General features: G+C 36.1%; 6 protein-coding genes and 1 non-coding gene across 13 annotated transcripts; 2 read left to right on the forward strand and 5 right to left on the reverse strand.

The window, feature by feature from the left end:
• Positions 1–14,311: 14,311 nt before the first annotated feature.
• LOC110619278 lies at positions 14,312–20,582 on the reverse strand. Of its 6 annotated transcripts, none has more exons than XM_021762608.2 (5): positions 19,603–20,582; positions 17,894–18,032; positions 16,705–17,823; positions 15,350–15,739; positions 14,312–14,612 (listed from the first exon to the last, which is right to left on the reverse strand). In XM_021762608.2, the coding sequence occupies exons 1-4, from the start codon at positions 20,472–20,474 to the stop codon at positions 15,359–15,361; spliced, it is 2,511 nt and encodes an 836-aa protein (XP_021618300.1). In that variant the 5' UTR covers positions 20,475–20,582; the 3' UTR covers positions 14,312–14,612; positions 15,350–15,358. The 6 variants fall into 6 exon arrangements, with proteins under 6 accessions (XP_021618300.1, XP_021618299.1, XP_021618303.1 ...); XM_021762607.2 differs by having other exon boundaries at positions 14,312–14,559; positions 15,343–15,739; XM_021762611.2 differs by having other exon boundaries at positions 14,312–14,559; positions 16,705–17,820; positions 17,918–18,032; positions 19,603–20,580.
• Positions 20,583–20,737: 155 nt separating this feature from the next.
• TRNAM-CAU lies at positions 20,738–20,823 on the reverse strand. Its single transcript is given in 2 exon segments — positions 20,738–20,773; positions 20,786–20,823. It is a non-coding gene; the product is annotated as a tRNA-Met (tRNA).
• A 1,705-nt stretch (positions 20,824–22,528) lies between these two features.
• Positions 22,529–26,297, reverse strand: LOC110618548 (serine carboxypeptidase-like 12). The gene is made up of 14 exons (XM_043958035.1): positions 26,123–26,297; positions 25,906–26,042; positions 25,741–25,817; positions 25,303–25,425; positions 25,125–25,227; positions 24,990–25,027; positions 24,789–24,890; positions 24,587–24,673; positions 24,242–24,403; positions 24,064–24,135; positions 23,846–23,973; positions 23,615–23,728; positions 22,937–22,991; positions 22,529–22,766 (listed from the first exon to the last, which is right to left on the reverse strand). Exons 1-14 carry the CDS (start codon positions 26,272–26,274, stop codon positions 22,683–22,685), a joined length of 1,434 nt encoding a protein of 477 aa, XP_043813970.1. The 5' UTR covers positions 26,275–26,297; the 3' UTR covers positions 22,529–22,682.
• Positions 26,298–28,658: 2,361 nt separating this feature from the next.
• LOC110618551 (7-deoxyloganetin glucosyltransferase) lies at positions 28,659–30,302 on the forward strand. Its single transcript, XM_021761693.2, has 2 exons — positions 28,659–29,222; positions 29,331–30,302. The coding sequence occupies exons 1-2, from the start codon at positions 28,724–28,726 to the stop codon at positions 30,251–30,253; spliced, it is 1,422 nt and encodes a 473-aa protein (XP_021617385.2). The 5' UTR covers positions 28,659–28,723; the 3' UTR covers positions 30,254–30,302.
• Positions 30,303–30,360: 58 nt separating this feature from the next.
• Positions 30,361–32,135, reverse strand: LOC110618549 (7-deoxyloganetin glucosyltransferase). Its single transcript, XM_021761692.2, has 2 exons — positions 31,433–32,135; positions 30,361–31,331 (listed from the first exon to the last, which is right to left on the reverse strand). The coding sequence occupies exons 1-2, from the start codon at positions 31,947–31,949 to the stop codon at positions 30,406–30,408; spliced, it is 1,443 nt and encodes a 480-aa protein (XP_021617384.2). The 5' UTR covers positions 31,950–32,135; the 3' UTR covers positions 30,361–30,405.
• A 1,520-nt stretch (positions 32,136–33,655) lies between these two features.
• Positions 33,656–35,328, reverse strand: LOC110618653 (7-deoxyloganetin glucosyltransferase). Of its 2 annotated transcripts, XM_021761838.2 has the most exons (3): positions 35,110–35,328; positions 34,706–35,043; positions 33,656–34,604 (listed from the first exon to the last, which is right to left on the reverse strand). In XM_021761838.2, exons 1-3 carry the CDS (start codon positions 35,220–35,222, stop codon positions 33,679–33,681), a joined length of 1,377 nt encoding a protein of 458 aa, XP_021617530.1. In that variant the 5' UTR covers positions 35,223–35,328; the 3' UTR covers positions 33,656–33,678. The 2 variants fall into 2 exon arrangements, with proteins under 2 accessions (XP_021617530.1, XP_021617529.1); XM_021761837.2 differs by having other exon boundaries at positions 34,706–35,327.
• Positions 35,329–47,176: 11,848 nt separating this feature from the next.
• Positions 47,177–48,590, forward strand: LOC122724070 (cell surface glycoprotein 1-like). The gene is made up of 2 exons (XM_043958537.1): positions 47,177–47,932; positions 48,585–48,590. The coding sequence occupies exons 1-2, from the start codon at positions 47,177–47,179 to the stop codon at positions 48,588–48,590; spliced, it is 762 nt and encodes a 253-aa protein (XP_043814472.1).
• Positions 48,591–54,061: the final 5,471 nt, after the last annotated feature.

Genomic DNA, 54,061 nt, shown 5'->3' on the forward strand with positions numbered 1-54,061 from the left:
TATTTGTTGATGATTTTTCTCGCTTCTGTTGGTTATTTCCACTTAAGAGGAAAAGTGATGTGTGTTCGGTATTTGTTACTTTTCATAAAGCAGTGGAACGGCAGTTTAATGCAAAAATACTGAATTTTCAATCAGACTGGGGTGGGGAATTTAGAGCTGTTCATACCTATCTCAAAGAACATGGTATACATCATCGAATTACATGTCCACACACCCATCAGCAAAATGGAACTGTCGAAAGGAAAATTAGACATGTTGTGGATACTTGTTTAACTATGCTAGCTCATTCCTCTGTTCCCAGGCGGTTTTGGAATTTTGGAGTAACTACTGCTGCTTATTTGGTGAATCGACTTCCTTCTCCTGTACTCCAACAGTCTTCACCTTATGAGAAATTATTCGGCACATCACCAGATTATAATTTCTTACGGGTTTTTGGATGCACAATGTATCCTTTACTTCGTCCTTTCAATCGGAATAAATTCTCATATAGAAGTGCTGCCTGTGTTTTTCTTGGCTATTCTAATCATCCTCTTGGGTATATATGTTTTAATCCTACAGATCAAAAGATATATCTTAGCCGACATGTTCGTGTGGATGAATCTCGGTTTCTTTATAACGAATGTGATAATGTTGCTGATTCTCTTTTGGGAAAACCTCCATCTGAACATTCAGTGCCGTGGCTTACATGTACTGCTGCAGCTCCTTCTTTTTCTCCACAATCATCATCTCCAACACTTGTTTCTGCTCCTTCTAGTGATGAACATACAGCCCCAGCTGTTACCGATTCTGCTACTGATATATCACTTTCAGTCCCGCATCACTCTGAACCTTCTATTATTGAACAGACAGCAGCTGCAGACATTGAATCCGCAGAACCACTACAAGTTGCTCTCCCATCTGCTACTTCTGCTCCTCCAATTCGTACTCATCCAATGCTGTTACGACCGAATCCAAAGAAGAAGAAATTTTTTGGTTTACAAACAAAGGTGGATATTTTACAGGAATCAATTACAGAACCTTCTTGTTACTCCAAAACTATTAAAATACCAATTTGGCGAGAGGCTATGAGTAAGGAAATTTCAGCTTTACTTCAACATCAAACTTGGACGTTGGTTCCAAAGCCTTTACATACAAATATTGTTGGCAACAAGTGGGTCTTCAAAGTGAAACGCAATCCGGATGGTACTATTGAACGATGTAAAGCGCGATTAGTAGCGAAGGGTTATAATCAAGTCGAGGGGATTGATTATGAAGCTACTTTTAGTCCGGTAATTAAATCGCAAACTATTCGTATTATTCTTTCACTTGCTGTTTCACATAAATGGGAAATGCGACAGCTTGACATATCTAATGCGTTTCTCCATGGTTATTTGGAAGAGACTGTGTACATGTCGCAGCCACCTGGATTTACAGATCCTAGATGTCCATCCTATGTTTGTAAGCTCAACAAATCTATATATGGGTTAAAACAAGCTCCGCGAGCTTGGTTCCAACGGCTGAGTGCTTATTTAGTCAGTATTGGGTTTGAAGGTTCTCACACGGATTCCTCTCTTTTTATTTACAAGAGTGATGCAGTAGTTCTCTATATTCTTCTCTATGTGGATGACATAGTTATTACTGGGAATAGTTCAGTTGCAATTACTACTTGTCTCAAACAGCTCTCTACTGAATTTAAACTCCGTGATCTAGGACGGCTGCATTATTTTTTGGGTATTGAGGTACTTCATCTTCCGAAAGGAATCTTGCTTTCTCAACAGAAATATCTTCAAGATTTGCTCAAAGAGACGACAATGGATCAAGCGACTGCTGTTAAGACACCTATGGCTCCTTCTTGTCAGTTACATATCAGTGATGGTGAGCCTATGGACAATCCAACTTTGTATCGAAAGACTGTGGGTGCATTACAATACGCTTGTTTAACGCGGCCAGATCTTGCGTTTGCAGTGAATAAGCTATGTCAATTTTTATCTGCCCCTACCACAATACATTGGGCAGCCTGTAAAAGAGTCCTTCGGTATGTCAAAGGTACCATTCGACATGGGTTGTTTGTTACACCATCACCTGCAGCTACTTTACAAGCATTCTGTGATGCTGACTGGGCAGGAAATGCTATTGATCGTCGTTCAACAGGTGGTTTTGCAATTTATTTGGGACCAAACTTAATTTCATGGTCAGCTAAGAAGCAACCAACCGTTGCAAGGTCTTCGACAGAGGCTGAATATCGTTCAGTCGCCAATACAGTTGCTGAATTAATTTGGATCCGGTCACTGCTTACAGAATTGAAACAGCCACTACGCAACCCAACTGTAGTTTGGTGTGATAATATAGGAGCCTCTTATCTTGCAATAAACCCTTGTTTTAAAGCACGAACAAAGCACATTGAGGTAGACTTCCATTTTGTTCGTGAGCAAGTTAAAGAGGGTCATATCAGTGTTCACTATATTTCTTCACTAGATCAGTTGGCTGATATTTTCACAAAACCATTGAGTTCAACCAGATTCTTGCAACACAAAAACAAGCTGCGAATTCTTGACAGAGATTCTTAGCTTGAGAGGGGGTATTGGAGATAATAACAAACAAAGATAATGTTAGTTAGATGTGTATATTTAAAGTATATTTGTATTTTGTAATTCCTAAGATATAGGGACTCAACTGTGTATTTATACCTCTGTATTCTTTATGAAGTGATATACAAAACCACTTCTCTCATCTTATTCACATCCTGGAATACGATTCACTCTCAAGATGTCTTGGTGGTGAAATGGTAGACACGCGAGACTCAAAATCTCGTGCTAAAGAGCGTGGAGGTTCGAGTCCTCTTCAAGGCATAATATTGAGAAAATGAGAGATCTCGGATCGAATCAATATTATACATTATATATATAGCCTTTCATAAGATAATTTGTACTTAGATTTTAAGTTGAAATTTCTCATAATCTTAAAAAGAATAAAAAAAAATCAATAATTGCAAATCTAATTTAAAATTTTAATCTTTTTCCTGGTTGGTTAAATCTAATTATATGAATTTATTGTAGGACGTAGCCATGAGTGTTAAAATGCGAAGACTTATCTTTAAAAAGATTATTGATGATTGTGGCTAATTATATGCTTTATTAGATTATATTTAGCTCAAGAATCAAAGCCTCGCTCTAGGACGTATCAAATCTCTTAATCCATACAAATTTTAAATAATTTAAGTTTAAATGACTTATTAATTAAATATTTAATTAAAAACAATCCAATGATACGACTCAAAATTGATATATGTCTTAGCTTAAATATATTAATCTAAATTTTAATTTAAAAATATATAGATCATTGATTTATTTATTGTGTCATTAGGTTAGTGAAGTGGGGAGAACCCGATTCCTCACTCTTTATTAGACTATGTGCCAAAGTTTGCTGAAAGAAAAATCTTTATAGATTCACTTCTATATTTTAAAATTTAGATAATGATGTATTCACAATATTGTAAATATATGTTATTTTAATATACAGTTTAATAATAATGTAAAATTATTATAAAAAAATTATTTTGTGTTTAATAAAATTATAATTTTAGTCGTATTTTTTATTTATAATGAAAAATTAATAAAATTATTATCTTATATTTAGCAGTCAATATCAATATAGTGGATCTTATATATAATTATAACTAAACTATATAAGGTAATAATTTTACTGCTGGTATTTTAAATTTATTTTTATAATAATTGATCAAGTCTTTATTCTTGTGAGATATAATCTATATGTATAAAATATTTTGTAAGAAAATAAATTACTTTATATTATTTAGCTGAAATTTGGGGAAAATGTTAATGAAATTTATAGTTTGGGCAAAAAGTATGATCTTATTTATCGTAAAATTATTGTTTTCTAATCTTTCGTTTCTTAAATTAAAACTTGTGATAAGGTTCTGCTTACGAAGGTATATAATCAAATGGTAATCTAATTAATTAAACAAAGGGATAGGATTCTTCAATTATGGAATTCATAAATTAATAATAGTGATTTACCGTATTATTAGGACCCACCCAAACAAAACTATGTTATGATTAGTTAACCTGCAAAATAGAGAATGTAGGATAGTTGGCGTCTAACAGCGATACTGAAGTCAGTAAACTAAACAAAACTATGTTATGATTAGTTAATCTGCAAAATAGAGAATGTGAGATAGTTGGCATCTAACAGCGACACTAAAGCCAGTAAACTAAAAAAAAAAGGCAAATATAAAAAAATTATTTAGAACTTAATAGTAGTTGTACAAGAATTGCGTACCTTTATTTTTGCAATCATTAGTTTTTATACTGTAAAAAGATGGAGCTAACTGTAGCATTTCATGAAAATCTTATTGGTGCTGACTAATTGATAAAGGAAACTACTGGCTAATTGATCGAGGATCCCATGATTACAGGCGTAATGGGATCTACTGGATTGTGTATGCTAACGATAACTTTATATGAAAACTCATCCTCTTTAGGAGAGGGTGAGTCTTAATGAAGAATCGAGTGTTACAGTGTTCGGGTCTGCCTTTACATGGATGGAACCATGTATCCGCTTATCGACTCTTACCACGTGGCTCTGTCTCATGATGACAGCTCATAACTTATTTTAGGTGATTATTATGTTACATCAGACGTTCCTCCATTGGTTTTTGATTTTTCAGATTCAAATGTGGCAGTTGTCTTCACAATCTGGGACACATGACTCATTTAGATTGGCCTTTACCTACTCACGTCGTTTTGTCTGCTCCTGTCCATGAATGATGATTGTCTTATTCTTCGAGTCGCATTCAGAACCTGTCATCGAAACCATCATATAAAAATCCTACTTCTCCTCTAGATATCACTTTTGCTTACAATTGACTTCTGTGCTTTAGGAAAGTCTCAATCACTTCTTTTATTCGCACACTTAAGGTAATTCCTATTCGCTTTCAGTTTTATAGCAATGAATTTTGCTTCTGGTGAAAGTTCTACCTCTAGCTCCTCCTCCAATGGTCCCATTCGTGCTCCAGCTCCCATCATTCCACTGAGGACGGTCCTTGAAGGCGAAGGTAATCTGATCAGTGACATCCCTTCCATACTAACAAAGAGAGATATAGATCATCTTCACGATAAATACCACATCTCTCGAAAAATCTTTCGTGTCTTTACTCCATCCTCAAGGGTTCACGCAGATGACCACATCCCTGCAGAGGATACCATCATAGAATACGAAGAGCAGCTGAAGATGGATCTTCGGTTCCCCATGGACCCATTTTTTACTGAGGTCCTTTGATTTCATAAGCTTTTAGTTGCCCAGCTGCACCCCCAACAGCTGGAGAATCTTAGTGGCCCTCTGATTTATTTGTTTCAATAACTACATTGAGCCGAGCGCGGCCTTCTTCTCTCAACTGTACCAGCTCGACACTTAAAAAAATGAAGAGTTCTGATTTTTCAGTGAGAGGAAACTCCAAAAATTGTTCGATTGGATACCTTCTTCCCTAAAGTGATGGAAGAACAAATTTTTTATCCTTCGCCATCGGATGTCTGGGAGTTTTGATCCCCTCCGTACCAGCTAAAACGTGTATGTGGAGCTAAGAATGGATGGAGGTCCAGCCGCGAAGGAATGAGGAAGAGGCTCTAGACTTCCTCCAAACTATGGCCAAGTCCCAGAAGATAGACATCTTCAAGGCGGTGAGGAATGTCGCTATATTTTGACAGATCTAACTTCAGACAAGCTAGGCTTGGGGTCCTCACCCACCCAGCCTTCTCTACCTTGAGGAAAGCACCTCTCTAGCTAGTGAGCAGGGTATTTCTCTTTTCAACCCTTTTTGTATTTCAAATTATCTTATTTATTCACTTTTTGTTCTATGCAGATATGGTTGAATCAAAAGCCAAATTCGCTGAGGCTGCCTGGAAAGGCAAGGTTGTTGCTGGAGCGACCACGCCTCCGCCTAAGCATGCTTGTCAGGCCGAGGAGATTATCACTCTTCCTCCTCCCCCTGCAGCCGAGGAACTAGCCTCCACTAAACCCAAGTCTTCCACAAGGGGCGAACCTAAAGCAGTTCCTGCCCAAGATGTAACTTCACAAGAAGAGGCTGAAGTGGAAGTCTCGTGGCCTCGGGCATCCAGCACCTAGCACTGGCGCTGACTCGGACAATCTCTCTTCTGGAGGAGCCCCACTTGTCTGTCCTGATAGCTAAAAATGCCCTACAGCCTAGAGATCATCATTGCCTGAATGCTGTCGATAGACGATCCCTATGACAATATCATCCACTCCGCGATGGAGAGCGCATTGTGCGCACACATGGCTAAGGAGCAGGACAAGGTTCTGAGGCGAGAGTTTGGGGCATAAGATACAAATAAAAGTCTCCTACAAGAAGAGTGCTTGAGGCTGAAGGCTCGGATTAATGAAGTGGAGGGGAGCATGAAAGAGATGTTGGAGTATGTGGACAAGCTTTAGGCGGACTTGGATTAGGGAAATACTTCAAAGTCAGCCCTTGAGAATCGAGCAAGAGCAGCAGAGGATCAAGTGGCCCTACTAGAGCGCCAAGTCCAAGAGCTACAGTCTTAAGTTGAGAAGAACCGGTCCACCTCCAATAGAATCACTAAACTAGAGGCTAAGCTTCAGGAGATAGTGGCCTGGGGAGAAGAGATGTTTGTCGAGGGCCAAGACTCTATCAAGAATGAGCTAGTAAAACGGTTCACTTCTAAAGACTTTACTTGGATAGACAACATCTTCTCAGAGAAGGAGGGAGATGATAACGAGCAAGAGGAGGATGGATAAGTTGAGAACAATCCCACCAACCAGGTCCCTACAAATGATGCAATAGATTTAGAGAATGAAAATGTAACAGAGGCTCAGGAGGAGGAAACTGAAGACATCTCTCCTCCTATGTAGTCTTCTGTAATGAAAATATATTTTTTGCATATCTTGCCATTATCTTTACTGACTCGTTCAGGACCCTCATCCAATCAAGACTTAAATAATCATTTTAAAAGACTCACTAAGGGGTTAACACCCAACCAAAGAACCTGAAAAATATTGCTTTTGCTAAAAAATGATTAAAATAGACTCATTAATAAGACATAACATCCGGTCACTGGCCTAACTAGTGTCTTCTTCGTGGACATAAAATAAATAACTTAGAAAATTTGCAAAATGGGACCAAAACCTGGGCATTTGGCCTGGCGAATACACGCCTTGGGAATGAAATGCCTTATAGAATTTCTTATAACCAAGGGGCCAACACCCGGTCATTGGGGCTTGGCGAATACCTGCCTTGCGTCTTCACATAAAATGCCTTAACAACTTTTTGCGAGGCGAGACTAACACCCGGCAATATGGCCTAGCGGATACTCGCCTTGTGGCTTGGTATAAAATGCCTTGTTTAGCGGGACTAACACCCGGATTAGGTGGCCTGGCAGAACCTGCCTTGTGACCTAGCATAAGATGCCTTGTTTAGCGGGACTAGCACATGGATTAAGTGGCTCGATAGAAGCCACCTTGTGGCCTTTAATTAATGCTCTTTAATCTTTTTGAAGAAGGTAATCCCAACGTTCCTTGTCATTAAAGAGCACAACACATGAAAAAATACCTTATTAACTGTCATTGATAAAATTTTCTCAGATTACAAATATTTCAGGAATGGGGAATGACTCGGCCATCTAACTTGGTCAGCTTATAAGAACCTGCACGAATAACCTTCAAGACCCTGAATGGTCCTTTCCAGTTTTCGCCCAACTTACCAGACCCGGCATTATCACGTGTTACATCCGTTCTTTTAAAGACTAAGTTCCCCACATTAAAAGAACATGACTTGACTTTGCTGTTGAATATTATGGACATTTTGTTCTTATAAACTGTCATTCTGATTGCAGCCTTTTCTGGTAAAATTTCGGCTTGATCCAAATTAAATTACAGTTCTTCAGGACTTCTTGAAATCTCAGGGTGCTGCGTCTTGAAACTACTTACTTAGATTTCCACAAGGATTATTGCCTCGGCCCCGTACACAAGAGAGAAAGGTATTTCTCATATGGCTATTCTCGAGATTATTTTGTACGCCCAAAGTATGTGGAGTAATTTTTCAAGCCAGTTGCTCTTGACTTTATCAAGTATTTTCTTTAAGTCTTGTAGGATAGTCTTGTTTGTATCAGTCATTCCATTGGTTTGGGTGATAGGTCGAACTGAATCTTAAGTTAATCTCTCATTTCCTATAGAAAGCTTTAAACTTAGGGCTCGTAAACTAAGTTTCGTTGTCAGTGATTCTTATCTTTGGGATTCTAAACCAAGTAAAGATGTTCCTGCTGACAAAAGAGATTGCTTGTTGGGTGATAATGGACTGAACTACCTCAGCCTCAGTCCACTTGCTAAAATGATCCACTGTCATAATTATGAATTTCCTTGACCCAGCTATCTTTGGGAACGAGTCAAGAATGTTTAGCCTCCACTAAAAGAAAGGCCAGGGGCTTCCAATTTTCAAATTCATCTCTCCAGGGGTCCTTGGAATGCTCACATACACTTGACATTTTTGGACAAGCTACTTCACATTTTGCATTATCATTGAATAATAGTATTCTTGTCTGAACACTTTCGGGCGATCATCCGAGCTCCTTCATGCTCTCACAATCACCTTCATGAATGTCCTTTAGGATTTCCTGTCTCTCCTCTTTCGTAATGCAATGCAGCTATAGTTGAATTGAGAACCTCCTATACAACCAACCATAAATTAGTGCATATTTAAAAAATTTTCTTATTAGCTATTTAGCCGATAATTCATCGGCCAGCAGATCATCCTATGTCAAAAACTTGTATACGGGTGTCATCCACGATTCTTCTTCCTCTATGGGAAAAGACTCTTCCTCATCGATTGCTAGAGTGTGTAACTCTTCAAACTGAAATGGTTGAGTTAAGTATTATTTACTTGCCACTGCCATTTGGCCAGAAAATCGGCATCTTCATTATCACCTCTAGCCACTTAGTGTAGCTCGCAATTGCCCTGCTTGCCTTTGATCCTCTCCATTAAGAAGTAAATCTTTTCCTCGTATTTGATGAGGTTTAGTTCTCGAATTTTAAATAGTATTGATTAACAACCAACTGTGAGTCACTAAAAACGATAGATTTATGTATACCTATTTCCTTGATGATCTTTAGGGCCATTATCATAGCCTCATACTCGGATATGTTGTTGGTAGTGTTGAAAGCGAGTTTCGCTGCGTAGTGAAGCTTTATCCCTATTTGACTCTACAAGAAGATCCCAATTCCAGATCCCTCAGCTCAGTAAGCTCCATCCGCCCAAACCTTTCATTCGTTGATGGTTGATTCAAGAGATTCTGAAGACTCTAACGGCGAAGTCATTTTTGCAATAAAATCGGCTATTGCATGGGCTTTCATGGCCTTTCTTGGGACATACTAATATCAAAGGCTAACGTAAAAAACTTTTCAGATATCATTTGGATGATCTTCTAAGAATCAGCTCTTTACCACCATGTCATCCACATACACCTCAACTATTGACCCCATCATGTCTTTGAAGATGCCTAACACTAGCCTTTTGTAAGTTGCCCCTGTGTTCTTTAGTCCAAACTGTATCACTTTGTAGCAGAAAACTCCTATATCCGTTATGAATATAGTCTTTGCTGCATCTTCGGTGTCCATCATGATCTAGTGGTAACCTGAAATGACATCAAGAAAAGAAACCACTGCATGATCTGAGGTCAAGTCCACTAACTTATCGATAGATGGGAGGGGTAATGGTCCTTTGAATATGCTTTGTTCAAGTTAGTAAAATCCACGGACATCATCCATTTCCTATTGAACTTCTTTACTAGTATTATATTGGCTAGCCATGTAGGATACTGGACCTCCTTTATTAATCCTGCACTTAACAACTTATTAACCTCCTCCTTAATCATTTGTTGCCTCTCTAGTGCAAACTTTATTTTCTTTTATTACACTGATTTTATTGTTTTGTCGATAGATAGCTTATGGATGATAAGGACTGGGTCTACTCCTGTCACATCTTTTGGAGACCAAGCGAAAGTGGTCACTCTGCATTTTAGTAATTCTATTAAATGATTCTTTATTTCACCAGTTGATGCAGTACCAAATCGTACCTTCTGATCCTTATCTAACTGGACCTCTTCTACTGGGTCTACTGGCTCTGATTTTATATGAAAATCAGGCTTCTCTAGTAAGTCAGTGGGTATCATCACTTTTTCGAAATATTTTGTAAAGTGTCTATAACATTCTTGGGTCAACTTCTGGTTGCCTCGTACTACAACTAACTATCCTGGAGCTGGTAACTTAAAACATATAAAACTCATGTTAATAACTATATTGTGACAGTTTAAAACTAAAAAACTAAATATCACATTGTACGCAAGCGAGATATCTCGCATATAGCTCCCGCTTATACTTCTCATCACCCAGCATAAGGCGAGGTTAATGGTGCCTAGTACTACCACGGTCTTATCTCCTAATCTCACTAACAGATATGAGACTTTAACAAGGTCATTTTTATCCAAATCTAATTTATTAAAAATATTTAAGGTGAGGAGATTAACGAAACTACCTGCATCCACCAAGACTCGCCTCACCTCATACCTGTTTAAATGGATGTTGATGACCAGCGGATCATTTTAAAAAAATCCTATCGCCTTGTCTGCAGGTCCAAATTTTACTTCTTATTTGGTCCATGGTTCCTTCTCAACTGACAAGACATCTTTTATGACGCGTTTATTTTTCTCCTTGCCATCGCTGGGTCCTCCTGCAATTACATGTATAACCCCTACAGGTTCACTGTTAGGGGTAGTTTTAGGAGTTGTTGTCTCAGGTTCGGGCCTCCTCTCTTCTCTATTCTTTATAGCAAACTTTCAAAGTGTTTCATCCCTTATTAATCTCTCGATCTCGCTTTCAGCTATTGGCACTCCTCCATTGTATGCCCGTGGTTTTCGTGAAAGCAGTAGTACTTAGTTCTGTCTCTCCTTTCGGCTCTCTCAGAGTTGAGCTTAGGAGGCCACTTGACCTCCTTGTTATTTTTTCTGATCCATATTAGAATACATGTTCATGACTCATTTAGTAGAGTATAATTCTTATACTTAATTTGGTCATCCCTCCTTTGGGAGACTGAGTAATTTCTGTGGTCTCCTTCGTATCCTTGCCTCTTTGGCTTTTAGTTTTGCTTTGGCTCATCCTTTTGTCCTCTCTCAATACTTGGATTTTATCATCCAGCCTGATATATTTTTGGCCTTTGTCCATTAGCTGTTGCTACGTAGCGGCTGAGTTCTTGATTAGGGAATCTATTAACTTGACGTTGTGTGTTCCTTTCTTCAATACTTCACATGCTATCTCATGATTTAATTCCTCCACCTGTATTGTTGCTGCATTAAACCGTGAGATAAAACTCCTTAAAGACTCACCCTCTCCTTAGCGGATCTTTCGCAAGTCAGAGGAGAGCTTTCTAGGAGGTATACAAGTAATAAATCTGGATTTAAATAACATACCAAATTGCATAAAGTTCTAAATTAAACATGGGCTTAGATATTGGTACTATTTCTAAGCCAAATCTGTGAGTGTTGACGGAAATACTCAGCACAACACGAAGTCGTTGACATCCTGAATCTGCATGGTCATCCTAAAGATCGCCAGGTGACTTCTAGGATTTATTGGTCCGTCATATTTGCCCAAGCTTCGCAGCTTGAACTTGATTGGACAAGTTTTAGCTAAGAGGCGAAGCATCGTCCAGGCCATAATCCTCCTCCTGCTCCTTCTAATACCTTTGAATAGCCTGTACTAGCTTCCAGTCGATGTCTTTCAAAGCATCATCTGATGACTCTCCTTCTTTGAATTTAGCCTTCCCTTTGGACCGTGTCTGGATCGCCTCTGTCCGTGCCCTTAGGGTATCAACGGAGGCTTCCTCCCTTCCCTTAGGAGCCATGAAAGATGTCTCCTTCCGAACTTTGTATTGCTTGAGAATAGCCTGCAATCTTTTGATATATTGGAGCATTTGCTCATTGTTCAGATTGTTAAGATCTGCTTCATTGACCATAGAGAGTGTGTTTTGTCCGCTGCTAGGAGCAAAAGAAATGATAGCTCCCTCATTGGTAGCAATCTTAGCAGTAGCTCCTGAATTGCAGGCTATTTCGAGAGAAAGAAAAGAAAAGATTTCTTTTTAAGAGAAAGGGAATAAGAGACTAATTTCAATCCAATTGAACAGAGAGAATTTAATAGATTTCCCGCAACAGAATCAAATGATATAGCTGAAATGAAATTGTGCTACGATTGGTCAATCTGCAAGAAAGAGAACATGAGGCGGTTGGCGCCTATGGTAGCCACTCCGACACTCAAGTCAGTAAACTAAAGAAAAGGGAGAATGTAAGGAATTGTTTAGCGTAAGAATTGTGTACCTTTCTTTCTGCGATAATTAGCTCCTATATTGTAAGAAAATAGAGTTAATTATAACATTTCCTGAAAAATCGGCTGATGTCGCCTAATTGATAAGAGAAACTATCGCCTAATTAGTCGAGCCGTGATTATAGGCATTATGTAGATCTACTAAATTATGTCTGTTAACGGTAACTTTATATGAAAGACTTGTTCTCTTCAAGGGAGAGCGAGTCTTGATGGAAAAATTGGGTATTATAGTCCAGGTCTTTCTTTTTCACGGATGGAATCGCGTATCAATTTATCAGACTCTTACCACGTAATTTTATCTTATTATAACAGTTCATAACTTATTTTAGATGACTGTTATGTTAGATCATTTATGAAAACTAAACACTAATCCTAATAAAATACAAAATTTGATTACCTATAACAAACATAAGTGATTTTAATTGAAATCATCATTCCTGTTGATACCCATGTTAACATTTTATTTTAATTTTTATCTGATTGAATGTACAAGTGTACTCGTATACTCGATGTTAAAAATTTTCTCTTCAATTGAGGTGTAAAATTATTTTTACAATAAAAAAAGATTGTACTTTTATCGCTAATAAATTAAAAATTATCTATTAATACCGATTTATTTTTTACCATAATACATTCAATACTTAATTAAAAATAATAAAAAAATTACTATTTAATTTTTCTGTATGTAAAAATTTTTTAATTTTAAAAAATACACTGAAATATTTTTAAAATTTCAAAAAAATTATTAATTAATCTCTTTATTAATTTTAATTATTAAAAATTAAAAAAATATACGATACGAGAAAAATTAATTAGTAAATATTTTTATAAAATAAAAAAATCAATTAATAAATTTTTCTATATTATAAAAATTAAATAGTAAAAAAATTTAACGTTAAAATTAATAAAAACATTAATTAATAGATTTTTAAAATTTTTAATGATATTTTAATATATTTTTAAAAATTAAGGAGCTAATTGATGAATTTTTTTATGTTATATCTCCAAATAATAAATTTTTTAATAATAAAAATAAATTAGAAAAAATAAATTTCTCTTGCCAATAAAATTAAATTACCAAAAAAATCCTACTGCATTTTATTATTGTTAAAGCCTCACATTCTCAGTTTTTGGAAACCTGTCGATCATCTATGTATACTTCCAAGAACAATCTTCAAGTCATCGATCTTTAGATCAGTGAATTGTTGGTGCCTACATAAACTCTCATTCTGCTGCCATGTTGGATTCTTTGTCCTTTCTTTTACAATTTTTCTCCACCATTTCAGTTGGATTCCTCTCTTTATTCTGCCTTGCCATAATGCAAGAAGAATCGAATCACATATTCTTTATTCTATGCCTGAACACAGATCAGCTTCATTGCTTTCTCTGACTTTTTCACTTCATTTTCCATCTCTGCACTTGTGGAAAACTGGAACAACATTATCATCAGGATTAGAGAAGTGTCCAGGTAATGGTTCTAGTTTGATACTAGGCAATGCTCGCTCCTAATCTCGTCAACCATCACAAAATCTTTCCCTCTGTTTGCAGAATAAAATTTTACAAAAAAAAAAACAATTTAATTTATTTTTATTGTGTAACGAAAAATTCAAATTCTTTTTAATTTTACAAAATAAATAGTTTGACTACGATTCTATAAAAATTCATTTGAAATATTTTCTTCTTACAAAATGGATAGTTTCAAAGAGAATCAGAAAAGACTGTTTGGATCCCACAGTTTAATAAGTTAGATTCTTTAAGAGATGAAGCTACTGCTTGAACCGGAAGACCAAGTCATGATGATGATTCTTGAAGCACAATAGCTGCTTCAGAGGAAGCAAGAAAGACTACATATCTAGCAGGATAATGCTCCCCAATTTTAAATACAGATCTTCCATTTGCACACAACAGCAGGAAAAAAGAAAAGGAAACTGCTCAGTAAAGACTGCAAACGTATTTTGATACATAACCGTGCACATCGAACTAGCCTCACTGTCTGTCTCTACAGATACAATGATGAAATATCCATCAACCCAACAATTAAGAAGTTATCACCAGCAAGGACGTACTTACATGCTCATTCTTATAAAAATACAATTGGTCAACTTTCTTGCTGCAAAATTTCAGCAGTTCTTGGCCGCTACAAACATCTTCCATCAGCTTCAGCTGCCAATGTAAAATGGGTACACATATTAACAGTCTGCAAAACGATCAGCAACCTAAAATAGAACATAAAATTTATTCATACAAACAGACAAATAATTGAGCAGAAAAAAATACTGATAGCGTTCATGATGGCAATTGCATTGTTAGGTTAGATATGTTTCATACAAGACTCATAAGCCCAGCAGGAAAACGAAATAAACAATTACAACAAAAGACACCAACATCATATGTTTTCAATACCTAAGGATGCAGCTATGATGCTCTAAGAAACCATTTACCACATCACTCATATTTGCAACATCTACACATCAAAAGATTATGCACTCACATACCTAGAACATTAAGAGTGCATAACACCTAATGAATTGCAATGCCTACACCTGAAATATATGACCTTTGCAGCACTGTTTAGAAGGTCAATGGACTTGTCTACTCAAATTTCTAGTACATATTTAAAAGATATTATTATGTATCAGCTGACTAAGGAAAAAAAAAGCGCTCTATATTTATCATCAATGTATCCCTATCAAAATATATTCTATTATGATAAGGATCGCACATCAATATTTAAGCAAATATTTTTATTATATAACACATTCATAATATTTTGCACCACAATCACTTATGGAAGGCACAACAGTAGATGTGTATATATGACACTATAACAATTAAGTATTTCTTTTTTTCAAGGTTAAAATAAATAACAGAGATATATGGGAAAAAGGAAAAAAGGAAAGAAAAGACTCATAATTAGCAAGACTGCTCTAAAGAAATTGAAATTACCCCACACCTGAAGAATTCATGAGCAATCACCACCCAACACATTTAGTTGCCCAGAAATTCTTGCCTTGCAGGTTGGACACATATAACCAACTGAATCTGATTGCATTTCAGTATCTACAGCCTCATGGCTGAACTCAACTCCACACCATACACAAACAGTCATAAGCTGTTGTCCACCAGCTGTATCTACAATCTTTGGTTCAAACTTAACTGAGGCATCATATGACCCTTCCATCTCAGTATTATTTTCCATATTTATTGGTACCTCTGGCAGAGAAATAGGTAGTTGCCCGGTCCCAGAACTATACTTTAGTTCTTCAATTTCCTCCAATTTCAACTCCTCAAATCCTGCTATTTTCTGATGCCCCTGGTCTATCATACTAAATTCGGTCGCTCCCTGTCAAGAAAAGGATATACACCAATCAAGCCATACTCCCTGGAAAATAAATAACAAATTTATCGCAAAAATATGAATAACTAAGAAGGGGAAACCATCCAGCCTCCACACACACCCAAAACTATAGGTGAAAATTTAAAAATTTTACTCACAGAAGTTTAATTGCAGGAAAAAAAAAACTACTCTTAGTAGTACTGAAACAATACAAATCAACTTTAAAATGTGAATTCATGCTGTCAGCAGGCTCATCAATCTGCAAATATATATTTTTAAATATGTTGAATGTGAATATTAGACAGATTTTTTGTCCATCCTTAAACCAGAATTCTTTCACATCTTAGGTATAATGCATTATGGTCTTTAAACCAACAATTCTTTCATTGTCAATGAAGATAATGATGTCTCACAGCCTAGCATCTGCAATAACATTAATATCACTTGCTGGAGTTTTCATATTGCAAAGGAGGAGAAGACTTCCCAACCAAAAAAATGCAAATTAAACGACAGCTGAGAGGGGGATCATTAACCGCTACTTGCACAATTAGCATGATTCTTCCCAGGATTTTCATATTTCTAAGCATTAACCAGTAACACTTACATGTATTACTGACAAAAGACAAATAAATTGACTTGAATCTTAAGCAAAGTAAGATGATATAGGAAACTTAGATGATTGATCATTGTACATAATAAGACACTCTCAGCCCCACTATGTACATTCTGTTAATAAATCCTCGTTACACCAAGAGAATCAAATTCAAAGATCATCAAAATACTCTTTCCTTTTCTTTTTACTACTTAAGAGATTTCTCAAAAGAATTGAAGGTTGCTGCCCTTGACCTCCTGCACTACAAGGCAGGCGTTCGAGCACTGTGTTACTGCCCCCAATGGCTCATTGAAATATTCCTCAAGCATTTAAAATTTACTGTAAACCCAAAATTAACCAAAAGTATATAAAATGATACCTTATCCAAGCTCACATTGGGCACTGAAAAACCATCGGATGGTTGCAATAGGGATACAGGTGGTTCTGGAACCCCATGCTGAAGCTCATCTTCTTTGAAAGATTCCTGTACATTTTCTTGTATACTAGTAACATCTGCCTCCCTCTTATTGCTTACAAAGCCAATTTCGACCTCTATACTACCCATTTTATCCACTTTGTCAGTCTTATGATTGTCTTGTTTGTCTGTGCCAACCAAATTGACATTATTCTCAATGCTACAAATTTTCTGATCACTCACCGGCACAAGGGAGCAATGTTCAGAACCTCTTTCCTGCTCAATGAAAGAACTATCAATTACATCAGTGAACGCTGCCAGACGATCTGTTCCAGCAAGCGCTTTACTATGTTGCTCATTAGCAAACAAAGAGTCTATCTCAACATCTAGGACATTGCTAACATCATCAATCATATGATCACTTTTTTTCTGACTTAACTCCAATTCCTGATATTCACATTCTATTTCTGGTTCACTGAGAGAAGAATCAGATTTCAATTCATGATCAGAAACTGAAGCTAGAAGTTCTGCATTAGGAACCAGATTCTGTTTATTAGAAGTAAAACCACCATTGGATTCACCATTAGGACCAGAAGAAGATGTTTCACGAATGGAATTCTGAGCTATTTCAATCAAAGCATCCATTTTGGAGATTCTTGTAGGCAATTCATCTTTGTTTGGAGAGTCGCTTCTCTTTTGCAAAGCCATCCTGCTAATAGGTGATTCTTCTATCCCCCTCACATAATTCCTCACATGGATTCCTACATGACCATTATACCGTCGCCTTTCATGAAATACCTTATGGCAAAACTGGCATTCATATTTTCCATCTTTCACTATTACACCATCACCAACAGAAGAACCAAGTCTATACCTCCTTGTAGTCCTTTGGTGAAATGACAAAAGGTGCTGTAAATATGTATCCTTTTCATCAAATGTCATGTTACATTTGTGGCATTCAAAAAGATCATGTATTTGAACCTCTGCCAACTCCAAATTGTCAATTCCCAGCAAGGCGACAGCCTTCTCGCGTTCACTAGCTTGGCTCTGATCTTCATCCTTCTTGTTTGCACCTGCATGCTGCTGCATATACTGTAAGCCTTATTGAACAAGAGAATATTTGACAAAGCATGTAAAGCAATTATTCACATACACTTTCAGAGGCTAGTCTGTGGACCTGCTGTATAATGTCACCTGCATGATCCTTCAATGGTCTAGCATCATAAGATCCAAAAATTGATTGCAAGTATGCAGCAACTTCCTTACAGGATACAAATTGTTGTCCACCAGGGCTGGATAATATCAAATAAGAAAATGATAATAATAAGCCCAGGTAGATGCATATGGCATGCTTGAGAATTGGGCAGTGTCACTATTATCAGTTTGTTAATGATATTGCAATTGACAACCACACAGTCATTTAGCAGAACAGCAAATAAAAGCATGCAATTCATTAAACTGCTAAAACGAGGTTCATCAACAATTATACAACCTAACTAATGATAAGAAACATTTACTTTCAAATCATTAGAATGTAATGACAACTCAGAGAACGCGGAAACAACATCCCAATAAAGATGAAACAATTTTGTTTTAAATTCCAGTGATAAATTACAAGCACAGCAACCAACTCTAGCATTCAGGTTAAATTAAATACAGCCAAATGAACTTAAATTTGGATACTAATGCCAAAGGTACAGGAAAAGAATATTGCATCCTGCCATCTCTCCATTTAAGGAGGTAGGCTTACATATTCGCACCTTAAAGATTCAACATATATTGATAAATACAATACATATCATCCTTTTCCATAACCTATAAAGTAGGGATAAACACTTTTCTGTTTAAACCAAAAAAACCAAACTGAATCAGTTTGGTTCAATCAATTCTGTTATTTGGCTCATATGCTTTAGTTCACTTAATTACTTTTAAAAAATTCGATTTTCAACTTATATGGTTTGATTTTCACATTGCCATATTTTTTCGTCATAGAGGCTGAAGTAACATGAAAACCAGTATCCCAATCTTATTTTCTGGATATAGTGCAACAGCAGTATACACAACATATACAGTTTAAAGTTCAAAAGGCAATAGCTAGAACATTCTTTTGCTTCAGAACTCAGAAGTTAGCTTTAGAAGAACCATTCATAACAAACAGTCAAATTATCACAACCTCAATTTTTTCTGTGTCACCTGTCTTGAAAGAGCAAAAAGTGCAAAAACTGGGAACTATCCCAGTTTAAGGTATACTAAGTTCAACGACCCTAAACCACAAGAACAAAACTCATAATCAATGTGAAACCTAATATGAAAACACCACATAAAATAGATGTTCTGTGAAGTTCCGCATCCAATTACAATGCTTGTTTGAAAACGTTCCTAAACTGCACACAAATGGCTATAAGCCCATGTACGTATATGGAATTTAGGCACCACATATGATACCAGCAGAACTAAAGAAAATGACAGGAAACAGATGTCATCATTCCGGATAACATCATCATTTTACAGAAACAGTAGAATAAAACAAAATAAAAACAACAAGAAGAAATCAAACATAATGATTCACCGTTCAACATCTAACATCCAAAAAGAGAGAAACTTTTTTTCTTTGAACTGCAAAAACAGAAACCTTTAATAAACAAAATCGTAATGGCTCATCATCTACCACTCAAGAAAACAAAACCTTATACAATAACAGCCAAAAAATATAAGAAACATGATCTAGTCTACTCTTTTACTTTCTTCATCTTCATTTATCAGACACCAAACGGACAAATCACAGTTAAACCAGGAACAGGGAACCAATAATAATTCAAAGAATAGGAAGAAGAAGAAGAAGATGACGATTAAAACAAACACCTTATGTATCTGCGGCAATAAACCCAAGTACGGCCTTCTTTCCTTTTGAGCCCTAGTAGGAGCTTCCAATCTACAGGCAAGATGTCACCAAACTCGCTAGCATCTACAATCCTCCTCTTCCTTCTTCTGCTACACCACTGGCCTCCAATGTCCCTTAAAAATCCCAACAACTCCTCCTCTTTGTCCATCCCTTCCGTTCTCCTCCTCAATTCCTCCATGAATGGCTCCTCCAAACTCGACAACCCCACCAAATCCACCACAACCCCATTCTTGTTCACAATCTCTGCCCCCATTGCCCTCTCACTTAATACTTTCACTTTTGGCTTCCTTCCTCTTTTCCTCTTCCTTTCCCCAATTACGAAGTTCCCATTCACAACAGGCGCTTCTACTACTGCCGCTAGTGGTGGTGGATTAGAATTGAAATTTATAGCATCGTTCAGATGGCTAAAACTATCGAAATCTACTAAATCCAATTGCTGAAATTCGGGGTGTGTGGAAAGGAATTGTTTGAGGAAACCAATGATGGAGTGATTTTCAAGGTGGTCCGTGTCAGTGGATGGATCGTTGGAGGGAAGAGGAGTAGGGCTAGGCGGATTAGGGGTTTTGGGAAGAAGACCAGCCAGGCGGTGTCGATGGTGATGGTGGTGGGATGAAAGGCGGGAGTAGGTTTGGCGGCGTGAGCCAGCACTCTCATTGAAGCTTGCGGGGTCTATGGTGATTGTTCTGGTGTCGTCAGTGCGGCGGGGTTCGAAGAAGGAAGAAGAACAGCGGGAGAGGGTGCGGAGCTCTGATTGGGAGAGCGTTGTCATGTCTACGAATGGTAGGATGTCCACAGCTAGACCTGGCGGTTGCACGGTGGTGGAAGTGGTCATTTTGTTGGTGCCAGCGGTGGTGGTGGTTGGTGACTAGGACGACTACTGAGGCCGAACCGCCGAGGTGGAATTTCCAAGAGGAGGGCGTAGTAAAGCGTGCGATTGCCAGTTTTGGATTTAAATTTAAATAATTTTAATTTAATAGTCAACACGACATGCCGTTTCGAGAATGCTGGTTCAGAAAACTAATTATTTATAGATATTTTTAAATTTCTAAAGAGTGCATTGACATGTCGTTTGGAAATGTGAATTCATAAAAAATATGGGGTGAGAGAGGCTCGAACTCTCGACCTCAGGATCACTCAAGTAGCTATGAGACCTACGCGCTAGCCAACTGCGCCACCACCCCAATGTTGTCTTAAATAACATAGAAACCTTTATGACTTTTGAAATTTTCTTTTTTAATTAGTATATTTATCTAAATTCATCTCTCTTCTTCAAAAACACTAACTATTATCCCATCTCAGTCTAACGTTTTCTTTCCAAAATTTTCAACCATTTCTTCTTAAAGTGTTTTTTTCCTCTTTACCTAATTTTTGTAGAGAGAATTTTTTTTTTTTTTTCTATAGTTTCAATGATACTCTTCAAATAGAGTCTTTATTTGTTGTTAATATTTCTATTATCCCCTGTTCATCTCCATCCTTACTTAAATATAAGTTTCCTTGCTCTCTACCTGAATGAGATTGTATATATAATTCTATATTGATTTTTTATTATAGTGAGTGTTTTTTCGATATATGTGCATGTTTGTTTTTATTTGCAAATTTAGAGGATGTTTGTCTCTTGTCTCTTGTCTTTTCTCATTCATTAACTAGTGAAACGTGGTTAAGTGGTGGTTTGAGAAGTCTTTCCTCGTACAACACACCAACACCACCATCATCCTCCTTGGCAACTTTTGTGAAGAAGTTAACCTTCTTTAACTAAGAAGATTGTGTAATACATTTGTTTTAGTTTTCTTTCTAAATGTGACAGCACTTCTACTTCTTTTCTTTGGATATGATTTACATTGCTTGATCTGTATTTTTTTCCTTAGGTTTTTTTTTAAAAAAGTTACAATTTAATTTCTGAATATTACCATTATTAATAAATTAGTTAATATATTTTTAAAAATCTATTAAAATATCCTTATTTTTTCTTTCCGTCAATGAAATAATTCTTCCGTCCTCTTTTTCGTTAAAATTAGATAAAGAATGAGGGAGAAAATTTCTAAAATATAATTTTACCCTTAAATAAAATCCCTTATTTAATTTTTAGATATTGCTATTATTAACGAATCAGTTTCTATATTTTTAAAAATCTATTAAAACATTCGTATATTTTCTAATATCTATTAAAATATCCTTATCTTTTTTTATATTTATAAAAATATTCTTATCGTCTATTTCCATCAACAAAATATTCTCTCCTCCTTCTCCTTCTCCTTAAAAAAAAAAAAAAAAAAAGAAAAAGATGATGATGATGAAGAAAAAGAAGAAGATGATGAAGAAAAAGAAAAAAAAGAAGAAGAATCTCTTGCTCTTTGAAAAAACGAATAAAAAAAAGAACAAAAGAAAAAGAAGAGGAGGAGGAAGAATCAACGAAGAAGGAGGAGGAAAAGAATGGGGTAATTTGGTCTTTTACTATATTTTTAACGGCAAAAATAGATAGAATGATTGTTTCATTGATAAAGATAAAAAATAAGGACGTTTTAATAGATTTTTAAAAATATAAGAATTCATTTATTAATAATGACAATATTGAGTAACTAAATTGTAAATATTCCTTTCTTTTTTCCTGAGTTTTGGGATTGATTGAGCAAGTTTTTTCCCTAAAACTCCGTTTAGTTTCTTAAAATCTAAAAAGGCTATTGCTTCTTGGACACATTTTCGCCTCTATAGCAACCATTCTTAGTTTATCAGAGCAGACACATATAGTAATTAAGGATGGCCATGACCTCCCAATTTTTAATTTTTTTTTTAAAAATTCAAAATTGTATTTAGAAAAAAAAATAGTACGAAGATTAGCTCCTCTCCCAATTAATCATAAAAATATAAATTGTGATTTGAAATTTGCTCCACACTTTCATTTCTGGGTCTGCCCCTATAGTTTACATGATAAAAACACCAAATAATTGCAATATACAGTAAGATTATGATATTAATAGAACAAGTATAAATTATAATATGGAATGGAGCTCTGCAATTCTGGCTTGAGTTATTCTAGCAACGGCTACAGGGGATAGTAATGGATCCACCTTTCAAACATGTTATAACATTCTACTGGCTTGTACTGTGTTGGAGAGTGACCTGCTCCCTGTTCATATTTCAATTATTAATTACTGTTTTTATATTATCAAAATTAATTATTTTGTTTATGCTTTTAAAATTTAATTATAATTATTTTTTATTTTATTAAATTACACTCTTTAATTAATTTATTTTAACTTAATAAAAAATCAATGAAGTTGTTCTTTAATTTCTTACCTTCAAAGTTGCAAAGGTCAAGCGGAATCCATGATATTCATTCCTAAGAGTATACCTACACATGAATATCATATCATATATAATTATTAAATGCATTTATTATGTGTAATTTAATTTTAAAATTAATTACTGAATAAAGAATTTTGGAATTATGTAATTATTTTTAAAATTATGAGATTTTAAAAAGGGAAAATTACTTTTTAGTCCCTGAGGTTTAACGTAATTAATACTTCTGTCCCTCTATTTTGGCGATCCAACACTTAAGTCCCTCACTTTCTCTTCCGTCCAAATTCGTAGTCCTTCCGTCCATTTAAACCGTTTGGTCAAATAGTCAAGGGTGAAATGTGATAATTTTTTTCAAAAATACCCTTCTCTCAATGTGAAATTCCAAAAGAAGAAGAAGAAGAAGAAGAAGAAGAAGAAGAAGAAAGAAGAAGAAGAAGTTGCAGAAGGGTAGGAAGAAGAAGAAGAAGAAGAATAAGAAGAAGGAGGAGGAGGAGGTTAATTTTGTCAATTCACGTGTCCCAAACGGCTATTTTGGACGGAAGGACTACGAATTTGGACAGAAAAGAAAGTGAGGGACTTAAGTGTTGGGTCGCCAAAATAGAGAGATAGAAGTGTTAATTACGTTAAATCTCAGGGACTACAAAGTATTTTTCTCTTTTAAAAATAACTAACCCTGCAACTTGACCATGAACGAACCAAGGTCGCCATGCATAGTCTACGGTCAAATCTAGAGATTCAATCCACTCAAGAGTTGATATATATGGAATTACCAAATCATGATCAGCGCTGCATCATCATAAAATCTTAAAAAATTAAATCCAGTTAATAAATTATTTTTACCAAAATTGCAGTAAAAATTCATTGAGAAAAATCAAAATTGAAGATGTGTTAGAGAGAGCAAACCTGTAAAGTAGAACTTGAAGACCATAGTTGGTGAGATTGCTGTAATAATCAACACCACTTCCAATATCGTAGGAGTATGTATTGTCTGGTATTGAATTATTGCACCTGTACCATTCCTTAATACTTCCCTGTTTCCATTTACATTGAGAGAGAGGGAAAAAAAAATTATAAATACGTATAAAATTCGTCATTTTTTAATTAAAATTTTACATATATACCCTTCGAACGTGTAGAGCGTCTTGTACGCTTTTGTCATTTGCCCATATGTCAAGGAGCTTGTATTCGAAATTCTGAAAAATAAACATGTGAAATATATATTAAATATTAAATAATAAATTTTGATAAATCTCAGAAATTACTCAAAAATATTATAAAAATTAGAAACTGGGGAAGTACCCGGCACCAGTAATCATGGGGTCTGAAAAATGGACGGCGGAGATTTCTTGAATGTGCTATGAGAGATCTTCGAGCTTGTTGGCGTAAATCGTCATCTGGTTTTGGTGATAATTCAGCACACTTTGGCTCCAATATGTTTTCTTCATTAATCGGATCAATGCACTGCAAATTCCATAATTTCTCCTTTTATTTAACATATATAATAATAAAATAAATAAATAAACAGCTGTAAAATTTTATCGGTAAATAAATTAGAGATCTCAAATTCTACCCTTTCAATTTTCGATTCCCAATTCAAAAACAGGAACATACGATATAAAAAAAAAATATCTCAATTAACGAAACCTCATCAATTTCTTCAAGATCCTGTAGACATTCTGCATTTGAGGAATCCACGTCTAGATAATTCTCATTGCAACTATTTTTGGCAGACTGCGAAATCAAGTGTAAGCTAAGATTTCACATTTAAATTTAAAATAATAATTTTTTATTAGTCAATCTTAATATAAATAAATTAATAATTATTTTAGGAATATAATTGAATCACCTCATAAACACTGCGAGATATAAGTGCCAAACTGTAAGCAAGGGGTATTCTGCTGTTTGCTTCCAGGGAATAATTGATATGTGAGGATCCGCTAACGATTCCCTGAAAAAATCACTTTCAGTATTTTTTATTTTAAATTAATTTTCTTAAAAGGAAAAAGCTAGGAAAAATCAGGGCTATTTTTCTTCAGATTATTATTACTTGTAGATTTATGGTAGGCTGGAGTCCTCCTTCATTTCCTGCATCAATTTTCGACATTAATTAATAATATTTAAAAGTAAAATAATTATTTTTTTATAATATATATATGAGGAAAAATATTACGTAAAAGATTACCGAATATTATTTCCTGAGCAAGGACTGGTGTTATTATACCAGAAAATGAATCACTGGCAATGAAGAACGGATTTTCTATGTATTCTTGGTGATCAGCCAGCCACTGTAAATATTGAAATAAATAAAATTTAATTTTTTAAAAATATTCTAAATTTTTAGAATTTATAATTTCACTTGCCTTTCTTAAAAAGACATGGATTTGTGCCACTGATATTGTGTCTGAAACATAGTAACCTTGGGCGCTGTTTGCGTAGGAATAACCAGAGCCAACTGGAGCATCTACAAATATAATACTGGAAGTCTACGTAGAGCCATGCAATCACCAGAAGAAATAAAAAATAAATATATCTTATTTAAATATATTGTTAAATTTGAGTCAGAACTAATTCACCAAAAAATTAGCTCATAAACAGAAGTGCCTATAACTCATAGACTCAATATCAAACCAAAACTCTAATACATATTAAGTTTGAATCAGACTTAACTCACCCTAAAAGCTAATTTTAAGGGAGGAGTACCTATAACTCATTTAGAAGCACATTCTCTTTCCACGATCGATATATATCGATATATATATAAATTAAGAATAATATAATATAATTGAATATTTTTGTACCTTTGTCCATGTGAATTCATTGTAAAGCAACTGTGGCAAGCCCCCAGAGTAATCACTTGTATTTAAAATCAGTGGACCTACATGCAAAAGTTGAAATCTAAGCTCTAAGTGACAAAAAATTACTTTAATTTATTTTTAATTATATCTATTTTAAAAATATTATACCAGTTTGGAAAAAGAATCCGTTCAAAGCAGAACAGCCAGGGCCTCCAATCAAGTAAACCAAAAGAGGGTCTTGTTTAGGCTTCCCTTGTGATTCAACGAAAAGGTAGAACAGCTCTGATTCATTCACACTCACATATCTAACAATATCAAAAACCCAGCAGCTTTATCACAACAATTCAAACAAATTACCAACTCCAAATCAGGAAATCGAGCTTACCCAGTTTCGAGCTTGAATGGCAAAACGCCTGAGAAGCCTGGTAAATTCTCGACGATACTGCCTGACTCGGCGACGAAAGATTGAAGAAGAAGCAAGTGAAATGTTAAACAGGCGAAGCTGATTATAGAATCTCTACCAGAAATGGTTGGCATGATGAAATTAAGGATAATTTCTATTAAAGCTTAATTAATTATCTTGAAAATTTTAATTAGTTAATATTATTTATAGCCAATCCAAGTCGTGAATCCAGACCCAGACCTTCCAGTCTTGTTTGAAAGATTGGTTAAAGTTTGGGTATTTGTGGTTAATTGATGGTCTGCTGCTTATTTAGGTAGTTGATTCTGCGTGCTGTTTTGTAAAACCATGGAGAAGCTTCTGCCTGCATTTCAACGTTAATCATTTTATTAGTTTTACCGCTGAGTGTTTTAGTAATATACAAAAAAATTATTAATTAATTTTTTAATTTTATAAAAATATATATTAAATATTATAACGGTTCAATTTAAATAAAATTAAATAATTTTTAAATTTATTTTTTAATTAATTCAAAATAATAAACTAAATAATTTTTAACTCGCTATTATATATAATTTTAAATTTTAGTATATTTTCGATGTGTAATAATAGTTTTTCATATTAAAATATTTTAAAAATTTTAATTAAAATTGATAGAAAATTTAATTGGTAGATCTTATAAAATATTATTAATATTTTAATATATTTTTTAAAATGAAAGAAAATTAAATATTAATTTTTCTTAAATTTTAATATGCAAATACAAGGGATATTCTGCTGACAATTTTAGGGAAGCTTTGCCTGTGGGTTTGGGCACCTTCGTTTTGTGCCTTTTGAAAGAGCGTTAGCCCAATTTTTTTTTTATTTTTTATAATTTGTTAAATTAATGAATAAAATAAACAAATTGATCCTTTCTCTCTACTTATATTTTTATATTCATACAACGCAGGGGAATCTTTTACTAAAAAACTAATTATTTTGTAGAAAATAATTTGTATAAAATATTTTTTAAAAAATAACTTATGTTTATTGTTTGATTGCAGTATTAAAAAATAAAAAATATTAATATTATGTATAAAAATTTAAAGAGTTGATATATAAATTTTAAATTATTTAAATTAATAAATTTTAAATACAAATAGTTTTAAGAAAAATCTTAATTTAATTTTAAAGTATTTGTGAGAAAAGATGATAAGCTAAACATTGAAAATCTTCTCATGGCAAAGAACACATCACTAATGACGTGGCAAATCTTGTCCACAGTGTTTAACGACTAAATTTAAATATTCAGTATAGAATTAGAACATATCCTACACAATTTTTTTTTTAATTTTTATTTTAACTAATAAATATTTTATTTATAAATCGAATAAATAAAAAAAGATAAATTAAAATTAATAAAATTTAAAAAATAAACACTATTTAACATGTAATGTTAGTTTCAAATTATATAATGGAGATGAGATTTGAATCAGCAATTAAACAAAGTATTTAAGAAGATTGCATCAAAAGTATTCCAATCTTTTTTTTAATTGGAGAATATCTTAAGACAATATTTGACCTAAATAAAGTATTATAAATCAGGCTTGTCTGATTAGGCTGTGAAATCGGTCGGTTCGATTTCGAACCGAACCTAATCGAAAAAATTGAAAATCAAATTATAAAAATGTTAAAAATAAAAAAAATCGATTATAAAAATATAATCGAATCGAATTGAACCGATAAAAATCGGTTCGATTCAATTTGATTTAAATTGAAATCTGTAATTTTTTTTAATTTTTTGCTTTTAATTTCAATAGAATAATTTAATAAATATTTCACATAAATTTATCAATAAATATTATTTGAATACATAATAATAATAATATTAAAAAATCCATATAAAATTTAAAAATATATATAAAATCAGTATTTTTATATATAAAATCGATTTTTCAATTTTTTAGTTATTTAACACGTTTAAACCGAACCGAACGGAACCAAAAATCAAATAAATTAAAAAATACTAACCGAACCAAACCGAACCTTTCGATTAATCGAACCATTAAATCAAAATTAATCGATTCGGTTCAATTTTTCGATTCAGACCGATTTATGCTCTCCCCTATGTCTGATTGGTGTTTCGTCTCGAGTTTAAATTTTTTTATTAATTTATTTTAATATATTTATTTTTTAGTGGTAATTTAAACGATTATAATCTATTAATTCTATATTTTTTAAAATTAAAAAATTAACTAATAAATTATTTTATACTATAAAAATTAAATAATTTTTTTTTTATTACGATGACTAATCTACACAAATAAAAAATAGGCTTAATGGCAAAAAATTATCAATAACAGAACTCTCAGCAATCTTTTTGGGATTCTATGATTGAATTTAATAAAATGAACATGATCAGATTTATTTTCTAATTAATTAGCCTAAACCACATTTAATCACTTTGAATTTAAGCAATACAGCCATGACTCACTTCTTATTATATATATATATATAATATAATATAATTCATCTTCCCAAGAAAAAATGAGGGCAAATCTCCATTGAAACTCTGGTTTTTCTTTCAAATTCTTGAAGAAACCATCAATGGAGTATTTGAAACGACATGCCGTTTGTGTACCTTTTCCTGCTCAAGGTCACATAAACCCTATGCTAAAACTTGCAAAACTACTGCATTTCAGAGGCTTTCACATCACCTTTGTCCACACAGAATTCAACTACCAACGCATACTCAGCTCCGGAGGCCCTGATACTCTTAAGGGTTTGCATGATTTCCGTTTTGAAACTATCTCCGATGGACTGCCGGAGGGTAGCCTGCGAGGCATCGAAGACTTACAAAACCTCTGCATAACATTGCCGGATCAAGGACGGCGATCATTTCACGACCTAATAGTTAAACTTAATGGATCGTCGGATTTGCCTGATGTTTCTTGTATTGTTTCCGATGGTGTGATGAGCTTCACTTTAGAGGTTGCCGGAGAATTTGGCATTCCGGAGATGATTTTTTTTACTCCAAGTGCTGTTGGTATGTTGGGTTATCTTCACTTTGAAGAGCTTGTGACAAGAGGCTATGTTCCCCTAAAAGGTAAGACTTTCTCTTTTTCTTATTTCCCTTTTTCCATTTCGAACCATATTCACTGATTTGGATTCGTATCAGACTATATTAATAATTATTAATATTCGCAAAATGCAGATTCTAATTGCTTGACAAATGGATATCTTGAGACTGTAATTGATTGGATACCAGCAATGGAAGGAATCCGTTTAAAAAATATACCAACCTTCATTCGCATCACAGATCTAAACGACGTCTTCTTCAATCACAACTTAACATCACTGAACAATTCCCTCAAAGCTAAAGGCCTTATCCTCAACACATTTGATGAGCTAGACAAACAAGTCTTGGATGAGATCAACGCCACATTTCCAGTGCTCTACACTATCGGCCCACTATCAATGCTTCAGCAAAATCTTCCTTCCCCAAACGTTGAGTCCATTGAATCGAATCTGTGGAAGGAAGACACTGAATGCTTAAGCTGGCTTGATAAAAAAGAACCCAAATCAGTTGTGTACGTAAACTTTGGAAGCATAATCACTGTGAGTCAAGATCAGTTAGAGGAGTTTGCATGGGGACTTGCTAACAGCAAGTATCCATTTTTGTGGGTGATTAGGCCTGATCTTTTTGCTGGTGGAGAGAAGATAATGGCCAAAGACTTCATGGATGATATAAAAGGTAGGGGTTTACTTGTGGGTTGGTGTCCACAAGAGAGAGTTCTTAGCCATGCTTCAGTTGGAGGATTTTTGACTCACTGTGGATGGAATTCTACGTTGGAGAGTATTTGCCATGGTGTTGCTTTGATTTGTTGGCCTTTTTTTGCTGATCAACAAACGAATTGCTTGTTTTCATGTGAGAAGTGGGGGATTGGGATGGAGATTGATGGTGATGTTAAGAGGGAGAAAGTTGAAGAGGTTGTGAGGGAGTTGATGGAAGGAAAGAAAGGGAGGGAAATGAGAGTTAAGGCAATGGATTTGAAGATGAAAGCTCAAGTTGCAACAGATTTTGGAGGATCTTCTTATTGTAACTTTGAAAAGTTGGTCAATGACCTCATGATATGATCTTGATTTTAACTTTTAATTGGAAAAATTAAATCAATGTCTATTACTTGAAATCAAAAGAGTCCTGTGAAGGCCTAAATTGCTTATTTGGAAAAACAGATATCCAATACAAACAAACACTGCTTAACAAGTTCTGCAATTGGCAATCCAAATCATTTTCTTTGAAGAAATCCAAGGAGTTCGACAAAATTCCTGTGAGAAGAGCCACCTGGTGTTGTGGCCTCCTCTGCTTTGATCTTCCATTCCACTGCCCGCCTTTCCATCTCTTTACCCTTCTTTCCATCCATTAACTCTCTCACAAGCTTCTCCACTTCTTCTCTCTTTACATCAGTATCAATCTCCATGCCAATACCCCATTCATTGCAAGCAAACCAACAGTTTGTCGGTTGATCCGCGAAGAATGGCCAACAAACCATTGGAACACCTCCACACACACTGTCCAATGTCGAGTTCCACCCCATATGGCTTAAAAACCCTCCTATTGCAGGATGCTTCAAGATTTGCTCTTGTGGACACCAGCCCGCTAACATGCCTCTATCCTTAGTTTCAGACACAAATTCGGGTGGCAACATTGCAGCTTCACCGACCACAAGATCTGGCCTTATTATCCATAAAAATGTTTTCTTGCTGTTGGCTAGCCCCCAAGCAAATTCTACCATTTGTTGTGGGGTTACCACAGTGATGCTACCAAAATTTACATACACAACAGAGTTTAGTTCTTTTGAATCAAGCCAGTCAATACACTCTGGTTGTTCTTTCCAAAGATTTGAACCAACGCTTTTCAAGTTGCTGTCTGGAAACTGATCAACAAGCAACTGAAGAGGACCAATAGTATAAATAGAAGGGAACATGGTGGAAAGAGCATCTAACACATTTTTTTCAAAGGCCTCGAATGTATTCAAAATGATAGCAGAAGCTCTTGAAGTTCTCTCTACTTCCCTTACAATGAAATTGAGCATTGTGTCATTTCTGTCAGTAGTTCTAATACGGTTTGGAAGATCCCTTAAGCGAATATTTTTCATTCCTGGAATCCAATCTATGGTTGTTTCCAAGTACCCATTTGTTAGATAGCTCTCATCTACATTTCACAGAACAAATCAAGTGCAAGAAAGACTCAGTAAACCTACAAAATCGATTATTCTGCTAACTATATTTAGAAAGAGAGTGAATGCATTAAACCTTTAAGAGGTGTAAAGCCTCTTTCAATCAGATGAGGCAAATGTGCATAGCCCAAAACGCCACAGGGGCTGTGTGTCCAGAAAAGTAAATTAGGAATCCCAAATTCTTGAGCTGCGTCAAGAGTGAAGCTCATGCAACCATCAGAAATAACACAAGTAACAGGTGGAACAGTATTGGAAGAATTCAGCCTGGAAAGAAGATGACGAAATGGGAGTAAGCAGTGCTTGGAGGTGGAGTCACAGAGAGAAGGGATGTCTTGAGTGGCATCTGCATCCGAAGGTGGAAGCCCATCAGGGATAGCCTCAAAGTGAAAATCTGGCAATCCGTCAAGAGAGTCAGGGCCTCTAGACCTGAGCAAGCGTCTGTGGTTATACTCTGTATTGACAAAAGTTATGTGAAAACCATTGGAGTGGAGGATTTTTGCTAGCTTGAGCATTGAATTTACATGACCTTGAGCTGGATATGGGACGCACACAGCATGAGATCTCTCGTCTCTGGCAATGGCAGAAGAACCCATCTGTTTATGTGTATTCTGTACTTAAGTCTGCGAGAACCGAATTTGGTGATGGAAAAGAAGCTAAATTCTGCTTCTTAAAACACAAGAGAGATTGGCTTGAACAGTTCAATCGATTAAAAAAATAAAACACAGCAGAGAATTCCTGCCCGTATCAAGCAATCAGAGATCTGCAATAGAAAACGGATATTGTACGCAGACAGCATTGCATTTACCGACGCCATCGTAATAGTCGAACTTCTGAAAAATATCAATTTTTAATTAAAATTTGTACTAAAAAAATTTGTACTTTTTATCAATTTTTAATTAAAATTTATAATTTAATTTATATTAAAATAATAATTATTTAGCTGTATTGTTAGCTAACAGTGCTAATACAAATCGAATTACGTATATTGAAAAAATAAATAAATTTATATGCTATTTTTTTATATTTTTTAATTAATAATTATATTTTATTTATTATATTAATATTTTTTAATAAATTAAAAAATTATCGTTATTTATTAATAATATAATATTATATTTATTAATTTAATATAATTTTTTAAATTATAAATATAAAAATAAGTGAAATCTGAATTTTTTTTTTATCTTTTCAAATATTTAATGCAATATGTTTGCAGTTTCCGGAAAAAAGCCAAAGCATGCTAACTTTTGGAGCTTCAAAGCATATTCCCATGTTCCATAAATGGTTGCCATTGGTTAAATTAAATATTTATATTAAAATAATTATATATATATATATATATATAATTATTCTGAACTAAATTTATTTATTATTTTTATTCTTTTAAGATATTTCATTAAAAGCCCTTACTCAACGTAGGGCCCACTGCTCATGTATGGAATAAGTCTCGTCAGTTTCGACTTCTTCTGTCCGGTTCGAGATAATAAGGACAACAAATCAGAAGAGTCTGTCAGGAGATGCCGGCCCTTTCAAATAAAAAATCAGCGCGTGGACCGTAAGCCAAGTTAAATCATATCGAACTGGTACTAAATTAAAAATTAAAAATAAATTTTATAAGTAAGTTTTTTTAAATTATATATCATAATAAATAAGTAAAATTTTTTTATTAAAGTATGAACAATTTAAAAATTCAATAAAATTTGATCAACTTAGACACTGAAAGTAATAACTAATTAACAAATCATTATAAAAAATTTCTTAAAAATGCCATTTAAAAATTAATAGTGTAAATAATTTATTTTATTAATTAAATTAAATTATTATATTTTTTATTTTTTATAAAGTAAAAAATACATAATTATTGTTTTTATTTTGTTATATGATTTTAATATAAGAATATTTATTTTTTATTAATTATTAAAAAATTAACTTTAACTAATTTTCAATTATATAAAATTAAATATTATTATTTAAAATTTTTAAGAATTTTTTTAAATATTATTATAGTTTTTCCTAAACTCCTTCAAAAACAAAGGAGATACACTGCGAAGAAACGTTATAGCTACCCACTTCAAATGTAGGGTCCCACATCAATTATTAAGGGGAAAATTGATGGGTAAGAGTATCCCACATCAATTATTAAGAGGAAAATTAATGGGTAAGAGCATCAGAAAATTGTGCAATAGCTAAAAACGGTCGTATGATAAAATTTCTCTCTGAAAGACTAAATTGCTTATTTTGAGTGAAAACTTTGACAGCTAGTAAAAGTACACAACAGCAAATATACAATACAACTCTCTTTCAGCCATTAGAAATTCCAAATCATTTTCTTTGAAGAAATCCAAGCAGTTGGACCAAATTCCTGTGAGAAGAGCCACCTGGTGTTGTGGCCTCCTCTGCTTTGATCTTCCATTCCATTGCCTGCCTTTTCATTTCTTTACCCTTCTTTCCATCCATCAACTCTCTCACAAGCTTTTCCACTTCTTCTCTTTTTACATCATTATCAATCTCCATTCCAACACCCCATTCATTGCAAGCGAACCAACAATTGGTCTGTTGCTCCGCGAAGAATGGCCAACAAACCACTGGAACACCTCCACATATACTCTCCAACGTCGAATTCCACCCCATATGACTTAAAAATCCTCCTATTGCAGGATGCTTCAAGATTTGCTCTTGTGGAGACCAGCTCGCTAACGTTCCTCTGTCCTTGGTTTCAGACACAAACTCGGGTGGCAACATCGCAGCTTCGCCAACCACGAGATCTGGCCTTATTATCCACAAAAATGGTTTCTTGCTGTTGGCTAGCCCCCAAGCAAATTCTACCATTTGTTGTGGGGTTACCACAGTGATGCTACCAAAATTTACATACACAACAGAGTTTGGTTCTTTTGAATCCAGCCAGTCAATACACTCTGGCTGTTCTTTCCACAGATTTGAACCAATGTTTCTCAATTTGCTGTCTGGGATCTGATCAAGAAGCAACTGAAGAGGACCAATAGTATAAATAGGAGGTAACATGGTGAAAAGAACATCCAACACATGTTTCTCAAAGGCCTCGAATGTATTCAAAATGACAGCAGAAGCTCTTGAAGTTCTCTCTATTTCCCTTACAAAGAAATTGAGCATGATGTCATTTCTGTCAGTAGTTCTGATAAAGCTTGGAAGATCCCTTAAGCGAATATTTTTCATTCCTGGAATCCAATCTATGGTTGTATCCAAGTACCCATTTGTTAGATAGCTCTCATCTGCATTTCACAGAACAAATCAAGTGCAAGAAAGATTCAGTAAACCTACAGAACCTAATCTTCTGCTAACTATATCTAAAAAGAGGGTGAGAGTATTAAACCTTTAAGAGGTGTTAAGCCCCTTTCAATCAGATGACGATAATGAGCATAGGCCAAAACGCCACAGGAGCTGGGTGTCCAGAAAAGTACATCAGGAATTCCAAATTCATGAGCTGCGTCAAGAGTGAAGCTCATACAAGCATCAGAAATAACACAAGTAACAGGTGGGACAGTATTGGAAGAGTTGAGCCTGGAAAGAAGATGGCGAAATGGGAGTAAGCAGTGCTTGGAGGTGGAGTCACAGAGAGAAGGGATGTCTTGGGTGGCATTTGCATCAGAAGGTGGAAGGCCATCAGGGATAGAATCAAAGTGAAAATCTGGCAATCCGTCAAGAGAGTCAGGGCCTCTAGACCTGAGCAAGCGTCTGTGGTTATACTCTGAGTTGACGAAAGTTATGTGAAAGCCATTGGAGTGGAGGATTTTCGCAAGCTTGAGCATTGGATTTACATGACCTTGAGCTGGATATGGTACGCACACAGCATGAGGTCTCTCGTCTCTTGCAATGGCGAAGGAACCCATCTGTGCTTGTGCAATTGTGTAGTAATACTCTATAAGAGCTGTAGTTGATCAGGAAAAATGAAGCTAAATGCTGCTTCTTATAACCAAAGAGAGGTTGGCTTCAACAGTCCAATCGATAATATAGTTATTTTATAATATTTATACTTATTTTATAAATATAAATAATTTATTAATATATATATATAATTTACATTAATATAAAAATTTTATAATTAATAAATACTAAATAAAATATGATGATGGTTAAAATAAAATATAAAATCTCAGTAAAAATTTTAAAGAGGTGTTTAGTTTACCTTTTTCTCATCCATTGATAGTTGATAAGATTTTAACTTTTATTTGGACCATTTTTCTCCTTTGTTTAAAGCTTTTTCTTATCCATTGATAGTTGATCAGCTTTTATACACAATCATATTTTTAAATATTATGTGTATTTTATAATAAATTATTAATTTTATATATAATTTTTTAATATACATATTTTACTAAACACTTGAATATTTGAATTGTAATTAAAAATTAATTATCCGTTATTAGCTATTAACAACATTGTTACCGGTAAATATCGAATCGAATTAAATCAAGTTTTCATAAGTTTATATTCGATTAAAAAATAAATTTAAAAGTTTGAAATCGAATTCAAACTCGACTCGAGTTTTATTTATTAGTTCAAACTCAATTCATAAAATAAATATTAAACTCGAACTCAGTTCGAACTTAATACTTAATAAACTCGTTTATCACATTAACGAGCCAACTTAAACTTTACTCAAAAGCTTGAATTTGACCTCATTTAAATTTAAATTTTAACTCGATTATATTATAAATAAACTCAATATAATTTAAATATATTTAAATTATAAATAAATTTAAATTAAAAATAAAATTTAAATTATAAGGTCATTAAAAAATTTAAAATTAAATTTTTTTATTTAATTAAAATCTCTCAAATTAAAAACTAATTAAAAAAATGTAAAAGGGTTGTATTTTTATAGAAAAGTATCCTTTCAACTTTTAATGTGGGATTGGTGTTGGCGAACGAGTCTGCTCACGAGTTTGTTCGCGAGCATGCTCACGAGTCAGCTCGCGAGCTTGTTTATAACGAGTCAAACTCGCGAGATTAAACGAGTCGAATACTGCTAAATTAAAATTCGGCACGTTTATTAAATGAGTCTAAAAAGTGAGTTTGAATTCAACTCGTTTAGAACACGAATCAAATCCGACCAAGTTTTTATCGAATCGAATCTCAAATACCTACTAATTACTATTTTTAAAAAATTACCAAACATTTAAATTAAATATTTGGGAGTTAGATCAATGACTGCAACAACAGCCAAAACAAAGCGTGATAGGCAACAAAACCATATCAACATCCCCAATTAACAAGGGCGGCTAAACAACAAAGAGATCAAAAGAATAAAGAAACTATAATACACACATGGAAAAAACAGAAATAGAGAAGAGAGGCTACTGGTAATAGAGAAGAGAGGCCACTGGTAAGTGTAGTCCACCGACAAAAGTAGATCCGAGGAAGGAGCCACCATAGAGCCCAGCTAAAGAAGGCCGATAGAAGCGGTAGCCATCAGACATATCGATGCGGTCTCGGGATACGATATTACACCCAAAGGTAACCTCCCCACGGAAAGTCAATATCGAAGCCCTCAAGGTCCTTGCATCAGTATCTTCCTTGTCAACAGAACCACCAAAGACTGGAGAAACGGACAACAAATTAAAGCAAAAACAAAAGTCAATCTGGTCATCCACGGCAAAGAAAATTCGAGAAGGATGACAGCTCTAAAAAGAAACCCTCATTCCCTCGTTTTAAAGCAAGGAGAAGGAAAAATACCACCAGATCTGGAAAAACACGAATAAAATGAAGTCAATCAAGAGTGAAAATAATAAGAATCAGACCCTAAAACACAAAAAATTCCTTATCCTTTACTCTTCTCACTTTGCTTTGATTACAATCTAATAAAATTTTATAATAGGGTTTACAGTGTATGAGTGAGCTTAGCCAGGGAAAATCCTGTCTCTCCCCCTTTATCCCTTTTCTTTTTGTCCTCTAGTGATGCATAACCGCCATTCTGCTACAGTGTCATTTGTCCCTGTTACTTAGGTTCGTACGTTCGGATGTGCCAGTGTACCCCTCTCTATCAGACGACCATTTAATTTCCCCCGACGCGCATGCTGATAGGATTGCGAGGTGACTGGGCCTGCTGACTATGCGGTTGTCGAGGCCGGTCAAAAATAACCTTTTTGGTTATCCACAATTTTACAACTGTAGATAGTGATAAAAGGATTGAATCCATATGGAATTCATACTTACCTATGCTGTTGGGAAGTCCATAGATTATTGCAACCCAAAGGTGCAGCGGAAAAATAAAATTTCTCTGATTTCCTTTTTCCAGAATCTGAGTGCTTCGTTTATTTCATAAAATTGATATGAGACTAACCTGTTAATCTCGTCAAGAAGATACAATGCCGGACTGATGGTGCTGCTTTTCAAAACGAACACCCTCTATGGTATCCACACGAACATCTTCTATCCTTCTAGAGTGCTAGCTCTCTCAAAGATGGATAGATTATATGTTCCACAATCTGCAATAGTTATACTGAATTTTTTTCCAAAAATTAACATTATCCTTCCACAATTCATAGAAGGAGTATTTATATGTTTCAGTATTTTATTTTTCCCACAATTCCTTTTCCTAAAAGGAGTTGTGATTATAACCCACTATCATAATCTCATAGATACTCAAATATCTTATGTGATAGAGTCCTTTATCTGTAACAGTTACAGATAGACTGCAGATCTTTTAAATATTATTATCTCATAATAATAAATAATTAATAATAATAACACTTTATTATTTTTAATTATATTAATGGGCTTTGCACTTTTAGCTCATTAATATGTCATAGCACATCAACAATATTCTTTTGTGTGTGACCCAATAGGCTCACATTAATTGGCAATAGGCCCAGTCCCACAAGGCCCGTAAATCATAAGTGGCCTCTAGCAAGACATTATGACTACCCAATTAATATGAGAATCAATAGTCCGATAAAACCTAATAAATAGAACATGTATTAATCCCTTTGTCACACAATATCTAGTTTGAACATAAGTCATGGTCAATGTCAAACTTATAATGTTTAAACTTATGATTTCTCGATCTCTAAGTAGACTGATAAATTCAAATGATATTGATCACACTATCAATTCATTTGAGCACGGCCATGCATTTCTCAGTCTCACTTATCGAGGGGTCCAGAAGATAGCTCTTTCAGAGAGAGGGACAAATCCTATCTTGATTGTTCATTATCCTCTATATAATTTCTATTATGCTCAATCATAACTTTTATGATTGTCCGATTAAAGACAACGTTTGGTTATGTCAAAACATAACAGTCCTTATATTTGAAACTATGACAATTTCAAGTCAAACGATTAAGACATAACTATTTTGAGATTCACTCCTGACAATAACCCATGTAGTGATCTCAGTGCGGGTCTATCCAATACTTTGTTCTCTAACAAGTATTTATAATTATTAATTATATCAACATATACATAATCATCTCATGATTATCAATCAATAATCATACTAGCTATATTTTATTATTATCAACATAATAATAAGTAATCAGGGATGATAATCATTATTATGTAACATGCAAACAAATAATAATAATAAAAATCTCTTTTATTAATAACCAAAACGACATACAAAAAGGTCCAAGATAATGGTCTAGGGCAAATACACTAACAATATATGCTTCTATCAAAAACCAAGTAAATAAACTGGAAAAAAAAAATATAAAAAGGGGGTTTTGAAGTTGATGAACTAAACTAGAATTAAAAGTAGTAAAGCAAAGCAAATAATAGAGTAGGAGAATTCAATAATAAAAAAAGTCTAGTTGAAGCTTTGAATCCACTTCAATTGTTGGTATTGATCATTGACACTTATGTTTTTTTATTTGACTCAATAAATTAGTTATGGGGTGCAAGACGCTTCTCACCATCATATATCTCCTTAAGCATATATTAATTACGAAATGTTCTCTAATTAATCACTAATCAATAAGTTGCCAAGGAACGTCCTTGGAGCTTTAGATTCATACAATTGTCAATTGCATTAAAAAATAAAAAGACCTAATTCAAGCTATCCAAACGTATGGTGATCTTGCTAGATTATGCAATCTCCTTGATGTTTACACCAAGAGTTACTTGTGTTTGAATAATTCAAGCAATTACAGACCTAAATTACCTAAACTAACAAATTATCACTTTGCAATCAAGAATCAATGAGCCCTATTGATCAAGTATAATTTAGCCACATTTTTATCATAATTATTATTGCTTATTTACACATTTTTCAGTTTAATTTATGGTTTTTATCTTGTTTTTACAGAAAAGGAAGAAATTGGAAAATGGGAGAAAAAGTGCAGAAAATTTACAAAAGGATGATTTGCCCAGTGATTTGCCCAAGATCACCAGATAATCTGCTCCAATCACTGCCCAGATCAAGCTGAAGCAGAAACCCGGAGGCAACAGGCAGTAGTGATATGGCAAGTGATTTGCCCAAGAAACTCGAGGATCACTGGCCAAATCACTCGCAGAGACATAGAGGACTGACTCACAGAGAAGCGATTTGGTCAGCGATTTGCCCAATCACTTGAAGAAACTGGTCAAATCGCCGGGCAAATCACTTCGACAGCAGAAAATACAGCAGAGCGGGAAATTGTTCAGGAAACCGAATTTCAAGTTTTCAGAAGTCCAAATCCAACTCAATCACTACCAAAACAATTCCAAGAGCCACGAAAGAGTTTCTCACCTAAGGAATTCCAGTTGCAATTAAATTCAACATCAAAAGAGGAGTCACAAGCCAAATTAAAAAGGGGTTTCAAAACCCTAGAAGGATGGAACTCTTCAACTATAAAAGGGCAACCTCCAAACCAGCAAAGGCATCTTCTGCTGAGGAATTGAACTTGCCAGAAACTCTCCAGCATCTTCCTTTTTCTTTTCCTTTCATTTTTTTGTGTATTTAGTCCACCATGAGTGGCTAAACTCTTTTCTTTCTAGTTGAAGTTGGTGAATTTCAGATTTTGTTATGAATTGGGAGATTTAAATCTCCATTGTTAAACTTCTATTTATTCTCAATATTTATGCAATTTGAGCTTTCCATAATTATTACTTTGCTTTTAGAATCAATAAGGGCCCATTGTTTTTAAATTGCTTAAGTAATATTATTTGAATGATTTAGGTCCGTAATTGCTTAGGTTGTTCAAATACACATTTAATCAAATTGCATGATCTAGACTTGACCACGCGGTTGGCAAGGTTGGAATTAGGTTTCTCTAAGTCTTAATGCAGTTAACAGTTGTTCGATGCTATAATGCCCCAAGGACGTTCCTTGGCAACTTGTTAACTAGTGTTTGATTAGCGAACGTTTCCTAATCAAACTAGAACTAAGGAGGAATTTGGATTGTGAGAAGCGTCTTCCACATCCAAAACTAATTTATTGAGATAAATAGGAGTATTAAAGAATCAATGATCAATTCTAAACAATCTGAAATAGAACCATACTTCAACTAGAAGCTTTTCATCCATTGATTTACTCATCTTTAAATTATTGCTTTCTTTTGCTATTAAATATTAATCCATCAAATCAAACCCCCCTCTTTTAATTATTTGTTATTTATTTGCCTTGGTCATTATTAGGAAGGTCTTTAGTGTCAATTCCCTGTGGTTCGACCCTATTGCCACTATCTACAAGTTTATTGTTGATTGTTTAATAGGTTTATTTTTGACGGCTTCGACAACCGCCTATCAAAAATTGGCGCCGTTGCCGGGGAACTGATTTAAACTAACGTATTTTCCCTTTATGACCAGGTCTGACCGTAAAGACACTCTTCTTTACGACCCGGAGATTGAAAAGACTGCCAAGAGCTTAAGGAAGCAAGCAAATTTGAGGAACCAAGCCTCAAATCCATCTTCATCAACAACTCCACCTCACAGACCACCTACTGCCCCTGCTGAAGAAATTTCTGCACCAGCAGAAACTTCCACCACCGCACCTGCTACAGCAGAATTTTTACTAGAAACTGAATTTCTGGTTATGGCAGAAAATCCAGCAATGGCAGCATCACCTGCTGCACATGTAGAAGCTGAAATTCAAGCTGGAAACGTGCCCATCCAAGCACCTCAGCCACGGGAAAGAACTCTCGGAGAGTTAGCTGAACCAACAGGAGATCAAGCACCCTTATGCATTGAATATCCCCTATTGACAGCACCATTCGAGCTAAGGACAGGTCTGATTCATCTCCTTCCTAAATTCAGAGGCCTAGAAAATGAAGATCCTCACAAGCATTTGAAGGCATTCCACGTTGTGTGCTCAACTATGAGACCTCAAGGCATTCCAGAGGATGATATCAAGCTTAGAGCCTTCCCTTTTTCCCTTGAAGACTATGCCAAAGAATGGCTATTCTACTTGCCACCCGGATCCATCACATCATGGGCTGATATGGTAAGAGCATTCTTGAGAAAATTCTTTCCAACCTCAAAAGCCATAGGCATCCGTCGAGAAATAAGTGGCATAAAGCAAAAGCACTCTGAAGGCTTGTATGAGTACTGGGAGAGGTTCAAAAAGTTGTGCACAAGCTGCCCTCGGCATGATATTTCTGACCAATCTCTCATTGAGTACTTCTATGGAGGTTTGCTACCCTCGGAGAGAAAATTTATTGACGCAGCCTGTGGAGGAACAATTGAAAAAAAATCACCTCGAGAGATGAGGGACTTAATTTCCTCCATGGCTGCAGCTTCTCAACAATTTGGAGACCAAGAGCTGCCAACAAGGAATGTAAATGAGGTGAGTAATTCCATTTTATCATCCCAACTTTCTGAACTCACCAATGTTGTACGTAGCCTTGTTGTAAGTCAAACCCAACAAGTCCAGCAGATTCAGCAGCCCAAGACCTGTGGAATATGTGCCAACAACCACCCAACTGATTTATGTCCTTCCCTTCAAGAGGAGGACCAGCAAGTCAATGCTGTTGGAGGTTTTAATGGACAAAGAAGGTATGATCCCTATGCAAATACTTACAATCCAGGTTGGAGGGACCATCCAAATTTCAGTTATGCAGGGGACAGCAATATCCAAGTTACCAGCAAAGAAACCAAGCTCAAGCTGCACCTCAAAATTCTAATGCGTCTCTTGAAGAGATTGTGAAAAATTTGGCAAATACTGTGCAGAATCTTGAGAAACAAATGGGGCAAATGGCTTCATCCTTAAACAAAATTGAATCACAAGGAAAGCTACCTTCCCAAACTGAGATAAATCCAAGGCAAAATGCTAGTGCCATCACATTGAGGAGTGGAAAGGAGTTGCAAGACAATAGGGCTGAAAAAGTGCAAAAACAGGGCATGGAAGAAATTCTGCCAAAAAGTGATCAGGGCAGTGATTTGCCCAGTTTGCTTGTAGAAACTGACCCGATCGCTGGGCAAACTAAGCTGTCCAGCAGTGATTTGCCCAATTCTCCAGAGAAGGCAGAAAGTGATTTGCTCAAATCAACAGACCAGGCAGAATCCAGCCAAAGGCAGAAACAGCAACCTATGGAGAAATTCAAGGTACCTCCTCCCTTACCAAAGAGATTTGCAAGGTCCCAAAAGGAGAAAGAAGAAAAAGAGATACTTGAGACACTCCGCAAAGTGGAAATCAACATTCCCCTACTTGATGCTGTGAAGCAAATTCCAAGGTATGCCAAGTTTCTCAAAGAGCTATGTACCAACCGAAGGAAACTTGCTGAACGTGAAAAGGTAAGTGTGGGGGAGTGCGTTTCAGCTGTCATCCAAAGGAAACTACCAGTCAAATGCAAAGATAGAGGAATGTTTGCAGTTTCATGCAAAATAGGCAATGTGGGAATAAAGAAGGCCATGTGTGACCTTGGAGCTTCAATAAATGTCATGCCACTTTCCATTTTTAACTTGTTGAATGCAGGTACACTAAAAGGCACCAGTATTGTGATCCAATTGGCTGACCGATCCATTGTCTACCCCAAGGGAGTGCTAGAAGATGTGTTGGTACAAGTGGACCAATTAGTCTTTCCAGCAGATTTTTATGTTATTGACATGGAGGAAGACAAGAGCAACACCACCTCTGATATCTTACTTGGGAGACCATTCTTGAGCACAGCAAGAACAAAAATTGATGTGCATGATGGCACATTGACTATGGAGTTTGAAGGGGAAGTTATCAAATTTAATGTTTATGATGCCATGAAATTCCCCAATGATGTTTCTCATGTTTATGGACTTGATGTTATTGATAATTTAAGTCAAGAAGTTTTTGATTTTGATCAAGAAAACTTACTTTATGAAAGTCTTTGCAGGAGAGGAGAAGTGGACAGCAACATCTCTGAAGCAGACAAAACAGCAGACTGTTGTAACTTGCTGGATGTGGGTGATTTGCCCAGTGATTTGCCCAGAACACCAGAAAATCTGCTCAAATCACAGCTCAAATCAGACAGCAGGCAGACAGAAAACCAGCAGACAGAAAATGCACCAGAACTGAAACCCTTGCCTAACCACCTCAAATATGCCTACTTGGGAGCTGGAAATACACTTCCAGTAATCATCTCCAACCAGCTCAGCCAAGAAGAAGAGGAAAAGCTCCTGGATGTGTTGAGGAAACACAAGAAGGCAATTGGGTGGACATTGGAGGACATAAAGGGTATCTCACCCTCAACATGCATGCATCGGATACTTATGGAGGATGAGTGCAAACCTGTTCGTGAGGCACAAAGAAGGCTGAATCCACCTATGATGGAGGTTGTAAAGAAGGAGATTGTGAAGCTCCTAGACATTGGGGTAATTTACCCCATTTCTGACAGTAAATGGGTGAGTCCCATCCATGTGGTACCAAAGAAGACCGGGATTACCATTGTCCCTAATTCTGAAGGAGAGCTCGTACCCACTCGTGTACAAAATGGGTGGAGAGTTTGCATGGACTACAGGAAGCTCAACACAGCCACAAGGAAGGACCACTTTCCCTTGCCCTTCATGGACCAAATGCTTGAGAGACTTGCTGGAAAAAGCCATTACTGCCTCCTTGATGGATATTCTGGATTTTATCAAATCCCCGTTGCACCAGAAGACCAAGAGAAGACCACTTTCACATGCCCATTTGGCACATTCGCATTTAGGAGGATGCCCTTCGGACTTTGTAATGCACCAGCCACTTTCCAAAGGTGCATGATGAGCATTTTTTCTGACTATGTGGAGAGGATCATTGAAGTCTTCATGGATGACTTTACGGTGTATGGCAACTCATTCCATGAATGCCTAGCCAACTTGGAGAAGATACTTCAAAGGTGTTTAGAGACAAACTTGGTTCTCAACTATGAGAAGTGCCACTTCATGGTCAGCCATGGCTTAATCTTAGGCCATATTGTTTCAGCAAAAGGGATTGAGGTGGACAAAGCCAAAATTGACACCATCAAAAATCTGCCCTACCCAACCAGTATTAGGGAGATTCGATCATTCCTTGGACATGCTGGTTTTTACAGGAGGTTTATCAAGGATTTTTCTAAAATAACTCAGCCTCTTTGCAGATTGCTACAGCAGGATGTACCATTCAACTTTGATGACAGCTGCAAATCAGCCTTTGATTTGATCAAATCACTCCTAATTTCTGCCCCAGTCATCCAGCCACCTGATTGGACCCTTCCATTTGAGATCATGTGTGATGCCAGCAACTTTGCTATAGGTGCAGTATTGGGACAGCGTATAGGTAACTCTCCTCATGTCATTCACTATGCCTCACGCACCCTAGATGCTGCACAATGCAATTATTCCACCACGGAAAAAGAGTTGCTGGCTGTTGTGTTTGCATTGGAAAAGTTTAGACCCTACCTACTTGGTACAAAGGTGATTATATACTCAGATCATGCTGCAATAAGGTATTTAATCAAGAAAAAGGAGTCCAAACCAAGGCTGGTGAGATGGATATTGCTGTTATAAGAGTTTGACTTGGAGATCCGTGACAAGAAAGGCAAGGAGAACCTTGTGGCTGATCATCTCAGCAGAATTCTGACCGAGATGGAGACATGCCCCATCAATGAGACCTTCCCTGATGAGCACCTCTTTGCTGTCCAAGAAGAGGAACCATGGTATGCTGATATTGTTAATTTCCTTGCCATAGGTGATTTGCCCACTGATTTGCCCAAACACATAAGAGACAAGATCAAGAAAGAGGCAAGGTATTATGTGTGGGATGAGCCTTACCTATGGAAGCATTGTGCAGACCAAGTCATAAGGAGATGCATCCCAAACCATGAGATCACATCCGTCCTAACTTTCTGCCACTCTTACAGCTGTGGAGGTCACTTTGGGCCACGCAAGACAGCCTTGAAAGTCCTTGAAAGTGGATTGTTTTGGCCTAACATATTTAGAGATGCTTATTTATTTTGTAGGTCATGTGCAAGATGCCAACAAACGGGAAACCTTGGCAAAAGAAGTGAAATGCCACAAGCACCCATTATGGTGTGTGAAATCTTTGACATATGGGGCATTGACTTCATGGGACCATTCCCACCTTCCTTTGGCAACACCTACATACTACTTGCTGTGAATTATGTGTCCAAGTGGATTGAGGCCAAAGCAACAAGAGCTGATGATGCAAAAACAGTGGGTGATTTTGTAAAATCCCACATTTTCTCAAGATTTGGACTGCCCAAAGCCATAATCAGTGACCGAGGCACCCATTTTTGCAACAAGATAGTAGAAACTCTCCTCAAGAAGCACCATGTCATCCATAGAACATCTACTGCCTATCATCCTCAAACAAATGGGCTGGCTGAAGTATCAAATAGGGAGATCAAGTCCATCTTGGAGAAAACGGTCTGCCCAAATCGCAAGGACTGGAGTACACGCCTCAATGATGCCTTATGGGCATATAGAACAGCATATAAAACTCCAATTGGGATGTCTCCATATAGGCTGATTTATGGGAAAGCATGCCATCTACCTGTGGAACTTGAACATAAAGCCTATTGGGCTGTGAAGAGCTGTAATCTTGATGAAAAAGAAGCTGGAGTTAACAGAAAATTACAGATTCAAGAGCTTGAGGAGATCCGGCGTGATGCCTATGAAGCTTCATGGGATTACAAAACAAAGACTAAAGCCTTCCATGATAAGAATATCTCCAGAAAACACTTCCAGGTTGGTGATAAAGTCTTGCTTTTTGATTCCAGGTTCAAATTATTCCCTGGGAAGCTTCGGTCTAGGTGGATTGGACCATTCTTAGTTGAACATATCTATCCACATGGAGCTGTTGACATTAGGAGCCCACAAACTAGCAAAGTTTTCAAAGTTAATGGGCATCGTTTGAAGAGATTCTATGAAGGTTTTACTGTCCATGTGGTGGAGGAGGTTCCCTTGGATCCCCCTTCCCAAGACTGCTGAGCAAGACACTGAAGTCCAGCCCAAGACAGAAAACAGGGCGCTACTGGGAGGCAGTCCAGAGACTGTGATTTGCCCAGTGATTTGCCCACTGCTTACCCAAATCGCCGGGCAAATCGACTGAGTGTACCATAATCACAAGTGATCAGGACAGTGATTTGCCCAATTGCCCAGATAATGTGACCAGATCACCGGTCCCATCGCAAAACCAAGCACACCATCAGCAAAGGGCGTGAACAGTACCAGCCCCGCAACTGCAAAAGAGGAGTGATCTGGCCAAAATGATTTGCCCACTGCTTGCCCAAATCACTGGGCAAATCACCCTGTCAAGAATCCAGCGGGCCAGCATTAAATGATCAGGGCAGATCACATACCCTAATCACTTTAAGTAGTCTTTTCTTCAAGCTTTCTCCTCTCCGACCACCACTCACCCACCGGCAAACTCAAGACCACCATGGTCCGAATCAAGATGAAGGCCACCGGCGGACCGTTCATGTGGAAGAAACTAGGGCTGCCGAAACCCATCCCCTATGACAGTGACGATGAAGAGTGGGATACCCCTCCACCAGCCACCACCAGCACTGAAACGCCACCGGCTACTGAACCAGCGACCGGACGCACCGACTCACCGGCCGCCCAGACATATCGCCGGCAAAAGAAACGGCAAAGAACGCCGCCACCCACATCCCCAATAGCCCCGACGGCGAACCCTAAGGGCGAAACGCCACCAAAAGCCACCACTTCCTCCGGCCGCGGCCAGAAACGGCCAAGAACTCAGTCGCCACCTCCACCGCCGAGATCAGAGTCAGAACCAGGAACCACCATTGCCACACATCCCGCAGGTCATGAGGACGGCGATGTACCCACTAATGTGCCCAGCAATATGCCCACTAGTACGCCCAGTGATTTCACCAGCAATGAGCCAAGCGCTATGCCCAGCGCTGTGACCACGGACCTGCCAAGTGATATGCCCACTGATGCGCCCAGCAATGTGCCAAACGCTAGCGATGTGCCCACTGATGTGCCCACTGATGCGCCCACAGACTTACCTAGCGACACACTCAGCGATATGCCCAGCAATTTGCCCAGCGATTTGCCCAGGCCAGCATACCCAGATCACATCGTCAAATCACTGACATTCAACAAAATTTCTGAGCGCACCAGGCTGCTTAAGGTTTCATCCCTACCATATCACCCAGGTAAGTATATCCACCATGCCACCCTTGGAGCACTGAGACTCCATTCCCAGGTACGTTCTCTCATCTCTGCTATTGGCTGGGACACCTTTTTCCTCCTGCGCATGCCCTCCTTCCTTGAACTCACACATGAGTTCTTCACCACGTTTCAACTTTTAATGTGGGATTGGTGTTGGCGAACGAGTCTGCACATGAGTTTGTTCGCGAGCATGCTCACGAGTCAGCTTGCGAACTTATTTATAACAAGCCAAGCTCGCGAGGTTAAACGAGTCGAATACTGCTAAATTAAAATTCGGCACGTTTATTAAATGAGTATAAAAAATGAGTTTGAGTTCGACTCGTTTAGAAAATAAATCGAATCCGATCGAATTTTTATCTAATCGAGTCTCGAATACCTATTGATTACTATTTTCAAAAAATTACCAAACATTTAAATTAAATATTTGGGAGTTAGATCAATTATCAGTTAGAAAAAATGGTAAATCAAAATCCTCTTAGTACCAATTCCATTAAGTATAACAAAATCACGACTATCAGGTATCTTGTGACCTTTTAGGAACAAACCTTTCTTTTTGTTTTTACTTAACTAAAATTAAAATTTTAGAAAGTTAATGAAAAAAAATTAATTGGATTAAATTACTGTAAAATTATAATTGATTCTAAACGAAATTTTGATAAAATTGGTTTAATTCTTTGACATTTTAGTTCTGATTTGATTTTGTTATTAGTTTTTCAATTTTGGTTTTGTGAGGTTTTTATTTAGATTTTGATTCTTGAAATTTTTTTATACACTTGCTTTTATGAAAAATTATACTTAAGTTACTACTTAAGTTTTAAATTGTATTAATTAAAATATATTATATAATATTTCTTGTAATATATTTATAACTAAAATTATCAAGGAAAAAGAAAATAAAAAGATAAAATCGATATTTGTATTGGTATTATTACTATTTTGGTCATATATAAATACGTCATACATTAAAAAAGTATACTAATCTATCTAAAAAATAATTAAATATATATATATAATTAACTTTACTTTTTTTATCATGCAAATAAAAATTGTATTTCTAAAGTATAAATAAAGTAAAATTATAAAGAGATGCATAATAGACTAGAAGGCTAAATCAGCCTAAAATTAAAAAATAAACCAATTAAACAACAAAAATCCAACTAAAACCTAACCAAATAAATCAAATTAGCAATCAAACAAAATAATCGAACAGAAGATTGTTACATACCACCCCACACTGCTATACTGTCGGAGCACCATCCATGACTGCAACAATAGCAAAAAAGACGCGATAGGCAACAAAACTATATCAACATCTCCAATGAACAAGGGCGGCTAAACAACAAAGAGATCAAAAGAATAAAGAAATTATAATACACACATGCAAAAAATAGAAATAGAGAAGAGAGGCCACTGGTAAGTGTAGTCCACCGACAAAAGTAGATCCGAGGAAGGAGCCACCATAGAGACAGCTAAAGAAGGCCGACGGAAGCGGTGGCCATCGGACGTATCAGTGCGGTCTCGGGATACGATATTACACCGAAAGGTAACCTCCCCACAGAAAGTCAAAATCGAAGCCCTCAAGGTCCTTGCATCAGTATCTTCCTTGTCAACGGAACCACCAAAGACTAGAGAAATGGACAGCAAACTAAAGCAAAAACAAAAGTCAATCTGGTCATCCACGACAAAGAAAATTCGAGAAGGATGGTGACTCTAAAAAGAAACCCTAATTCCCTCGTTTTAAAGCAAGGAGAAGGAAAAATACCACCAGATATGGAAAAACACGAACAAAATGAAGTCAATCAAGAGTGAAAATAATAAGAATCAGACCCTAAAACACAAAAAATTCCTTATCCTTTACTCTTCTCACTTTGCTTTGATTACAATCTAATAAAATTCTATAATAGGGTTTACAGTGTATGAGTGAGCTTAGCCACGGAAAATCCCGTCTCTCCCCCTTTATCCATTTTCTTTTTATCCTCTAGTAACACATAACCGCCATTCTGCTACGGTGCCACCTGTCCTTGTTACTCAGGTCCGTACGTACAGATGTGCCAGTGTATCCCTCTCTATCAGGAGGCCATTTAATTCTCCCCGGCGCGCATGCTGATAGGGCTGCAAGGTGATTGGGCTTGTTGACTATGCCGTTGTCGAGACCGGTCAAAAATAACTTTTTTTGTTATCCACAATTTTATAACTGTAGATAGTGGTAAAATGATCAAATCCATAGGGAATTGACACTTACCTATACTTCTATCAAAGACCAAGTAAATAAACTGGAAAAAAAAAATAAAAAGGGGGGTTTTGAAGTTGATGAACTAAACTGGAATTAAAAGTAGTAAAGCAAAGCAAATAATAGAGTAGGAGAAATTCAATAATGAGAAAAGTCTAGTTAAAGCATTAGATCCACTTCAATTGTTAGGATTGATCATTGAAACTTATATTCTTTTATTTGACTCAATAAATTAGTTATGGGGTGGAAGACGCTTCTCACCACTATATCCCTCATTAAGCATATATTAATTACGAAATGTTCTCTAATTAATCACTAATCAATAAGTTGTCAAGGAATGTCCTTGGGGCTTTAAATTCATACAACTATCAATTGCATTAAGAAATAGAGAGACCTAATTCTAGCTACCCAAATGTATAGTGATCTTGCTAGATTATGCAATCTCCTTAGTGTTTACACCAAGAGTTACTTGTGTTTGAATAATTCAAGCAATTACGGACCTAAACTACCCAAAATAACAAATTATCACTATGCAATCAAGAATCAATAGGCCCTATTGATCTAAACAACAAAGTAACAATAGAATTAAGCATAAAATTGCATAAATATTGATAAATAAAATATGAACATCATAAGTTCAGATCTCCCAATTCATTAACAAACTGAAGTTTCACCTAATTTTCAACTAGTCAGCCACTCATGGCTGAAACTAACATTAAAATCAAAGAAAGAAAGCAAGAAGAAGCAATCGGGTCGGCTGGGCGGCTGTTGGAGGTGCGCGACTGATGGAGGTGATGATCTCCGAAAAAGATCTCCCCCTTTGGTTGCTGGATGGCTCTCTATTTATATCTGAATGTGAAACCCTAGGTTATCCCTTGATTAGATGGAGTTATTTTCCAATTTGGATTTGAATTCCTTTTGGCAATTGAGTTTCCTTGCGATTTGGACTCCTTGATGGGCGGGATTTTGTTAGTGAGGTGTCCTGGTGAGCTGCTGAGGTGTCCTAAAGTGTTTAGAATAGGACGGACTTCTGAAAGTTTGAATTTCTGATTTTTCGCTTTTCTGTTGTTTTCTGCTGCAAAATCTGTTTGCTTTACTATTTGGACAAATAGCCGGTCAAACAGTCAATTCTGTGCTGTCTGTCATTCTGCCTCTATTCTGCAGGATTTGTTTGCCCAGTTGTTTGAGCAAACAGCTGGTCAAACAGCAAGTCTGCACTACTCTTCATCCTTCTCGCGTTTCTGCTGTAGCTTGGTTTGGGCAAACTGAGCTTGGCACACCAGACTTGATCTCTTGGATTTCTCTTCCATTCTCTTTGGGTAGTTTTTAGGTCATTTTTCACCAAATCACCTTTTTGCACAATTTTCTGCAAAATCAGATTAAAACCACAAAATTAGATAGAAAATGTGTAATTTAACATCAATAATAACATGAAAAATGGGCCTAATTTTGGTTTGATCATATACTCCCACACCTAGCCCTTTGCTTATTCTCAAGCAAATAAACTTAGTCAAACAAGCTTTCTTTGCTACTTGATCCTTTATTTCCACTTAAGTTCTTACCCTAGACCCCTAATTTGAAGCATTGCAGTGAAGTGTGCATGCACCGAGGTTACTTCCCTCTCTCCTTGTTTCCTTTTACCTACCATGGTTGAGAGTTATTTTTCTCAAGAGAGAGATTTACTTATTCATGCACACATTCTTCTTTAGTTTAGACTCTTTCTAGCTCTTGGAGTGACTTGCCCTTTATTTGTAATACTTTTCTTTTCTTTTCAGCTTTTCGCACTTTTATCCTTGCCTGAAAAAATCACCAATCTTTTGATGTGAAGGTGCATATTTGTGATACCCACCCTCGGTTACTCAGTTGGGCACCTGTTTAAGTGGCTACTAGCTCTATTCATAATCTTCAACTATTAGAACAATTTTTAATTTGTGCTCCTTGCCTTTGCTGAATTTTCTTTTTTTTTTTCTTAATGATTTGGGCAAATCAAACACCAATTGCTAAAATAAGTCATATTTTCTTTTTCACACATCTTTTACTTTTTCATTATTCTCTCTAATGAGTAATGACATACATCTTTCACCATAGCAAGCTCAAAGATTCAATTCAAAAAGAAATTCCTAAAAATGAATACAACTCACTGCAATTTATTCAACTTAGGTTTAAAGAGTTATCACATCAATAGGATCATGGAAAGAAAGCTCATTCAACACAGTCTATTGTGTTTGAGTAAAACATACCAAAATAGAATAAAAGAAACTGTGGCTATGTGAAGATGTGTGTGAAAACTGTGGCTATGTGTGTGTGTATGAATTGAAAGCAAAAATGAAAAAAAAATTTCACCTATGTATGCTAATTAAAAATTAAAACTTAAATGGACATAAAAGAAATAAAAAAGAATGTATGAAGCATTAAAATTCAGAGATATGCACCCCCACACCTAATTCATGCATTGTCCTCTATGCAATGGAAATATTAAAGCTTAAAAGAAAAACTGAGTTACTCCCCTGGTGTGGGTGTTTGGACAACTGTTTGGGCAAATAGCTGGCCAAATTAGGCGTTTATGTGTTCGGTTGGCAGTAGGTGCTACACCAGCAACTCCAGCATGCTCTCTATGTGTGTCATTCTAACCTCAATTTTGTCCAGACGAGCTGTTGTCGTCTGTTTAGCTGGTGGTGGTTGCTGGTCTGCTTCCCCTATATTTGTGTGACGTCCAAACACTCGTTCATGCCTCGGGACAATAGGACCTGTACGAGAAATATAAAAAACGCTGCCCACCTTACGCAACAACCCATGTCTTCCAAAGCTCTTAAGTTAAGAAGGGTTGGCTCACAAGTTAGGCTCATATCAATATGCTCAGACTGCAATACATTTAAATTTATAGCAAGCAAGGTAATGACATGACCAAGGACCAGCGGACAGTGATGTGTAAGTGTGTTGGATATCTAGCTAGCAATCCGGAATCCCAAATTCAGTTTATGGTTATGCACCATACTCCACAGGATGTGCAATTCAGCTTTGGGGAGTATGCTGGATTCATCTTTTCTCCCAACCAGTGTGTTGGCAAGAAATATGTGCATGTATTTTAAGCATGGGTTGCTTAAATACAAGTCCTTTGATTTCTAGAAATATGCCTCATGGGGTTGCTGCATAACTCTAGGTATGCAGCAGCAACATCAAATGTGCTGTGGTAGTCATAAACTGAGTCTTGGTGTTCAAAACCTAGTGCTGTGTTGAACTCACTCATGGACATGCGAAATTGCTGTCCCAGCAATCTAAAGGAAATAATGTTGTGTGTGTGCAGTGTGCGCATTGCAGTTCTGTCAAAGAAGAAAGTGCAATAAAATTCCTAGGTGAGCTCAGCAAATATGGGCATTATAATATTGAAGAAAGAGGTCCATCCAATTCCATTCATGAGCTCGTTAACCTCTGCCCGTATGCCCAGAATTTCAAGAGTTTCAAGGAGGATGAGTTTACCTGCATTGATGGGCAGCTTGGCAATGGACTCAAACTTGGATTTCTCTGAGTTTTTGGGGAAGGTTAGGGCCTATTCTGCATGTGTTTGGCTCGGCTGGTTGGGCAAACGATCCTGCTGGGTAGGCTGGTCTATGGAGGCAGGTTGAGTGGCTTCTACTGGTGGGCTCTGTGGGGGAAGTGTCGCGAAGCCTTAGGAGTCGTGGCTGTGGGTCTTCGTCGTTTCTGGTTCCCCTGCCGTTTCCATTTCCATTGCATCTGATGGGTTCCCTTGTTCTGCAATTTTGATCTCGATGGTGGATGGGTTCCTTGCTGCTCTCATCGACCGACGTTGATAGGTCCTAGTGAGCGCTGGTGGTGTGGTTGCAGGGGTACCCTGTTCATCAGTGCTGTCAGTGATGGGTGGTGGGTTGACAGGCTGTTCGTCATCACTGTTGCCGACGTCTCTAACTGGCCGTG

This window comes from Manihot esculenta, chromosome 7 (genome assembly GCF_001659605.2).
Source record: "Manihot esculenta cultivar AM560-2 chromosome 7, M.esculenta_v8, whole genome shotgun sequence".
NCBI lineage: Eukaryota > Viridiplantae > Streptophyta > Magnoliopsida > Malpighiales > Euphorbiaceae > Manihot > Manihot esculenta.

Bases quoted from the DNA above. Each gene is read 5' to 3' on its own strand.
- LOC122724070 (XM_043958537.1), top strand. From the start codon at position 47,177: ATGTGGAAGAAACTAGGGCTGCCGAAACCCATCCCCTATGACAGTGAC.
- LOC110618551 (XM_021761693.2), top strand. From the start codon at position 28,724: ATGGAGTATTTGAAACGACATGCCGTTTGTGTACCTTTTCCTGCTCAA. The intron at 29,223-29,330 runs GTAAGACTTTCT...CGCAAAATGCAG, and splicing joins AGGCTATGTTCCCCTAAAAG to ATTCTAATTGCTTGACAAAT.
- LOC110618548 (XM_043958035.1), bottom strand. From the start codon at position 26,274: ATGCCAACCATTTCTGGTAGAGATTCTATAATCAGCTTCGCCTGTTTA. The intron at 24,136-24,241 runs GTACTTCCCCAG...TTTATTTTTCAG, and splicing joins CCCATGATTACTGGTGCCGG to AATTTCGAATACAAGCTCCT. The intron at 22,992-23,614 runs GTTAGTTATTTT...ATTCATGTGTAG, and splicing joins GTTCATGGTCAAGTTGCAGG to GTATACTCTTAGGAATGAAT.
- LOC110618653 (XM_021761837.2), bottom strand. From the start codon at position 35,222: ATGGGTTCCTTCGCCATTGCAAGAGACGAGAGACCTCATGCTGTGTGC. The intron at 34,605-34,705 runs GTTTAATACTCT...TGTGAAATGCAG, and splicing joins GGGCTTAACACCTCTTAAAG to ATGAGAGCTATCTAACAAAT.
- LOC110618549 (XM_021761692.2), bottom strand. From the start codon at position 31,949: ATGGGTTCTTCTGCCATTGCCAGAGACGAGAGATCTCATGCTGTGTGC. The intron at 31,332-31,432 runs GTTTAATGCATT...TGTGAAATGTAG, and splicing joins AGGCTTTACACCTCTTAAAG to ATGAGAGCTATCTAACAAAT.
- LOC110619278 (XM_021762608.2), bottom strand. From the start codon at position 20,474: ATGACCACTTCCACCACCGTGCAACCGCCAGGTCTAGCTGTGGACATC. The intron at 18,033-19,602 runs GTGTTTGTTTTA...GATATTATCCAG, and splicing joins TATTGCCGCAGATACATAAG to CCCTGGTGGACAACAATTTG. The intron at 15,740-16,704 runs GTATCATTTTAT...TTTTCTTGACAG, and splicing joins CCAATGTGAGCTTGGATAAG to GGAGCGACCGAATTTAGTAT.